General features: G+C 43.6%; 2 protein-coding genes across 2 annotated transcripts; both read right to left on the bottom strand.

Annotated features, from left to right (window-relative positions):
- Positions 1-20,003: 20,003 nt before the first annotated feature.
- ahnak (AHNAK nucleoprotein) lies at positions 20,004-41,430 on the bottom strand. The gene is given in 8 exon segments (XM_083651449.1): positions 20,004-27,614; positions 28,113-30,268; positions 30,440-32,431; positions 32,735-33,226; positions 33,398-38,593; positions 38,909-40,103; positions 40,106-40,108; positions 40,290-41,430. Coding segments are annotated over 8 exon segments (18,711 nt in total). The 5' UTR covers positions 41,412-41,430; the 3' UTR covers positions 20,004-21,059.
- Positions 41,431-41,623: 193 nt separating this feature from the next.
- On the bottom strand, positions 41,624-66,397 carry LOC310790096 (neuroblast differentiation-associated protein AHNAK-like; the record flags this gene model as incomplete). The annotated part of the gene is made up of 7 exons (XM_083651789.1): positions 66,136-66,397; positions 52,853-52,916; positions 43,577-43,637; positions 43,312-43,468; positions 42,962-43,179; positions 42,087-42,836; positions 41,624-41,635 (listed from the first exon to the last, which is right to left on the bottom strand). The coding sequence occupies exons 4-7, from the start codon at positions 43,466-43,468 to the stop codon at positions 41,624-41,626; spliced, it is 1,137 nt and encodes a 378-aa protein (XP_083507915.1). The 5' UTR covers positions 43,577-43,637; positions 52,853-52,916; positions 66,136-66,397.
- Between the last annotated feature and the right edge of the window lie 5,692 nt (positions 66,398-72,089).

Raw genomic sequence — 72,089 nt, 5'->3', positions numbered from 1 at the left:
AATCATAAAATGTCATTACTGTTGCCTAATCACCCCAGGTAGTCTTAGCTGTATGCGTTAATTGATGGAAAGGGGCCTGGGTGAGATGTTCTCATTCCTTCCGTTTTTAATAGGAGCTTCACTGGGACCAAAATTCTGCTGCTGTATCTCTAAATACATAGATTGTAAATGAGAGTCAAAGAGGCACAGGCTGCTCCTCGATACTGTTTTAAAATGGGACAGATTGAGAAAGCAGCTTTCACACAGTTCATTTTAAATCACGCTGTAAAGAAATGCGGTTCTCTCTTATCCAAAGAGCATTCATACCCAACAAAGAAAGTGATGAATTCCCTTAATTTCCCTACGTGATTTATCTTATCAGTGAAAACATGCCATCATGTCCATACAGAAATGAAACTATGTTATCCACGTCCTCATTACTAGCTCCAATTCATCATCTAAATGAGAAAAGGATCACGCATTGAAAGGCAGTGGGCGGGATGCATTGTTCGTAAAAGCCCTCCCGCCTCCTCTGTGAGAGAGCTAGCATGAATGAGGTATTTGCTGTATGTGGTCTATATATCTATTAAGGCCGGTGGCATCACAGTAATAAAGCCCCATTAGAGTGAGATATGATCTAATGTGTTGTAACAAGCCATCACACTGGGTAACCTTTTTTATTCTTGCAGGAGTCAAGGACACCATCTGGCTCATCTCTCCTCATGACACATGAGACGTCAGTCCAGACTGCAGCGGTAAAGCACATTACCATCCAACATCTGCCTCCCACATACAGTAGCATACCTGCTATCTAACCTGCCCTGCTTTAAGAGACATCAGTCCAGACTGCAGCGGTAAAGCACATTACCATCCAACATCTGCATCCAACATACAGTAGCATACCTGCTATCTAACCTGCCTTGCTTTAAGAGACATCAGTCCAGACTGCAGCGGTAAAGCACATTACCATCCAACATCTGCATCCAACGTAGCATACCTGCTATCTAACCTGCCCTGCTTTAAGAGACATCAGTCCAGACTGCAACGGTAAAGCACATTACCATCCAACATCTGCATCCAACATAGCATACCTGCTCCCCTAACCTGCCCTGCTTTAAGTATGCAGTGCAGGCTAACATGTCATGATGGTGTGGTTTCTCTGCTTGAACTGGCAACTGCTAAGCAAAATCTTGTCTTATAGATGATGTACATTAAGGTAAGTTGACGGTGTTACAAATGATTGCAGAACAATAAATGTTTTAAGGCCCATTTGCACTCCGAACGAGAACTATAAAGATATATGCTGCAGTATTCATTTCAGTCATAACGATAAAAAGATATTTAAATGAGATGGAACCGCGAATATCGCTATAGTTGTCGTTTTGGGATGTTTTATGCAGTAGTTATAGCTGTAGTGTGAACACAGCTGTTCTGTTTACTTCTAATGATTGAAATAGTTGTATAGTTATATTTATCTTTATCGTTCGAAGTGTATGGGCCATTAGGCTTTGCTTTCTTTTGAGCTGTCAGGAGTTCCATGACATCTGCTAACTATCTCACTGAAAGCTATTCAGTGGTTTTCTTTTACACTAAGCTATGGTTGTACTGTGCTATTGTCTGCAGGGTTAATGCTGGATAAACGCCGGAGAAATACATGAAGCTGTATTGAGCTCCCACTGTATAGGTCCTATAGCATGAGCACCAACTCAACGCTCCTTTGTAAGATGAAAGAAAGGTATCACGTGTCCAAAATGATGCGGTGTAGGGCAGTGATATTTCACATAGAAGTTACCACTGTCCATATTGATGAGACTCACACAATGAATGGGATATGGCTCAGCAAATACCGGTAATTAAAATGCAATCACACACCCACACGGATATGTGCTCATATTCCCTCACACACACACACACACACACACACACACACACACACACACACACACACACACACACACACACACACACACACACACACACACACACACACACACACACACACTCACACACACACACACACAGATGAGGTGTCTGATGATTTGAAATCTCAGCACAATAAAATGCTACCACCAACAACGTATATAGCTAGGTCTTATTCTTTGTGGTAACATCCCTGACCCGATGTGTCCATGAGCAGATTATGGCTGCAGAGGCGCGATGCAGCCTTGGGAGAGGAAATTCACTCGCTGGAGGTCAGAAGAGACGAGTCTAAAATTTATGGGAAAATTACATTTAATGTGCCATTTACGGCGGAGCCTGCAGATGGGGTTATCTCTTGAATCAATAGCATATATTTAGAGACGGTGGAAGGGAACCAAGGACACACAGTAACCAGAACAATGGAACAATTGTTAAAAGCTTGATGTAGGCCTATAGCATAATACAGGTGAGGATTTTATTACTGCAGCGAGTGTTGCCGGTGAATAATGCGGGTGGATGAATGAAAATCTTTCCTGGTAATACCCTCGTCTCTGGTGATGACGTTAAAGAAATGGTCTGTTCCAACATACCGGTATGTCTTTCAAAGTTTGCTTTGATGCCTGATGGAAATGGAAAACTCAAAACTTTACACAAAAGTCAGTGCTCAAATATTTTCAACAAATGATTTAGCAGAATATTAAAGTATACAATCACTAATGTGAAAGTAGTACAATGTTTCCAATCAATTTAAACAATATTCTTCTTAAAAAGCACAACTATACCCCTAAATAAATCTCAATAAGTTGCCTGCAAATAGGAAAGGAGAATGCATTTTCACTCTCAAGTTTGACTAATCGAATTTGAAGATGATCCACAGTGAGAAGCTGGACGTTTAGTAGTTTCTCAACTTTGTTCCTACCTGGAAACTGGATCCTCCTGAACCTTCAAGCACAATGATCTTCTACGTTGAAAAGCCGATGGAGAGGATCTGCATGTAATCCAAAAAACCCACACATCACAACTCTGAGGGAATGTTCCAACGTTTTGGTCTCTTGTGTCCCTCTTTCAACAGAAAAATATTTGCCTCTGCAGAAAGGAAGGGGCCACTTTCCTCTTTAAAAGGAAACTCCTGATAAGTTCCTTCCTCTGCGCTACATCAACAATCGCATTCAAACAACCAGGAACGCGGGGATCACTTCCTGTGTTCTAGGCAAAACACCAGGGCTCGCTGCCCTACAAAGTGATGCTCTGTAATGACACCCAGCCTCGCTCCCCTACAAAGTGATGCTCTGTAATGACACCCAGCCTCGCTCCCCTACAAAGTGATGCTCTGTAATGACACCCAGCCTCGCTCCCCTACAAAGTGATGCTCTGTAATGACACCCAGCCTCGCTCCCCTACAAAGTGATGCTCTGTAATGACACCCAGCCTCGCTCCCCTACAAAGTGATGCTCTGTAATGACACCCAGCCTCGCTCCCCTACAAAGTGATGCTCTGTAATGACACCCAGCCTCGCTCCCCTACAAAGTGATGCTCTGTAATGACACCCAGCCTCGCTCCCCTACAAAGTGATGCTCTGTAATGACACCCAGCATTGTCTGTTTGATTTGTTTTGAAAGCTGAACTCAAGCATTTGTAGGGTTTATGGCTATACATTTACTTTGTCAAAAAGGCATCATTTTCCCTCTATTCTCCCCACATTCTCAATACTGGCAATCCGGTAACACTTTACAATAACGTACACAAATAATGTAGTAGTTACTAGTAAACTAATCATTAACTAATAGTTAGTTAATGAGTATGAATAATTCGTCATTAGTCAATCACTACTTAATCATAGTTAATGAGTAGGTAGTCATTAGTTAATGATTAGTATCTAAGTTCCTGAGTAGAGTAGTTAATCATTACCTAATGATTACTAAATGTCAGCTCCTGAATAGTAGTTAATCATTAGTTACTGATTAGTCGGTCAGTTCCATGAGTAGAGTAGTTAATCATTCGTTAATGATTAATAAATGTCAGTTTGTGAATATATTAGTTAATCATTAGTTAAGGTCACATTGTGAGTATAGTAGTTAATCATTAGTGCACGATTAGTTGTTAGTTCCTTAGTAGAGTAATTACTCATTAGTTAATGGTTAGTCAATGGTCAGTTTGTGAGTATAGTAGTTAATTGTTAGTTACTCATTACTTAATTATTACCTGTACAAAGTTACTCTTTTGTGTACCCTATTGTAAAGTGGTGCATCATACTGAGTAGTTTATGAGTACTTACTCATTACCTGTCCATTAGTTACTCTTTTTGTGTACCCTAATATAAAGTGAAACATCACTTATACGTAATAAATTCAAGACTTGTTCCAGGTGAGATCTGAACCCTCAGCCGCAAACGGTGTAAGTCCAGTTCTCTATACCAACTGAACTAACCAGCCTGTTAACACATCTTAGTCGGTAGAGCCATACTATGGATCTGTAGAGCCGGAGACCAAGTATTATAGTTTTCAAGGTATATTCCACCCAAATACTACTTTCTGTCCAAGTACTTGTAGTTTTGAAGGTATATTCTGTGCTTTAAAACACATGAAGTAGTATTTGGATGGAATATACCTTTAAAACTATAAGTACTTGAACAGAAAATAGTATGTGGATAGAACATAATACTTAGTCTCAGGCTCTACAGATGCATAGTATGGCTCTATCAATTAACAGGCTGGTTAGCTCAGATGGTAGAGAACCAGATTTACAATATAACAATGTTGGGGCTGAGGGTTCAAATCTCACCTGGATTGGGTGTTTATTTGTTAATGATATGATCTTTCACTAACAGGTAATAATTAAGTAATGATTCAGTACTCATAAACTACTGAGTATGATGCACCACTTTACAATAGGGTACACAAAAAGACTAACTAATGGTCAGGTAATAAATAAGTAATGATTCAGTATAAGAGTAACTAATGACCAGGTAATAATTAAGTAATGATTCAGTACCCATTAACTACCAGCGTTGGGGAAGCTACCAACTACTTCACCATTGAAGTAGTTGAAACTACCAAGCTACCCTGGGAGAAATGTAGTTTAGGAAAGTACAAGCTACGCAGAAAAAGTAGTTCAAACTACTTTGTAAAATAAAGCATTAAATTGACAATGTACATGTATGATATATGAAATAAAATATGATAGCCTACAATAAAGCGCAATGCCAGCTAAAATATGCCTCTTAATTGAGTTTATTGACACAACAGTATGAAAACTTGGAGAAATCAGATGCCAACACAAACACTGAGGAACAGCTCAGTGGGATGAGCAGCTGTTTCTTTGTCTCTGCATGAAGGGCTGAGTGTCGTTCCCGATGGAGGAGAAATGTTGTTCCGCAAACCGGTCTCCCATCTCTTTAACATGGCTGGAAACACACGGCTGACAGAGCGCCTCCTACAGACAGTCAGCCCACCCCTCAAGAATGCTGTTCGTGGACTACAGCTCAGCATTCAACACCATAGTACCCTCCAGGCTGGTATGCAAGCTCAAGGACCTGGGACTTAACACAGCAATGTGCGACTGGATCCTGGATTTCCTGACAGACCGCCGCCAGGTGGTGAGGGTGGGCAACCTCACCTCCTCCCCACTGACCATCAGCATAGGAGCGCCCCAGGGGTGCGTCTCCAGCCCCTTCTGGTATGACCTCTACACCCACGACTGCGTGGCGACTCAAACCTCTAACACCATCGTGAAGTTTGCAGACGACACAGCAGTCGTGGGGCTGATCTCGGGGAGCGACGAGACGGCCTACAGAGAGGAGGTGGGGGCCCTGGAACAATGGTGCCAGGACAACCACCTCTCTCTGAACGTCTCCAAGACCAAGGAGATCATTGTAGACTACAGGAGGGGAAGGGGCGCACACCCCCCAATCACCATCAACGGCACAGTGGTGGAAAGGGTGGACAGCTTCAAGTACCTGGGAGTCAATATCCACCAGGACCTGACATGGGCCAACCACACCGCCACTGTTGTCAAAAAGGCCCAACAGCGAATACACGGACTCAAGCGCCTGAAGAAATTTGGGCTAAGGAAAGAAATCCTCAGGGACTTCTACAGAGGCACCATTGAAAGCCTGCTGACTGGCGGCTTCACCACCTGGTACGGGAACTGTACCACCATGGACCGCAGGGCGCTACGGAGAGTGAGACGCGCGGCACAGCACGTAACAGAATGTGAGTTGCCAGATCTGCATGAACTGTATAAACAGCGGTGCCTCAGGAGGTCCCTGAAGATCATCAAAGACACAAACCATCCCCACAACAGCCTGTTCTCCCTGCTACCCTCAGGGAGAAGATACAGGGTTCCGAAAGCACGCACAAATCGCTTGAGGAACAGTTTCTTCCCGCAGGCCACGAGACTCCTTAACATACACAAATAGTGTAGTAGCCGCACTGTACCGTACTGTAGCTGCTACCATTACGTATGTCTAACGTTTAATTGTATGTTTAATAAGGAATATGCTATTTGCACCTGTATGTCAAATACGCCGAATTTAAAATGCCGAGTTTAATTGTATGTTTAATAAGGAATATGTTATTTGCACCTGTATGTCAAATACGCAGAATTTAAAATGTTTAAGCACGTCTAAAGTATGCACCCGACACGTGCACCTATGTGCAGTGAATATGCCACTGTCTCTGACTTGTCTTATCACTATACTGCCTTATGTTTGTTGTGTCTCTTGTTGTTTTTGCACCCATATGCCCTGTTATATTTGTTATATTTGTACTATTTGCACTATGTTGTAAACGGAGTCCACAGCACAAGAATTTCACACGTGATACTTGTACCATGGAGTGACAATAAAAATCTTGAATCTTGAATCTTGAGTCACTTTTAAATGGCAACAGCCAGAGGAAAGATTGAAAACCACTGAGAAAACCAGTGAGGTCTGACCTGGTGGCACAGAGGGTTAGCTTTCTGTCCAGCAGTAATGAGCTCTCAATTGCTTTTGAGGTCGTGGGTTCGAGTCTCAGTCAGTTTTGAATGGACAGCCAGAGGAAAGAGAAGAAAGTGCCCACAGATTAGCTACTTAACTATTTCTAAATTGACTAAAAGCTAAATATATCCTTTTGACCTATAGCCAGCCACTTCAAAAGTCATACAGAGAGAAATACAGCATCAGTGGCAGTGCCTTTGTGGTTCACTGTGTATGTCAGCTGCCTTCAGAGAGAGAGGTTGTGAGTTCTAACATGGGATGTGGCCATGCTTAGATGGTAAATCATCTCTTAGTCTGTGACAGTATTTTCCTGTGTGTACCCTCTAACACATACCCGCCACACAGGGGGGCCGTATGTTGCCCATGTGTGCTTTATAGTAACGTTCAGTCAGAACTCATTTATAATTAAGCCCATAGTTAATGAACTAATCATGTACAAAACACACACACAGTCACATATTTTATATACTGTATATGTTGTAAGCCTAATTATTGCCATCACAGCTGCTTTTTACATGTATGGGATAATACAGGCTAATATACAAGGTGTCCCAAGCTCTGAGTCATTATAAACTCAATTAGCTACAGAAGCTAATGTTCACATTCAGTCCTTGTATATTTCTCTCATGTGTTCATCATTCCTTTCCTCCTCTGTGTGTGCGTGATTGAGAAATGAGATGCAGGTGGTGTTCATCCTAATTGGCCTGGTCAGGTGTCAGATTGCTGCTGGCTGATTGGCTGGTGGAGAGCATTTAAGCCAGCTGATGCCATCCTGTCGCCCCTTGCTCTCCTCATTCCCAACGATGATGGCTGCTGTGCTGACTGCTGTGTTCTGTCAGGTAGGAACTGTGTGTAGACCTACTTTAGTAGTTCTGCAGAACTTTATTAAGATGTGTCTTTATCTTCGTAGACCTGTGCAGTCTAAACTGTAAATAGTTACCTTCCAGATCTACACTTTTGTACACTGTAAATAACACTTACCCAAGTAGCAGAAAGTAGGGGGAGAAGCCCTTTAGTTTTTTGTAACATTTTCTGATGTTTATTTTGTAGGAGCTTATAGGTAAGAGCTGTGTCTCTTATTTAATCCATTTTCTTTTCTTAGGTAAATTTAAGGTTCGGGATTAGTTCGATTGGTTAGTTGTGTTGGGGCCATTCTGTGCTCTGAAACTAAACCTGCTACTTGTGAACTTGTGATGGTGGTTTGGCTGATCATCCTTGGGAGTGGGAAGAGTGGGTTCACTTTTGTGTTGCGGTCCGGTTCCCCGAGGCCGGTTCCTAACATAATTCGGTGCTCGTCTGCTTTCCTCATTCATCAGCACGTCGTCTGTGAGTGTGTGTGTATATATATATATATTTTATATGTTTGTCTGGTGGGCAGTCTTTGTGCAGGTGGTAAATGGTGTTAGTCAAGGTGGCTTTGCATGGAGCTGAGGAAGCTCATGGTGGTAAAGCTGGTGGAGATGTTTGTTGGAGGAGGAGCCGGTCAGAGGGGACCAGTAAGACTGAGGAGGGGCGTGACAAGGCAGGGCCGTCAGTAGCACAGTTTCTCCTCTTTCTGTGTAGACTGCTACCCTACAAGAGTCTCCGTACATAGACTTGCCTGTCACTCTGACTCCCAAGCCGTCTAAATCAGCGATACAGACGTATTTACAAGTGTCACAGAAACATTTCAAAGCCACATATTGAGAAGAAGAGTTCATAGCTTCTCGACGTCGGGGTTAGAAAGCTCGACGCTGCTCATAAATGCCTCTTTTCATCTGAAGTCTGTGCTGGTGATATTTTTTACCGAGCCTTTGGCCAGAGTGGCGCTGTGACGGCTAAGAGCTCTAACCTGGAAAAAATATCACCAGCACAGACTTCAGATGAAAAGAGGCATTTATGAGCAGCGTCGAGCTTTCTAACTCCAACGTCGAGAAGCGATGAACCCTTAATATGTGGCTTTGAAATGTTTCTGACACTTGTAAATACGTCTGTATCACTGATTTAGACGGCTTGGGAGTCAGAGTCACAGGCAAGTCTATGTACGGAGATGGGACTCTTGTAGGGTAGCATAGTCTACACAGAAAGAGGCGAAACGGTGCTACTGACGGCCCTGCCTTGTCACGCCCCTCCTCAGTCTTACTGGTCCCCTCTGACCGGCTCCTCCTCCAACAAACATCTCCACCAGCTTTACCACCATGAGCTTCCTCAGCTCCATGCACACCATTTACCACCTGCACAAAGACTGCCCACCAGACAAACATATAAAATATATATATACACTCAGACGACGTGCTGACGAACGAGATAAGCGGGCGACCCCCTAATTATGTTAGGAACCGGCCTCGGGGAAGGGGACGGCAACACAAAAGTGCCCCCACTCTTCCCACTCCCAAAGATGATCAGCCAAACCACCATCACAAGTTCACAAGTAGCAGGTTTAGTTTCAGAGCACAGCATGGCCCCAACATCAACAAATCAAACTAATCGCCAACCTTAAACTTACCTAAGAAAAGGATGGATTAAAAAAACACACAGCTCTCACCTATAAGCTCCTACAAAATAAACATGAGAATGTTACAAAACTAAATGGCTTCTCCCTCCTACTACTTGGGTAAGAGTTATTCAGTGTAACACAGTATAGATTTGGAAGGTAGCTATTTACAGTTTGGACTGCACAAGTCTACCTAGACAAGGACAGATCTTCAAGTTCTAAAGAACTACCAAAGTAGGCCTACACACAGTGCCTACCAGACAGAACAAAGAGTCAGCAGAGCAGCCAACATCGGTGGCAATGACTGCAAGGGATGGCATCCCCAAACCCATTTAACAGTGCAGACACAGGGAGTTGGTGAAATAAAAGTTTGGGGCTATCATTTAAACTCTATTATCTATAGCATTTAAACGTTTGAGTCTGTGTCATGTGTTCACATCATTCCTTTCCTCAGTGTGTAATTAGAATAAAGAGTCCACTCATTGTATTCCCAACTATGTTGACTCTTTGCTGTGTTCTGTCGGGTAGGAACTGTGTTGGCCTACTTATTTCTTCAGAACTTTAAGATGTGTTATCTTGGTGGACCTGTGCAGTTTAAACTGTAATAGGTAGTTCCAGCTCTACACTTTTGTACAGTAACATCTTACCCAAGTAAAGTAGGAGGGAGAAGCCCTTTAGTTTTTTGTAACATTTTCTCATGTTTATTTTGTAGGAGCTTATAGGTGAGAGCTGTCTTTTATTTAATCCATCCTTTTCTTAGGTAAGTTTAAGGTTGGGGATTAGTTTGTTGTTGGGGCCATGCTGTGCTCTGAAACTAAACCTGCGACTTGTGAACTTGTGATGGTGGTTTGGCTGATCATCCTTGGGAGTGGGAAGAGTGGTTGTGTTGCGGTCCCGTTCCGAGGCCGGTTCCTAACATAATTGGGGGCTCGTCCGCTTTTCTCGTTCGTCAGCACGTCGTCTGAGTATATATATGTATATATATATATATATATTTTTTTTTTATATGTTTGTCTGGTGGGCAGTCTTTGTGCAGGTGGTAAATGGTGTGCATGGAGCTGAGGAAGCTCATGGTGGTAAAGCTGGTGGAGATGTTTGTTGGCGGTGGAGCCGGTCAGAGGGGACCAGTAAGACTGAGGAGGGGCGTGACAAGGCAGGGCCGTCAGTAGCACCGTTTCTCCTCTTTCTGTGTAGACTATGCTACCCTACAAGAGTCCCGTCTCCGTACATAGACTTGCCTGTGACTCTGACTCCCAAGCCGTCTAAATCAGTGATACAGACGTATTTACAAGTGTCACAGAAACATTTCAAAGCCACATATTGAGAAGGGTTCATCGCTTCTCGACGTCGGGGTTAGAAAGCTCGACGCTGCTCATAAATGCCTCTTCATCTGAAGTCTGCTGGTGATATTTTTTCCAGGTTAGAGCTCCCAGCCGTCAGAGCGCTCAACAGCGCCACTCTGGCCGAAAGCTCGGTAAAAAATATCACCAGCACAGACTTCAGATGAAAAGAGGCATTTATGAGCAGCGACAAGCTTTCTAACCCCGATGTCGAGAAGCTATGAACTCTTCTTCTCAATATGTGGCTTTGAAATGTTTCTGTGACACTTGTAAATACGTCTGTATCACTGATTTAGACGGCTTGGGAGTCAGAGTGACAGGCAAGTCTATGTACGGAGACTTGTAGGGTAGCATAGTCTACACAGAAAGAGGAGAAACGGTGCTACGGACGGCCCTGCCTTGTCACGCCCCTCCTCAGTCTTACTGGTCCCCTCTGACCGGCTCCTCCAACAAACCTCTCCACCAGCTTTACCACCATGAGCTTCCTCAGCTCCATGCAAAGGCACCTTGACTAACACCATTTACCACCTGCACAAAGACTGCCCACCAGACAAACATAAAATATATATATACACACACACACACACACACACAGACGACGTGCTGACGAATGAGAAAAGCAGACGAGCACCCAATTATGTTAGGAACCGGCCTTGGGGAACCGGACCGCAACACAAAAGTGCCTCCACTCTTCCCACTCCCAAGGATGATCAGCCAAACCACCATCACAAGTTCACAAGTAGAAGGTTTAGTTTCAGAGCACAGCATGGCCCCAACACAACTAACCAATCAAACTAATCCCCAACCTTAAATTTACCTAAGAAAAGAAAATGATGGATTAAATAAGAGACACAGCTCTTACCTATAAGCTCCTACAAAATAAACATCAGAAAATGTTACAAAAAACTAAAGGGCTTCTCCCCCTACTTTCTGCTACTTGGGTAAGTGTTATTTACATTGTACAAAAGTGTAGATCTGGAAGGTAACTATTTACAGTTTAGACTGCACAGGTCTACCAAGATAAAGACACATCTTAATAAAGTTCTGCAGAACTACTAAAGTAGGTCTACACACAGTTCCTACCTGACAGAACACAGCAGTCAGCACAGCAGCCATCATCGTTGGGAATGAGGAGAGCAAAGGGCGACAGGATGGCATCAGCTGGCTTAAATGCTCTCCACCAGCCAATCAGCCAGCAGCAATCTGACACCTGACCAGGCCAATTAGGATGAACACCACCTGCATCTCATTTCTCAATCACACACACACAGAGGAGGAAAGGATTGATGAACACATGAGAGAAATATACAAGGACTGAATGTGAACATTAGCTTCTGTAGCTAATTGAGTTTATAATGACTCAGAGCTTGGGACACCTTGTATATTAGCCTGTATTATCCCATACATGTAAAAAGCAGCTGTGATGGCAAAAATTAGGCTTACAACATATACAGTATATAAAATATGTGACTGTGTGTGTTTTGTACATGATTAGTTCATTAACTATGGGCTTAATTATAAATGAGTTATGACTGAACGTTACTATAAAGCACACATGGGCAACATACGGCCCCCTGTGTGGCCCGCAATTGAATTGCAAAAAAAGTTTTTTTTTTTTTTTTTTTTTTTTTTTAACAGTGCACCTGAACGCAACATGCAAGATACCCGCTGAATAAGTGTCCAAATGTTCATGTCATTCTGGCCAATATTCTTCTGTTATAGCATTTCAGTCTGGAATATGGAATATCTTTCAATAATCTTTATGACTAAAAGGCCAAAAGTAATCTCATGTGTAAGAAATGGCTGTTCTACATTGAGGTAGAAATTTAAATAATTAACTTGTTGGTTTTGGATTTATTTAGCTTCAAGAGTGCATGTTCGTGTGACCCTCAACACAGGCTTTGAGAATCCCGGCCACTTACTGATACTTATGCTTAAATTAACCCACTCATATTCTGGTTTATTTCAAGAAAAACATTTCAGATAGTGGAAATTCTAATTGGCTGGTAACTTTAAAATCTAGCAGCCATATTGGCAGGTGGTGAAAAAAGTTAATTTCAAGCCCTGCAGGGAGAGTGTGGTGACATAGGAGTGAGTGAGAAAAGGATCAAATATTGGTGGTTAAGACTGAATAATGACATCACAACTGTTAAATTTAAAATTAGTTATTCCTCTAAACCTGGCTTCAAATGCCCCAATTTTTTCGCGCTGGCGCCGTTCAGCCCTCAGCAAAATCTGGTAGCGAGGACTTTTTTTGTGGCCCTCTCTATCATCAAAGTTGCCCATCCATTACGGCATGACAATATTTGTTCGGCCCCCGGCAACAATCTGGATTTCTCATGTGGCCCCCCATGAAAAATAGTTGCCCACCCCTGATTTAGAGGCAGCAAAGTTATTTGTATTTCAATAGAAGTGGAAATAGGCGTAAGAATCTTCTTTTAGTTTTTATTGCACTTCTAATTAGAGTAATAATAATAATAATAATAAATAAATACTATTTTTGACAGTGCAGATAATCATAGTTTTTTTTAAGTTAAATTATCTTTACACTAAAGTCAGGTGCTCGTGCTTTCATCACATTATTTGTGTTATTTTCCTTTAACTTGTGCTTTTTTGTCTTTCATCCATAATTTATAAAAGATATTTTCAGCCATTGTATACTTTTTTGACAGATGTATGTTGCTTTACAGCTGAAATTGGATAAGAGAGCTGAAATTGGGTGAGAGACATAGAGAGTGATAAGGAGAGAGGGAGGTTTTGCTGAATAGCCCACTGTAAAAAGTTAAACCAGACAGGTTGAACTTTTCATAGTGCACTGTGAAAAGTTCAACCAGCCACACCTGAACAATCACACCCAGGTGGTGCTAATTAAGTGTCTTAAAGTGGTAATCCACAACAGTTGCGCTGGATTAGGTAATAGAATTGATAAGGGAGAGAAGTCTCCCCTCAGGAAACCTGGGTTATACATCATAACCATCGTTCATCTCTATGCAATCTAAATCCCATAGAGATAGGCACAGTGCGTATCTCTATACCGTCTATATCCCATAGAGATAAACACAGTGTTATTCTATCCACCTTATTTTTGAATGCCCCACTGTAAAAAAGTAATTGTGGGTACAAGGTCCGGTTTAACGTGACTTATTGTTGCAGCTTGCCATTTCCTTTGTTATACTCGGCTGCAGGCCAAACTGGAGTACGTTATAAAAGTTATAAATATGGTCACGTTATAAACAACTAACCAACGCTGGGGGTCCGTATGGAAACAGTGTTATTCGAAATGGTTAAAAGTTAAATCAATTTGGTCATTCAGTGGCATTTTACTGCCATGTAAAGTAACTATATTACGCTAGCCGCTAGCATTAGCCACAGTAGCCGACTACCCATAATGCATTACGTTATCCTAGCGCCCGAAGCAATATTTTTTTCCCCATGATGGCGAAGGCTAGGCGAAGGCATGACCCGCTCCTCTCTGCCTCTGATTGGCTGACTGTACTCAGCTGGTCCCCACCTTCTTTCCAGGCGAGCCAGAAGTATCTCAAATGTGAGCAGCAGGTGCAAAACAATCATTAAATCAACAAGCATGAGATACTTCATTATATGGAACGTTACAATTGCAAACCCTATATCTGAGTTATTTAGGCCTACTTAGCCTATTGCACAGACGTGTAATTTTTTCTTGTCATTCCAAATTTAATCACATTGTTGCTCTGATTAAGTAGAAGTACAATTATTTGTGTAAAAAAAGACTAGTAAAGCAGAAGTACTGACTCAACTTAATTACTCAAGTAAAAGGAAAAAAGTACAGGCTCTGAAATGTACTCAAGTATAAAAGTAAAAGGTTTTCTGTGCAAGGCGAATAGAAACTCACGTCATATTGATATAATTAAAATACTATTCAACTTAAAAGGTCACTTCAAAACATATTTTAAGATGCATAAAGACTATACTTTAATCTTCTAGTCGAACCAATACCCCACCTGTCACGTAACGTCAGAGACACAGCGACTCATGCTGAGCTATGAGCTTTGAGTAAGAAGGGGAGCTGGTGGTGCGATGGATATGTCGACCGCATAGAGACGTGGAAGCATGCAGATGGCTCGTTTAATTCCTGCTCCACCGCCACTACGTGGAGCTTGTCATAATGTCATTCAACTTATTAAATGTAAAAGATCCACAGCTTTTTTGGAAAGATAGGTCATCTAAATATGAAGTATGTCTGTGTCATAACTAACTAAAATGGAAATGTATATGAATATATTAATAACTAGTGATTGTCCAAATAAAGGCTAATGTGATGTAAATTTTCTCTATCATAATGAGTATGAATGACAATGAGTTTTGGCCTGTCAGATGTGACTGGGGAGGGCATTCCAGGGCGAGGGGGCGGCTGCAGCAAGGCCCTGTCAGAGGCCCCCCTGTCACAGCTTTAGCAAAGAGATACCTGTGATGCTTGTCAAAGTGGATATAAATTATATGATCATATTCAGCCAGACAGTCAGATGGAGATTTAAAATGGTGAGCATTTAACTCCGGCAATGCCAACACTTTTTTCCCTCTCTCTCACATTCTCTGTAATGTCTCTCACCCAGAAGAGACCCACATTGCATTCAGGTACAGTTAGATTCAGCTTTGGGGGTGGTGGTGGTGGTTGCTTAAAAACCTGGGCTAAACCTCTGGTGTCACTCCACATTTACTCTTTAGGCTTTAGACAAGTCTACTGGAAATTTCTGGACCCAGTAATGTTGTTTCTTATTAACTTAAATACCCCCTTAAAACCCCTTTTAGCAACCAAGTTGAATTTCATCCACTAGGCATAAATATGACATTTCAATCATAAAAGTTCATAAGATTGGTTAGGTTTAGGCAACCACCAACGTTTTATTTGGGGGGGGACTTCATTATAAAGTAACTTTGAAGTCATGAAAATCGACAATTTTCTTAGCACCCCCACAGATTGGTCTAGCCTCCCCCACTTAGACAAAAATCCTGGAGCCGTGCCTGTTCCTTTCATTTTATTGCCCAAAATTGTAGTTTGTAGTCTGAGTAGTTAAACTAAACCAAAATGACTAAAAAGTAGTTTAACTACTTGACTCACTACGCAAATATGAATGTAGTTGAACTACCAGCAAGCTACTACAAAATGTACGGTAGTTAAACTACATAGTTCAACTACATGTAGTTCACTACTCCCCAACAACACTGTTGACTACTCAGTATGATGCATCACTTTACATTAGGGTACACAAAAAGAATAACTAATGGTCAGGTAATAAGTAAGTAATGATTCGGTGCTCATGCAGTAACAACTCTGAAGCAGCACTTAAGGTGGGGAACGATAAAGGTAAGTGGTGTTAAGTAATAATGAATGAGTCACTCTTTGGAGTGAACAGCTTTGATATACCTACAAAATAATCATTAACTAATGATTGCCTACTCTATATATTCACAAACTCACATAAAGGATACTAATCATTAACCATCTGTTCAGGAATTGACGACTAATCATTAACTAATGATTAACTAATATATTCACGAACTGACATTTATTAATCATTAAGGAACAATTAACTACTCTACTCATGGAACTGACTGACTAATCAGTAACTAATGATTAACTACTCACGAGCTGACATTTAGTAATCATTAAGTAATGATTAACTTCTCTACTCAGGAACTTAGATACTACTCATTAACTAATGACTACCTACTGGTAGTCATTAGTATTAGTAAATCACTAGTTGATCATAGTTAATGAATACATTAACTATGATTAACTATAGTGATTTACTAATGACAAATTATTCATTAGCTACTCATTAGCTAACTATTAGTTAATGATTAGTTTACTAGTAACTACTACATTATTTGTGTACGTTATTGTAAAGTGTTACCGGTAATCCATCTGTGAGGTGAGCCAGATGAGAGAAGTGTTCTGGCAAGAAGTAAAGTAGTTGACATTTGAGACACATCTTGCCACCAAGGATAGGTAACTAAAATAAGCTTATATGGGACAGTTAGGGTCATGTTGTGGATTGGGTCTATTGCTGTGCAGCAAGCAGCTGACAAAGTTGTGAACAAGGTGAGGAGAGAGGGCAAATTGACTGGAAATATCAGTAGTCACATAGTAAAGTAGAAGTTTGGTGGCACTGGTGCCAACTTGGCAGCTGAAATATCCATACTGTAGGCTGCCAAGTTGCTAGCAAACGTGATGACCCATGTTTGGGATTGATTCCATGCTGATTATGTCTTGAATAAAACGTTACATGTTGATGCAGAGAGATCGGACGTCTGTGCCAAACATGACAAGTTAAATCTGTAGCAAATGTGTTTGTGCACACATTGACATTTCTATAGACGGAGAGATGGGACGTCTGTGCCAAACATGACAAGTTAAATCTGTAGCAAATGTGTTTGTGCACACATTGACATTTCTATAGACGGAGAGATGGGACGTCTGTGCCAAACATGACAAGTTAAATCTGTAGCAAATTTTGTGCACACATTGACATTTCTATAGAAAGTTATCTTATAAAACAATATACAGTTTACAATTACAGCTGACAGGCAGAATTGCCGTAGGTCAGAGTATATCAACACCTTAGCTGAAGTTGCTGTTGCAAATTTGATAATTTAACAAGTTAACTTGTCAGCCCCATGAATGATGCAGGCACCCCATGGGATATGGGCCAATCAGTGACAAGTAAGCAAATGTATAGTGCAGTGCAGTTTAAAAGAAATACCAGATTGGAGCAATGATGCACATAATTTACTTAGCTTTTGTGAAAGTCAAATCAGTGGCGTCCAAGATTGTGCATTTCCTGCATTCTTGTTCATTTGTATGTGCCAATTTGTGCCTTCTCTGCATCAATTTATGGTGAAAATGTCTTTATTTATGTGAAGGAAAACACAAAATTCAAGCACTGTGGTGACATTCAAAATATAATGGAATACAATGCAGTAAGACTCTCAGGCATTCTGTATTGCTTTCAAACATTTATTCTCCAGTAGATCAACTTTTCTCATTCAAGTTCTACAAACAAGCCATGACAGTCAAAATATCATGGCCATGGGAATCCTGACGATAATTCTTTCTTGTTTTACCTGTAATAAAAACTAAAAGAAGATTGTTACGGCTATTTCCACTTTTATTCAAATACAAATAACTTTGCTGCCTCAACAAACACCGATGCATTGCAAGGCTCAGTCTGTGCACATCCCAGGTTAGATGCATTGCAAGGCTCAGTCTGTGCACATCCCAGGTTAGAACACACAACCTCTCCCTCCAAAGGCAGCTGACATACACAGTGAGCCACAAAGGCACTGCCACTAATGCTGGAAAGCCAGGCTAAAAAATGTTACATTTCAGCTGTCAATCCACATAAATCTGGTGTGTGTGTGTGTGTGTGTGTGTAAGAGCTCTTCCTTTATGATTTATTTTTTATTTCAGACCTTTTAGGTTTTATTGACAGACGTATCGTGAGAGAAAGACACAGAGGTGTGGAAGAGAGAGAGATAGAAAGAGAGAGAGATGAACATGTAACAAAAGCCCACAGGCTGGATTTGAACCCGAGTCACTGTGGGAGGACTGAAGCTTAATTCTTCTGATGTTAATTTTTAAGTAATTGCTTTATTGAACAGCCAATCAGTATCCTCCAACAACCTGCTAGAGGTCTGAACTAGGGGTGGAGCCGAATCCGGTATTAGGAAAAGCACAAATACGTAGGTTTTTTACAAATATATTTATTTCATACAAATATTTTTGTTTCCTATGCCTCTGTCTGTGTGTCATGGATGTGTAAATAGCCTGACCTCTAATGGGGCTGTGTGGCTGAGTGGTGACAGCAGTTGTCTGTGTTCTGGTAGACCAGGGATAAAAATCTGCTGTGGGAACCCTCCTTTGCAATATATTTTATTGAAGAACATTTATGTTAACACTTTAATATCCTCAAACTAAAAGAAGACTGTTACGCCTATTAACAATTTTATTCAAATACAAATAAATTTGCTGCCTCAACAAACACCGATGCATTGCAAGGCTCAGTCTGTGCACATCCCATGTTAGAACTCTCAACCTCGCCCTCTGAAGGCAGCTGACATACACAGTGAACCACAAAGGCACTGACACTGATGCTGTATTTATCTCTGTATGACTGTATTTATCTGTATGATTGTATTTCTCTTTTTATATTTAAATAAACAAATGTGTAAAGTTAATAACCAGGTTTGAATGTATTTGATAATTGATAAAAAGATATGTATACAACTGCCCAGCAGTTACATACACACACAAAAAATCAATGAGGTTGAAAACACAAGAGAACACAATATGTTGGAATTAAGTGTTTACACTTTTACATGCTATCCCTTGGATCTTTTATTGTCTCTATATCCATGAATAAAATCAGTCAGTCAGTCAGCCAATCAATCAATCAATCAATCAATCAATCAATCAACCAATCAATCAATCAATCAATCAACCAACCAACCAATCAAAAGGCTTATTTGCATTCTGGATTTTTTCTTACCCTGATATTAACCTAACCAATCATCACTCCTCATGCCTAAACCTAACCAGTCATCAAAGCATGCTCGTTTTATTTGAATCCCAATATGAAGTATGATTGAATGTGGCAGCTCTTAATTTTCTGACCACTAGAGGGTACCAATATATCGATTTTATATTGATATTGTGAGATGAGACTAGATACAGTATCATCTTAGATTTTGGATATCGTTATATCGTGATATGGCATAAGTGTTTTTTCCTGGTTATAAAGGCTGTGATTTTCTGAACTTACTAGACTATTCTAGCTGTTATATTCAGGGATTTCCAATAGGCTAGTAGTGCATAGTATACACAGTCCAGCTGCTCCGCTCACAGTGGAGGGAGGGGGCTGCACTGTGTATGGGAAGCGTTATGATGTTCATCACTTTAACATTGTTCCCCCTGGTCTGAAAAAGTCAACGTCAACATGGCAGCGAGGCAGACAAACAGGAGGCTAGCTTCGCTCATAACAGAGCTATTTCATAGAAGTTGAATTCACTTGCACACATTGTACTCACAATGGGATGAAAATAGGAAAGAATGTATAATTTCTTCTTTATCAAAGTCATACAGAGAGAAATACAGCATCAGTGGCAGTGCCTTTGCGGTTCACTGTGCATGTCAGCTGCCTTCAGAGGGAGAGGTTGTGAGTTCAAATCTGGGATGTCCACAGACTGAACTTTCATCTGTTTTTTTAGGCAGCAAAGTTAGTTTGTATTTGTACAAATACATCAATACTGATTAATACAGACTCAGGAGACCAGATAAATTCTATAACTCAACAGTTTATTTGATTTATTTGACAGAATGCACACAAGAAACAAATTAGACCCAAAGAATCATACACCATCTCCATCAAAGCTGATCAGAACTATGCAACTGTATTTCCTGTATAGCATCAACACTGATTTTATTAACAAAAAGGTGACATAAGTTCAGAATGACTGTTCATGACATTTTTACACATAATCATGACTTTTTTTCTTTAGTCTAGCCAAACACTAAAATGAGGTGTGTGTACAAGGAGAGAGGGAGTCGAAGAAAAAATACAGTTTTGCATAAAACAGATGAGATAAAGGAAGCTAGATCAAGAAACAAAACCAAAGGAAGCAAATGCATACTTTCTGCAAATGAAACAGAATAGCCCATATGGGTGCGTAATCGGACAGCAGTTTTATAGAGGTGATAGATTCCAGAAACAATGATTGTCTTTGCAATTGTGGTCTTTACAACAGAGTCATTCTTGAGAATATGTTATAAAGGGCCAGCTCTATGTTGTGTAAATATGCTTCTGCATTGATTATATAATATCAAAGCTTCAAAATAAAATGAAATCATTTCATACATAAAAACAAGTAGATGTTTTTTTCCTTTGTGTCTGGGTGTATAAACAACATTTTCTTAGAAATAACTATTGTAACTATATCTCTTTTGTGCAACAGACCCCTGGATACAAATATACCACACCTACTCTTAACAACATTCATTTAATTGAATGCAATAAAACAATTGGACAAACCCTGTGAGACACTATTGGTGAGAATTTGGTAAGATGGTATATGTTCAATAAATTTTGACTATGTACAAAAAACAATATTTAATATTACAATACAAATTCATCTTATTTACAGTTTGATGATTTTAAACAATCTCATGTACTCCTGTGTGATTAATGAAATTTGTAAATTTACTTTTAATTCATTAGAAATGAGATCTGTGTACTTCCCTCTCAGGTTTTAAATACCTCGAAACAGGGATTTTTCATGTATGGGAGCAGGTATTTGGGTGTACATGAGAGAGTTTACATTTCCTTATAATTCATCATTTTTTTGGTGACACAGATAGCTCAACTCTTGGGAACCTGAAACCTCTCGACCCACTGTCACTACTGGAGGATGAAGACAGTCTAGATTTTTTAGATGGGAGAGAAACACCTGCACTTCCCTCTACTCTTGCTTCACTACCCTCACCAAGTGTCACTTCATATGAGCCCTTTGACTTTGAACCAAAACCTCCAAAGGTGCCAAACTTCAACTTGCCTTTCTTTCCTTTGCCCTTGGCTCCCCCTAGATCTAAAGAAATGTCACCACCCTCTGCTTCTAAGTGAGTTGATGGCGAGCTAACAGCAAGCCCCCCCTCATCACTCAGAGAAGAAGATCGATGCCTTGATTTCTTAAATAGATCCAGTGAAGCAGATTTACCTTTAGGTGACACACTCAGTCCAGAACCACCCTCAAATTGCAACTTTCCACTCACCAATTCCCCAGAACTTAAACTTAGATCTTTAGAGACCTTTCCACCTTTTCCACTACCACTCAGTTCTACCTCTGGTCCTTGAAGGCTTAAATCAACTGCACTACTGCCCTTTGCTTTGGATTTGCCAAAGAACTTAGGCATCTTGACCTTTACTTTTCCTTCACTGTGCTTCAGTTCTGGACTGGGGACTTCAATCTTCTGTGAACTGATGTGGCCACTAACAGATGGAGACTGTATGTTTATGTCTCCACTAGCCACTGCTCCAGACTCAACATCTCCTCCAACTCCCCGGCCTGTCATATGAGGCAGAGCAATACCAAACTTTGGTACCTTGATTTTGGGAAATGTAACTGTGCCCTCTGGGTATTGTAGGCCACCAGATGCGCTGCCCTGTGAAACACTTGTGTCCATCTCTGCACCTCCTTTCACATCTATTTTTGGACCTTTAAAAACTGCCTTTCCTTGTCCATTTAGATTTGCATCAATGTCAGGAGCAGTCACATTCACAGTTGGCATTTTGACTTTAGGTGTCTTTAGTTTCACATCTGGCCCCTCCAGACTAACACTTGGACTGTCAATACCTGAACTCGCAATGCTAGTGTTCAAATTAGCAGCTGGTGAATCTAAGCCAGGTGATTTCAACCCTGCTGATAAAGAGCCCTCCCCTTTCACTTTAGGTGATTTGATATCAAATTCCACATCAGGGAAATGAAGCTTACCAAAAAGAGGCTTCTTTCCCTTTGTTCCTTTTAGATGAATATCTGGTGTGTCTACATCCAATTCTGCTGCTGGTGTTTCAATGTCAATGTCAGGTTTCTTTACCTTCCCTTTCACTTTAGGAAGTTTAAATTTACCTTTCTTTCCCTTGACATTGATGTCAATATCAGGAGCATCAAGACTTGCATCAACATCTGGAAGAGTGACTTCTGCTTTGGGACCTTTGGCTCCCATACTGAACATGGATGTCTTAACCTTTGCTTCAGGCCCTTCAACCTCTGGAGACTTAATTGCAAACTTGGGACCTTTAAATTTGGGAAATGTGACTGTTTTTTCTGTATCAATGGATACACCTTTAACATTGATAGTGGGTGCTTCAATGTTGACATTTGGACCTTTGATATCGCCTTCCAATTTGGGCACTGACACTCCCTTCTCTTTTGGTCCTTTCAAATTGAAATCAATATCTGGCATAGAAATCTTGGGTCCTGATATTGATGGCATCTTTAACTTAGGGCCTTTGATTTTACCTTCTAGCGCTCCAATGTCAATTTCAGGACCTTTGATGTCGACTTTGGGTACTTGAATGTCTCCCTCAATATGGGGCAAAGACACATCCATATCACCCTTTACCTTTGGACTTTTCAGATTTAAATCAACATCTGGCATTGAAATCTTAGGACTAGATATCGAAGGCATTTTCATTTTAGGACCTTTGATTTTACCTCCAGGGCCTTCAATGTCAATCTCTGGACCTCTAATATCAATGTTCGGTGCATTTATATCAGCTTTTGGAAGGCTCACATCAACATCTGGACCCTCTAGTTTTGGTCCTTTGAATCCAAATGATGGCATTTTCATCTTTGGCATTCTGAATCCACCATCAGGGCCCTCAATGTCAACTTCTGGTCCTTCAACATCCACCTTGGGGACTTTTATATCTCCCTCAAACTTTGGCAATGACAGATCCACATCTCCACTGGGCTTAGACCCTTTCAAGTTGAAGTCTACATCTGCCATGGAAATCTTTGGGCCTGAGATGGATGGCATCGTGAATTTGGGTCCTTTTATCTTACCACTTGGACTATCAATGTCAACTTCTGGTCCTTTGATATCAACTCCAGGTGCTTTGATGTCAATGTCAGCTTTGGGGAGATTGATATCAACATCTGGACCCTCCACTTTTGGACCTTTGAATCCAAATGATGGCATTTTGAATTTAGGCATTTTGAAACCGCCTTCAGCACCCTCGATATCAATATCTGGTCCTTCAATGTCCATTTTAGGAGCTTTTATGTCTCCCTCAATCTTTGGCATTGACACATCCACATCTCCTTTGACCTTAGGCCCTTTGAGGTTTATATCCCAATCTGGCATGGAAATCTTGGGTCCTGAAATAGATGGCATTTTGAATGTGGGTCCTTTGATTTTACCATCAGGGCCTTCAATGTCAACTCCTGGTCCTTTGATATCAACTTCAGGTGCTTTGATGTCAATGTCAGCTTTGGGGAGATTGATATCAACATCTGGACCCTCTACTTTTGGACCCTTGAAGCCAAATGATGGCATTTTGATCTTTGGCATTTTGAATCCACCTTCAGGACCCTCAATGTCAACATCTGGTCCTTCAATGTCCACTTTAGGAGCTTTTATGTCTCCCTCAATTTTTGGCAGTGAAAAATCTGCATCCCCACTGAGCTTAGGCCCTTTCAGGTTGAAGTCCACATCTGGCATGGAAAGCTTGGGTCCTGAAATGGATGGCATCTTGAATTTGGGTCCTTTTATCTTACCATCAGGGCCTTCAATGTCAACTTCCGGTCCTTTGATATCAACTTTAGGTGCTTTGATGTCAATGTCAGCTTTGGGCAGATTTATATCAACATCTGGACCCTCCACCTTTGGACCTTTGAAGCCAAATGATGGCATTTTCATTTTGGGCATTCTGAATCCACCTTCAGGACCATCCATATCAACATCTGGTCCTTCAATATCCACTTTGGGGGCTTTTATCTCTCCCTCAAACGTTGGTACTGACACATCCACATCTCCCTTGAGCTTTGGCCCTTTAAGGTTGAAGTCTACATCTGGCATGGAAATCTTAGGTCCTGAAATAGATGGCATTTTGAATTTGGGTCCTTTGATTTTACCATCAGGGCCTTCAATGTCAACTTCCGGTCCTTTGATATCAACTTTAGGTGCTTTGATGTCAATGTCAGCTTTGGGGAGATTGATATCAACATCTGGACCCTCCACTTTTGGACCTTTGAATCCAAATGATGGCATTTTGAATTTAGGCATTTTGAAACCGCCTTCAGCACCCTCGATATCAATATCTGGTCCTTCAATGTCCACTTTAGGAGCTTTTATGTCTCCCTCAATCTTTGGCATTGACACATCCACATCTCCTTTGACCTTAGGCCCTTTGAGGTTTATATCCCAATCTGGCGTGGAAATCTTGGGTCCTGAAATAGATGGCATTTTGAATTTGGGTCCTTTGATTTTACCATCAGGGCCTTCAATGTCAACTTCCGGTCCTTTGATATCAACTTTAGGTGCTTTGATGTCAATGTCAGCTTTGGGCAGATTGATATCAACATCTGGACCTTCTACTTTTGGACCCTTGAAGCCAAATGATGGCATTTTGATCTTTGGCATTTTGAATCCGCCCTCAGGGCCCTCAATGTCAACATCTGGTCCTTCAATATCAACTTTAGGAGCTTTTATGTCTCCCTCAATCTTTGGCATGGACACATCCACATCTCCACTGAACTTAGATCCTTTCATGTTGAAGTCCACATCTGGCATGGACATCTTGGGTCCTGAGATGGATGGCATTTTGAATTTGGGTCCTTTGATTTTGCCACTCGGAACCTCAATATCAACTTCTGGTCCTTTGACGTCAACTTCAGGTGCTTTTATGGCAATATCAGCTTTAGGGAGGTTGACATCAACATCTGGGCCCTCTACTTTTGGGCCTTTGAAGCCAAATGATGGCATCTTGAATTTGGGTCCTTTGATTTTACCATCAGGGCCTTCAATGTCAACTTCCGGTCCTTTGATATCAACTTTAGGTGCTTTGATGTCAATGTCAGCTTTGGGCAGATTGATATCAACATCTGGACCCTCTACTTTTGGACCTTTAAAGCCAAATGATGGCATTTTGATCTTTGGCATTTTGAATCCACCTTCTGGACCCTCAATGTCAACATCTGGTCCTTCAATATCCACTTTGGGGACTTTTATGTCTCCCTCAATCTTTGGCACTGACACATCCACATCCCCTTTGAGCTTAGGCCCCTTCAGGTTGAAGTCGACATCTGGCATGGAAATCTTGGGTCCTGAAATAGATGGCATCTTGAATTTGGGTCCTTTGATTTTACCATCAGGGCCTTCAATGTCAACTTCTGGTCCTTTGATATCAACTCCAGGTGCTTTGATGTCAATGTCAGCTTTGGGCAGATTGATATCAACATCTGGACCCTCCACTTTAGGACCTTTGAAGCCAAATGATGGCATTTTGAATTTAGGCATTTTGAATCCACCTTCTGGACCCTCAATGTCAACATCTGGTCCTTCAATATCCACTTTGGGGACTTTTATGTCTCCCTCAATCTTTGGCACTGACACATCCACATCCCCTTTGAGCTTAGGCCCCTTCAGGTTGAAGTCGACATCTGGCATGGAAATCTTGGGTCCTGAAATAGATGGCATCTTGAATTTGGGTCCTTTGATTTTACCATCAGGGCCTTCAATGTCAACTTCTGGTCCTTTGATATCAACTCCAGGTGCTTTGATGTCAATGTCAGCTTTGGGCAGATTGATATCAACATCTGGACCCTCCACTTTAGGACCTTTGAAGCCAAATGATGGCATTTTGAATTTAGGCATTTTGAATCCACCTTCTGGGCCTTCAATGTCAACATCTGGTCCTTCAATGTCCACTTTAGGAGCTTTTATGTCTCCCTCAATCTTTGGCACTGACACATCCACATCTCCTTTGACCTTAGGTCCTTTGAGGTTTATATCCCAATCTGGCATGGATATATTGGGTCCTGAAATAGACGGCATCTTGAATTTGGGTCCTTTGATTTTACCATCAGGGCCTTCAATGTCAACTTCTGGCCCTTTGATATCAACACCAGGTGCTTTGATGTCAATGTCAGCTTTGGGGAGATGGAGATCAACATCTGCACCCTCCATTTTTGGACCCATGAAGCCAAATGATGGCATTTTGATCTTTGGCATTTTGAATCCACCTTCGGGGCCCTCAATATCAACATCAGGTCCTTCAATGTCCACTTTAGGAACTTTTATGTCTCCCTCAATCTTTGGTACTGACATATCCACATCTCCTTTGAACTTAGGCCCTTTGAGGTTTATATCCCAATCTGGCATGGACATCTTAGGTCCTGAAATGGATGGCATTTTGAATTTGGGACCTTTGATTTTACCGTCAGGGCCTTCAATGTCAAAATCTGGTCCTTCAATGTCCACCTTAGGAGCTTTTATGTCTCCCTCAATCTTTGGTACTGACAAATCCACATCTCCCTTGAGCTTTGGCCCTTTAAGGTTGAAGTCCACATCTGGCATGGAAATCTTAGGTCCTGAAATAGAGGGCATTTTGAATTTGGGTCCTTTGATTTTACCATCAGGGCCTTCAATGTCAACTTCAGGTCCTTTGATATCAAATCCAGGTGCTTTGATGTCAATGTCAGCTTTGGGGAGACTGATATCAACATCTGGACCCTCCACGTTTGGACCTTTGAAGCCAAATGATGGCATTTTAATTTTAGGCATTTTGAATCCACCTCCTGGACCCTCAATGTCAACATCTGGTCCTCCAATATCCAGTTTAGGAGCTTTTATGTCTCCCTCAATCTTCGGTACTGACATATCCACATCTCCTTTGAGTTTAGGCCCTTTGAGGTTTATATCCCAATCTGGCATGGACATCTTAGGTCCTGAAATTGATGGCATTTTGAATTTGGGTCCTTTGATTTTACCATCAGGGCCTTCAATGTCAACTTCAGGTCCTTTGATATCAAATCCAGGTGCTTTGATGTCAATGTCAGCTTTGGGGAGACTGATATCAACATCTGGACCCTCCACGTTTGGACCTTTGAAGCCAAATGATGGCATTTTAATTTTAGGCATTTTGAATCCACCTTCTGGACCCTCAATGTCAACATCTGGTCCTTCAATGTCCACTTTAGGAGCTTTCATGTCCCCCTCAATCCTTGGCAATGAGACATCCACATCTCCACTGAGCTTAGGCCCTTTCAAGTTGAAGTCCACATCTGGCATGGAAATCTTGGGTCCTGACATAGATGGCATCTTGAATTTGGGTCCTTTGATTTTACCATCAGGGCCTTCAATCTCAACTTCTGGTCCTTTGATACCAAGCTCAGGTGCTTTGATGTCGATGTCAGCTTTGGGGAGCTCAATATCAACCTCTGGCATCTCAACCTTTGGGCCTCTAAACCCGAATTTTGGCATCTTGAATTTGGATCCTTTAACTTTAGGTCCTGTCACACCCAGATCAAGATCAAGACCTTCTGTACTACCTTTTGGCCCTTTAATGTTGATATCCCCTTGAGCTAATTTAACGTCAGCTTCAGGGGCCTTGACCTTTGGACCCTTGAATCCGAATTTTGGCATTTTGAATCTTGATTTCTTTGATGGAAGTTCAGGACTATCAATTGTTATATCCGGTCCCTGAATTTCAGCCTTTGGCAAATTAATATCCCCCTCTATATCTCCCTTCAACTTCGGCCCTTTAAGATTGAAGTCAACATCGGGCAAAGATATTTTTGGTCCAGATAGTGTTGGCATCTTGATCTTTGGCATTTTGAAACCACCTTCGGCGCCCTCAATATTAACATGTGGTCCTTCAATGTCCACTTTAGGAGCGTTTATGTCTCCCTCGATTTTTGGCACTGACATATCGACATCTCCTTTGAGCTTAGGCCCCTTCAGGTTGAAGTCCACATCTGGCATGGACATCTTGGGTCCTGAAATAGCTGGCATTTTGAATTTGGGTGCTTTGATTTTACCATCAGGGCCTTCAAAGTCAATTTCTGGTCCTTTGAAATCAATTTCAGGTGCTTTGATGTCAATGCCTTCTTTGGGGAGATTGATATCAACATCTGGACCCTCTATTTTTGGACCCTTGAAGCCAAATGATGGCATTTTTATTTTTGGCATTTTGAATCCACCTTCACGACCCTCAATATCAACATCTGGTCCTTCAATGTCCACTTTAGGAGCTTTTATGTCTCCTTCAATCTTTGGTACTGACACATCCACATCTCCTTTGACCTTAGGCCCTTTGAGGTTTATATCCCAATCTGGCATGGCCATCTTAGGTCCTGAAATAGATGGCATTTTGAATTTGGGTCCTTTGATTTTACCATCAGGGCCTTCAATGTCAACTTCGGGTCCTTTGATATCAACTTCAGGTACTTTGATGTCAATGTCGGCTTTGGGGAGATTGATATCAACATTTGGACCCTCTACCTTCGGGCCCTTGAAGCCAAATGATGGCATTTTGATCTTTGGCATTTTGAATCCACCTTCTGGACCCTCAATATCAACATCGGGTCCTTCAATATCCACTTTGGGAGCTTTTATGTCTCCATCAATCTTTGGTATGGACAGATCCACATCTCCTTTGACCTTAGGCCCTTTGAGGTTTATATCCCAATCTGGCATGGACATCTTGGGACCTGAAATGGATGGCATTTTGAATTTGGGTCCTTTGATTTTACCATCAGGGCCTTCGATGTCAACTTCTGGCCCTTTAATATCAACTTCAGGTACTTTGATGTCAATGTCGGCTTTGGGGAGATTGATATCAACATCTGGACCATCTACTTTTGGACCCTTGAAGCCAAATGATGGCATTTTGATTTTTGGCATTTTGAATCCACCTTCAGGACCCTCAATGTCAAGATCTGGTCCTTCAATATCCACTTTAGGAGCTTTAATATCCCCCTCCATTTTTGGGAGTGACAAATCCACATCTCCACTGAGCTTTGGGCCTTTCAAGTTGAAGTCCACATCTGGCATGGAAATCTTGGGTCCTGAGATGGATGGCATTTTGAATTTGGGTCCTTTTATCTTACCACTAGGACTCTCAATGTCAACTTCAGGTGCTTTGATGTCAATTTCAGCTTTGGGGAGGTTGATATCAACATCTGCACCCTCCATCTTTGGACCCTTGAAGCCAAATGATGGCATTTTTATTTTTGGCATTTTAAATCCACCTTCAGGGCCCTCAATATCAACATCTGGTCCTTCAATGTTCACCTTAGGAGCTTTTACGTCTCCTCCAATCTTTGGCACTGAGACATCCAGATCTCCTTTGAGCTTTGGCCCCTTCAGGTTGAAGTCCACATCTGGCATGGACAACTTAGGTCCTGAAATAGATGGCATTTTGAATTTGGGTCCTTTGATTTTACCATCAGGGCCTTCGATGTCAACTTCTGGTCCTTTGATATCAACTTCAGGTACTTTGATGTCAATGTCAGCTTTGGGGAGATTGATATCAACATCTGGACCCTCTACTTTTGGACCTTTGAAGCCAAATGATGGCATTTTGATCTTTGGCATTTTGAATCCACCTTCAGGGCCCTCAATATCAACATCAGGTCCTTCAATGTCCAGTTTAGGAGCTTTTATGTCTCCCTCAATTTTTGGCAGTGACAAATCCACATCCCCACTGAACTTAGGCCCTTTCAGGTTGAAGTCCACATCTGGCATGGAAATCTTGGGTCCTGAAATGGATGGCATCTTGAATTTGGGTCCTTTTATCTTACCACTTGGACTGTCAATATCAACTTCTGGTCCTTTGATATTAACGTCAGGTGCTTTGATGTCAATATCAGCTTTGGGGAGATTTATGTCAACATCTGGACCCTCCACTTTAGGACCTTTGAAGCCAAATGATGGCATTTTGAATTTAGGCATTTTGAATCCACCTTCTGGGCCTTCAATGTCAACATCTGGTCCTTCAATGTCCACTTTAGGAGCTTTTAGGTCTCCCTCAATCTTTGGTACTGATATATCCACATCTCCTTTGAGTTTAGGCCCTTTGAGGTTTATATCCCAATCTGGCATGGACATCTTAGGTCCTGAAATAGATGGCATTTTGAATTTGGGTCCTTTAATTTTACCATCAGGGCCTTCAATGTCAACATCTGGTACTTCAATATCCACTTTGGGGACACGTATGTCTCCCTCAATGTTTGGCACTGACACATCCACATCTCCTTTGAGCTTAGGTCCCTTCAGATTGAAGTCCACATCTGGCATGGAAATCTTGGGTCCTGAAATAGATGGCATTTTGAATTTGGGTCCTTTGATTTTACCATCAAGGCCTTCAATGTCAACTTCTGGTCCTTTGATATCAACTCCAGGTGCTTTGATGTCAATGTCAGCTTTGGGCAGATTGATATCAACATCTGGACCCTCTACTTTTGGACCTTTGAAGCCAAATGATGGCATTTTGATTTTAGGCATTTTGAATCCACCTTCTGGACCCTCAATGTCAACATCTGGTCCTTCAATATCCACTTTGGGGACATTTATGTCTCCCTCGATCTTTGGCACTGACACATCCACATCCCCTTTGAGCTTAGGCCCCTTCAGGTTGAAGTCCACATCTGGCATGGAAATCTTGGGTCCTGAAATAGATGGCATCTTGAATTTGGGTCCTTTGATTTTACCATCAGGGCCTTCAATGTCAACTTCTGGTCCTTTGATATCAACTCCAGGTGCTTTGATGTCAATGTCAGCTTTGGGCAGATTGATATCAACATCTGGACCCTCCACTTTAGAACCTTTGAAGCCAAATGATGGCATTTTGAATTTAGGCATTTTGAATCCACCTTCTGGGCCTTCAATGTCAACATCTGGTCCTTCAATGTCCACTTTAGGAGCTTTTATGTCTCCCTCAATCTTTGGTACTGACACATCCACATCTCCCTTGAGTTTTGGCCCTTTGAGGTTTATATCCCAATCTGGCATGGACATCTTAGGTCCTGAAATAGATGGCATTTTGAATTTGGTTCCTTTGATTTTACCATCAGGGCCTTCGAAGTCAACTTCTGGTCCTTTGATATCAACTTCAGGTACTTTGATGTCAATGTCGGCTTTGGGGAGATTTATATCAACATCTGGACCCTCTACTTTTGGGCCCTTGAAGCCAAATGATGGCATTTTGATCTTTGGCATTTTGAATCCACCTTCTGGACCCTCAATGTCAACATCTGGTCCTTCAATATCCACTTTGGGGACTTTTATGTCTCCCTCAATCTTTGGCACTGACACATCCATATCCCCTTTGAGCTTAGGCCCCTTCAGGTTGAAGTCCACATCTGGCATGGAAATCTTGGGTCCTGAAATAGATGGCATCTTGAATTTGGGTCCTTTGATTTTACCATCAGGGCCTTCAATGTCAACTTCTGGTCCTTTGATATCAACTCCAGGTGCTTTGATGTCAATGTCAGCTTTGGGCAGATTGATATCAACATCTGGACCCTCCACTTTAGGACCTTTGAAGCCAAATGATGGCATTTTGAATTTAGGCATTTTGAATCCACCTTCTGGGCCTTCAATGTCAACATCTGGTCCTTCAATGTCCACTTTAGGAGCTTTTATGTCTCCCTCAATCTTTGGTACTGACACATCCACATCTCCCTTGAGTTTTGGCCCTTTGAGGTTTATATCCCAATCTGGCATGGACATCTTAGGTCCTGAAATAGATGGCATTTTGAATTTGGGTCCTTTGATTTTACCATCAGGGCCTTCAATGTCAACTTCTGGTCCTTTGATATCAACTTCAGGTACTTTGATGTCAATGTCGGCTTTGGGGAGATTTATATCAACATCTGGACCCTCTACTTTCGGGCCCTTGAAGCCAAATGATGGCATTTTGATCTTTGGCATTTTGAATCCACCTTCTGGACCCTCAATATCAACATCGGGTCCTTCAATATCCACTTTGGGAGCTTTTATGTCTCCCTCAATCTTTGGTATGGACACATCCACATCTCCTTTCAGCTTAGGTCCTTTCAAGTTGAAGTCCACATCTGGCATGGAAATCTTGGGCCCTGACATAGATGGCATCTTGAATTTGGGTCCTTTGATTTTACCACTCGGACTCTCAATATCAAGTTCTGGACCTTTGATATCAACATCAGGTGTTTTAAAATCAATATCTAGTTTTGGGGCTTTTATGTCAACATCGGGAGCTTCTATTTTTGGCCCTTTAAAACCAAAAGATGGCATCTTGAATTTGTGTCCTTTGATTTTACCACTTGGGCTCTCAATATCAACCTTTGGTCCTTTCACGGCAACTTCAGGTGCTTTGATGTCAATGTCAGCTTTGGGGAGATTGATGTCTACATCTGGACCATGTGCTTTGGGACCTTTGAACCCAAATGATGGCATCTTGAATTTGGGTCCTTTGATTTTGCCATCAGGACCTTCAATGTCGATTTCTGGTACCTTGATGTCAACACCAGGTGCTTTGATATCAATGTCTGCTTTAGGAAGGTTGATATCAAGATCTGGACCCTCTACCTTTGGACCCTTGAATCCAAATGATGGCATTTTGATCTTTGGCATTTTGAATCCACCTTCAGGACCCTCAATGTCAACATCTGGTCCTTCAATGTCCACTTTAGGAGCTTTTATCTCTCGCTCAATCTTTGGTAGTGACAGATCCACATCTCCCTTGAGCTTTGGCCCTTTAAGGTTGAAGTCCATGTCTGGCATCGAAATCTTAGGTCCTGAAATAGATGGCATTTTGAATTTGGGTCCTTTGATATCGGGGCCTTCAATGTCAACCTCTGGTCCTTTGATATCAACTCCAGGTGCTTTGATGTCAATGTCAGCTTTGGGCAGATTGATATCAACATCTGGACCCTCCACTTTTGGACCTTTGAAGCCAAATGATGGCATTTTAATTTTAGGCATTTTGAATCCACCTTCTGGACCCTCAATGTCAACATCTGGTCCTTCAATATCCACCTTGGGGACTTTTATGTCTCCCTCAATCTTTGGCACTGACACATCCACATCTCCTTTGAGCTTAGGCCCTTTCAGATTGAAGTCCACATCTGGCATGGAAATCTTGGGTCCTGAAATAGATGGCATTTTGAATTTGGGTCCTTTGATTTTACCATCAGGGCCTTCAATGTCAACTTCTGGTCCTTTGATGTCAATGTCAGCTTTGGGCAGATTGATATCAACATCTGGACCCTCCAACTTTGGACCTTTGAAGCCAAATGATGGCATTTTCATTTTAGGCATTTTGAATCCACCTTCAGGACCCTCAATATCAACATCCGGTCCTTCAATATCCACTTTGGGGACTTTTATGTCTCCCTCGATCTTTGGTACTGACACATCCACATCTCCCTTGAGCTTTGGCCCTTTAAGTTTGAAGTCTACATCTGGCATGGACAGCTTAGGTCCTGAAATAGATGGCATTTTGAATTTGGGTCCTTTGATTTTACCATCAGGGCCTTCAATGTCAACTTCTGGTCCTTTGAAGTCAATGTCAGCTTTGGGGAGATTGATATCAACATCTGGACCCTCTACTTTTGGACCCTTGAAGCCAAATGATGGCATTTTGATCTTTGGCATTTTGAATCCACCTTCAGGACCCTCAATATCAACATCTGGTCCTTCAATGTCCAGTTTAGGAGCTTTTATGTCTCCCTCAATCTTTGGTACTGACACATCCACATCTCCCTTGAGTTTTGGCCCTTTAAGGTTGAAGTCCACATCTGGCATGGAAATCTTAGGTCCTGAGATAGATGGCATTTTGAATTTGGGTCCTTTGATTTTACCATCAGGGCCTTCAATGTCAACTTCTGGTCCTTTGATATCAACTCCAGGTGCTTTGATGTCAATGTCAGCTTTGGGCAGATTGATATCAACATCTGGACCCTCTACTTTTGGACCCTTGAAGCCAAATGATGGCATTTTGATCTTTGGCATTTTGAATCCACCTTCAGGACCCTCAATGTCAACATCTGGACCTTCAATTTCTACTTTAGGAGCTTTTATGTCTCCCCCAATCTTTGGCACTGATATATCCACATCTCCTTTGAGTTTAGGACCTTTGAGGTTTATATCCCAATCTGGCATGGACATCTTAGGTCCTGAAATAGATGGCATTTTGAATTTGGGTCCTTTGATTTTACCATCAGGGCCTTCAATGTCAACTTCTGGTCCTTTTATATCAATTTCAGGTGCATTGATGTCAATTTCAGCTTTGGGAAGATTGATATCAACATCCGGACCCGCAACTTTTGGACCCTTGAAGCCAAATGATGGCATTTTGAATTTAGGCATTTTGAATCCACCTTCTGGGCCTTCAATGTCAACATCTGGACCTTCAATTTCCACTTTAGGAGCTTTTATGTCTCCCTCAATCTTTGGCACTGACACATCCACATTTCCTTTGAGCTTTGGCCCTTTAAGGTTGAAGTCCACATCTGGCATGGACATCTTAGGTCCTGAGATAGATGGCATTTTGAATTTGGGTCCTCTGATTTTACCATCAGGGCCTTCAATGTCAAGTTCTGGTCCTTTGATATCAACTCCAGGTGCTTGAATGTCAATGTCAGCTTTGGGGAGATTGATATCAACATCTGGACCCTCCACCTTTGGACCTTTGAAGCCAAAGGATGGCATTTTCATTTTGGGCATTTTGAATCCACCTTCAGCACCCCCAATGCCAACATCTGGTCCTTCAATATCCACTTTGGGGACTTTTATGTCTCCCTCAATCTTTGGTACGGTCACATCCACATCTCCCTTGAGTTTTGGTCCTTTAAGGTTGAAGTCTACATCTGGCATGGACATCTTAGGTCCTGAAATAGATGGCATCTTGAACTTGGGACCTTTGATTTTGCCATCAGGACCATCAATGTCAATTTCTGGTCCCTTGATGACAACTCCAGGGGCTTTCACATCAATATCAGCTTTGGGAAGGTTGATATCAACATCTGGCCAATCTACTTTTGGACCCTTGAAACCAAATGATGGCATTTTGATCTTTGGCATTTTGAATCCACCTTCAGGACCCTCAATGTCAACATCTGGACCTTCAATATCCACTTTAGGAGCTTTTATGTCGGCCTGAATCTTTGGTACGGACACATCTACATCTCCTTTGAGTTTAGGGCCTTTGATGTTTATATCCCAATCTGGCATGGACATCTTAGGTCCTGAGATAGATGGCATTTTGAATTTGGGTCCTTTGATTTTACCATCAGGGCCTTCAATGTCAACTTCTGGTCCTTTGATATCAACTTCAGGTGCTTTGATGTCAATGTCAGCTTTGGGGAGATTGATATCAACATCTGGACCCTCTATTTTTGGACCCTTAAAGCCAAACGATGGCATTTTGATCTTTGGCATTTTGAATCCACCTTCGGGGCCCTCAATATCAACATCTGGTCCTTCAATGTCCACTTTAGGAGCTTTTATTTCTCCCTCAATTTTTGGCACCGACACATCTACATCTCCTTTGAGCTTAGGCCCCTTCAGGTTGAAATCCACATCTGGCATGGAAATCTTGGGTCCTGAAATAGATGGCATTTTGAATTTGGGACCTTTGATTTTACCATCAGGGCCTTCAATGTCAATTTCTGGTCCCTTGATGTCAACTCCAGGGGCTTTCACATCAATATCAGCTTTGGGAAGGTTGATATCAACATCTGGCCCATCTACTTTTGGACCCTTGAAGCCAAATGATGGCATTTTGATCTTTGGCATTTTGAATCCACCTTCAGGACCCTCAATGTCAACATCTGGACCTTCAATATTCACTTTAGGAGCTTTTATGTCTGCCTCAATCTTTGGTATGGACACATCCACATCTCCTTTGAGTTTAGGGCCTTTGAGGTTTATATCCCAATCTGGCATGGACATCTTGGGTCCTGAAATGGATGGCATCTTGAATTTGGGACCTTTGATTTTGCCATCAGGTCCTTCAATGTCAACTTCTGGTCCTTTGATATCAACTTCAGGTGCTTTGATGTCAATGCCAGCTTTGGGGAGATTGATATCAACATCTGGACCCTCTATTTTTGGACCCTTAAAGCCAAACGATGGCATTTTGATCTTTGGCATTTTGAATCCACCTTCGGGGCCCTCAATATCAACATCTGGTCCTTCAATGTCCACTTTAGGAGCTTTTATGTCTCCCTCAATTTTTGGCACTGACACATCTACATCTCCTTTGAGCTTAGGTCCCTTCAGGTTGAAATCGACATCTGGCATGGAAATCTTGGGTCCTGAAATAGATGGCATTTTGAATTTGGGTCCTCTGATTTTACCATCAGGGCCTTCGACATCAATTTCAGGTGCTTTGATGTCAATGTCGGCTTTAGGGAGATCGAAATCAACATCTGGACCCTCTACTTTTGGACCCCTGAAGCCAAATGATGGCATTTTGATCTTTGGCATTTTGAATCCGCCTTCTGGCCCCTCAATGTCAACATCTGGTCCTTCAATGTCCACTTTAGGAGCCTTTATCTCTCCCTCAATCTTTGGTACTGAAATATCCACATCTCCTTTGAGTTTAGGGCCTTTGAGGTTTATATCCCAATCTGGCATGGACATCTTAGGTCCTGAAATAGATGGCATCTTGAATTTGGGACCTTTGATTTTACCATCAGGGCCTTCAAGGTCAATTTCTGGTCCCTTGATGTCAACTCCAGGGGCTTTCACATCAATATCAGCTTTGGGAAGGTTGATATCAACATCTGGCCCATCTACTTTTGGACCCTTGAAGCCAAATGATGGCATTTTGATCTTTGGCATTTTGAATCCACCTTCAGGACCCTCAATTTCAACATCTGGACTTTCAATATTCACTTTAGGAGCTTTTATGTCTGCTTCAATCTTTGGTATGGACACATCCACATCTCCTTTGAGTTTAGGGCCTTTGAGGTTTATATCCCAATCTGGCATGGACATCTTGGGTCCTGAAATAGATGGCATCTTGAATTTAGGACCTTTGATTTTGCCATCAGGTCCTTCAATGTCAACTTCTGGTCCTTTGATATCAACTTCAGGTGCTTTGATGTCAATGCCAGCTTTGGGAAGATTGATATCAACATCTGGACCCTCTATTTTTGGACCCTTAAAGCCAAATGATGGCATTTTGATCTTTGGCATTTTGAATCCACCTTCGGGGCCCTCAATATCAACATCTGGTCCTTCAATGTCCACTTTAGGAGCTTTTATGTCTCCCTCAATTTTTGGCACTGACACATCTACATCTCCTTTGAGCTTAGGTCCCTTCAGGTTGAAATCGACATCTGGCATGGAAATCTTGGGTCCTGAAATAGATGGCATTTTGAATTTGGGTCCTCTGATTTTACCATCAGGGCCTTCGACATCAATTTCAGGTGCTTTGATGTCAATGTCGGCTTTAGGGAGATCGAAATCAACATCTGGACCCTCTACTTTTGGACCCCTGAAGCCAAATGATGGCATTTTGATCTTTGGCATTTTGAATCCGCCTTCTGGCCCCTCAATGTCAACATCTGGTCCTTCAATGTCCACTTTAGGAGCCTTTATCTCTCCCTCAATCTTTGGTACTGAAATATCCACATCTCCTTTGAGTTTAGGGCCTTTGAGGTTTATATCCCAATCTGGCATGGACATCTTAGGTCCTGAAATAGATGGCATCTTGAATTTGGGGCCTTTGATTTTTCCATCAGGACCTTCAATGTCAATTTCTGGTCCCTTGATGTCAACTCCAGGGGCTTTCACATCAATATGAGCTTTGGGAAGGTTTACATCAACATCTGGCCCATCTACTTTTGGGCCCTTGAAGCCAAATGATGGCATTTTGATCTTTGGCATTTTGAATCCACCTTCAGGACCCTCAATGTCAACATCTGGACCTTCAATATCCACTTTAGCAGCTTTTATGTCTGCCTCAATCTTTGGTACTGACACATCCACATCTCCTTTGAGTTTAGGGCCTTTGAGGTTTATATCCCAATCTGGCATGGACATCGTAGGTCCTGAAATAGATGGCATCTTGAATTTGGGACCTTTGATTTTGCCACCAGGTCCTTCAAATTCTGGTCCTTTGATATCAACTTCAGGTGCTTTGATGTCGGCTTTGGGGAGATTGATATCAACATCTGGACCCTCTATTTTTGGACCCTTAAAGCCAAACGATGGTATTTTTATCTTTGGCATTTTGAATCCACCTTCAGGACCCTCAATGTCAACATTTGGTCCCTCAATATCAACTTCAGGCATTTTTATTTCTCCCTCCATCTTAGGCACTGACACGTCCATGTCTCCTTTGAGCTTTGGCCCTTTAAGGTTGAAGTCCACATCTGGCATTGACATCTTAGGTCCTGAGATGGATGCCATCTTCAATTTGGGTCCTTTGATGTCAACATCTGGTGCCTTGATATCAATGTCTGCTTTGGGAAGGTTGATGTCAACATCTGTGCCCTCTGCCTTTGGCCCTTTTAAGCCAAATGATGGCATTTTGAATTTAGGCATTTTGAATCCACCTTCAGGCCCTTCAATATCAACATCTGGACCTTTAATGTCAACTTCAGGCACTTTAATTCCTCCCTTTATCTTGGGCATCGACACATCCACATCTCCCTTGAGGTTAGGCCCTTTCAAGTTGATATCCAAATCTGGCATGGAAATCTTAGGTCCTGATATAGATGGCATCTTGAACTTGGGACCTTTGATTTTGCCATCAGGGCCTTCAATGTCAATTTCAGGTCCTTTGACATCAATATCAGCTTTTGGAAGGTTGACGTCAACATCTGGACCCTCCACTTTTGGTCCTTTGAAGCCAAATGATGGCATTTTGATTTTAGGCATTTTGAATCCACCTTCTGGGCCCTCAATGTCAATATCTGGTCCTTCAATATCCACTTTGGGGGCTTTTATATCTCCCTCAATCTTTGGCACTGACACGTCCACATCTCCTTTCAGCTTAGGCCCTTTAAGGTTGATATCCAAATCTGGCATGGAAATCTTAGGACCAGAGATAGAGGGCATGTTGAATTTGGGTCCTTTGATTTTGCCATCAGGACCTTCGATATCAATTTCTGGTCCTTTGATGTCAACTCGAGGGGCTTTGACATCAAGATCCGCTTTGGAAAGTGTGATATCCACATCTGGACCCTCTACATTTGGACCTTTGAAGCCAAATGATGGCATTTTGATTTTAGGCATTTTGAATCCACCTTCAGGACCCTCAATGTCAACATCTGGTCCTTCAATATCCACTTTTGGGCCTTTTATATCCCCCTTGATCTTTGGTGCTGATACATCCAAATCGCCCTTGAGCTTCGGCCCTTTCAGGTTGATATTCATATCTGGCATTGAAACTGTAGGTGCTGAGAGAGATGGCATCTTGAATTTGGGCCCTTTGATTCTACCCTCAGGCCCTTCTAGATCAATTTCTGGTCCTTTGATGCCAAATTCAGGTGCCTTGATGGCAATGTCAGCTTTGGGAAGGTTGACATCAACATCTGGACCCTCCAGCTTTGGCCCTTTGAAGCCAAATGATGGCATTTTGATTTTAGGCATTTTGAATCCACCTTCAGGGCCCTCAATGTCAATATCTGGTCCTTCAATATCCACTTTGGGGGCTTTTATATCCCCCTCAATCTTCGGCAATGACACATCTCCCTTCAGCTTAGGCCCTTTAACGTTGATATCCACATCTGGCATGGACATCTTAGGTCCTGAGATAGATGGCATCTTGAACTTGGGACCTTTGATTTTGCCGTCAGGACCTTCAATGTCAAGTTCTGGTCCTTTGATGTCAACAGCTGGTGCCTTGATATCAATGTCTGCTTTGGGAAGGTTGATGTCAACATCTGAGCCGTCTACCTTTGGCCCTTTTAAGCCAAATGATGGCATTTTGATTTTTGGCATTTTGAATCTACCATCTGGGCCCTCAAAGTCAACATCTGGACCTTTAATGTCAATTTCTGGTCCTTTGATGTCAACTCCAGGGGCTTTGACATCAATTTCAGCTTTAGGAAGTTTGATATCCACATCTGGACCCTCTGCTTTCGGACCTTTGACACCAAATGATGGCATTTTGATTTTAGGCATTTTGAATCCTCCGTCTGGGCCCTCAAAGTCAACATCTGGTCCTTCAATATCCACTTTAGGAGCTTTTATGTCTCCCTCAATCTTTGGCACTGACACATCCACATCTCCCTTCAGTTTAGGCCCTTTCAGGTTGATATTCATATCAGGCATGGAAACTTTAGGTCCTGAGATTGATGGCATATTGAACTTGGGCCCTTTGATTTTACCTTCAGGGCCTGCTACATCAACTTCCGGTCCTTTGAGGGCAAATCCAGGTGCCTTGATTTCAACATCGGCTTTGGGAAGGCTGACATCAACATCTGGCCCCTCCACTGCTGGACCCTTGAAGCCAAATGATGGCATTTTAATCTTTGGCACTTTGAATCCACCTTCTGGGCCCTCAATATCAACATCTGGTCCTTCAATGTTCACCTTCGGAGCTTTTATGTCTCCCTCAATCTTTGGCACTGACACATCCACATCTCCTTTGAGTTTAGGCCCTTTCACATTGATATCCCAATCTGGCATGGACATCTTGGGTCCTGAAATAGATGGCATTTTGAATTTGGGTCCTTTGATTTTACCATCAGGACCTTGAATGTCAACTCCTGGTCCTTTGATATCAACTCCAGGTGCTTTGATGTCAATGGCCCCTTTGGGGAGATTGATATCAACATCTGGACCCTCTATTTTTGGACCTTTGAAGCCAAATGATGGCATTTTGATTTTAGGCATTTCAAATCTACCTTCTGGACCCGCAATATCAACGTCTGGTCCTTCAAAGTCCACTTTGGGGACTTTCATGTCTCCTTCAATCTTGGGGACGGTCACATCCACATCTCCTTTGAGCTTAGGCCCTTTCAGGTTTAAATTAACATTTGGCATAGACATCTTAGGTCCTGAGATAGACGGCATCTCGAATGTGGGTGCTCTGATTTTACCACCAGGACCTTTAACATCAATTTCTGGTCCTTTGATGTCAATTTCAGGTGCTTTGATATTAATGTCTGCTTTGGAGAGACTTGCACCTGCATCCACTTTTGAAGCTTTTAAGGCAGGCGATGACATTTTAATTTTTGGCATCTTAAATCCACCTCCTGGGCTCTCAATATCTATTTCTGGTGCTGTGATGTTCCCTTCAATCTTTGGCACTGACATATCCACACCTCCCTTCCACCTAGGCCCGCTCACATTGATATCTACATCTTTAATGTCTACTTTAGGTGCCTTTATTTTTCCCTCGATCTTTGGCACTGTCACATCAACACCACCCTTTATCTTTGCACCCTTCATGTTTACGTCCACATCTGGCATTGAGAGTTGAGGCCCAGACAGAGATGGTATCTCAATTTCTTTACCTTCTATGTTTACTTTAGCTGCATTCATGTCAATGTCTGTTTGACTAAGTTTAACTTCAACCTCTCTCTTCAGCTTTGGGCCTTGCAGGTTGACATCCACACCTGACATTGAAATCTTTGGCCCTGTAACTTGTGGGGATTTGAAGGCACTTTTTAGTCCAGGAACTGAAACATCTACATTCCCTTTCACATTTGGTATTGCCATGTCTGTCTTTGAGGAAAGACCTGAGGTATCAATGTCTAATGTTGGTGTTTTAAAGCCTGCTGATATCCTCCCTCTATTCAGTTCAGTATCAATATCTGTGGAACCTCCACCGAGTTTGACATTGGGAAAATCGATATTACCTGATCCCTTTGTCTGTTGGTGACCGATGGTAATTCCAGATACTTGACTAATCACTTTGCCTCTCTCACCCAAACCGATGTCTACATTTCCACCTTCTATCTTACCCACTGATGTAGAGGACATGTGTGTGCTTCTTCCTGGTAGGGACACACTCATTGACCCTCCTTTGCCATCCGACGAGGGTATTTCTATACCCCCGAAGCCTCCTATTCTAACAGGTTTACTGCCAAAGTTCATGCTGTCTCCTATTGTCACATTTGCTCCTGACACACGAGTGCTTCCTTCTCCTTGCTCACCATTCCCCCTTGACATCCCAAAGCCTCCCTCGCCTCTAGCCCCTGACATTCCAAAGTTAGCCCCCTTAAATCTAAGACCTACACCACCATCCCCCTCTATCTCTCTGGTAATTGTCGTGGTCTTCACCCCTCCAGTGCTCCAGTGTGTCTCTGTGGAGCTAGCTTGTGGCCCAGTCAAAGAGACACTGCCTAACTCAAAAACCCCCTCTTCTGCTCCCCCTTTACCTGAGGGGCTTGAGATTCTGATCTGAGGGGAGCCATCCCCAGACTCGTGCCTTAGCCCCTTGAACTCTGGGCTTGAAAGTTCAAGCTGCTCACTCATGCCACCTGGCATATCCACAGTGTAGGTAGTGATGCGGCGGGTGATGGTGGTGATTGTGCTGCCATCGGTGCTTGTGCTGCTATGCCGCTCAGTGCGCACGTCTACTCCTTCTGCAAGGTCTTCAGATTTCAGCCTTGGTTTAATCTTTTTTGTGTATATTCTCTTGTAGTCCTCATCATCCCCACTCTGTTGATAGAAAAAAAAACAAATGCTGTTAGATGGAATGGAAATATTATTCTATCATTAAGATTTTCAGTAGATTCCCTGTAATAAATCAGGGATCAAATGATTTTGTGAAAAAATGAACTCACAAGGATGATGTCCGGACTGGAGCCTCCAAACCGACTCTTCCCTTCCCATGTCAGTGTGCCCATAGGTGAACGACATGGCGTGCTCACGGGTGAGCAGCAAGGAGATTTGTTTTGTAGTTTCAGTCCAACCTTGTGACGGTTCAGTGTCTTCAGTAGATCAGCTGTCTCTTCTGAGCTCATGTTCTCAAAGTAGATAGTAGCACCCACAATCTGGTCACCTGTAATAGGAAGAGACAGAAACAGCAAAGGAGTCAATTAGGAAAACTGGAGTTTAGGTAAGTGATCATATTCGTCATATTCATAAATATATTGATAAAAGATATTGAATTGAGGAAACATGTATACAGCACCTTCATATACTTTTCCAGACCGTGCTGCAGGTGACTCCCCTTTCACTTCCTTGACAAATAGTTCTCCTTCACCTGTCTGCTCAATGGTGAGGCCACTTTTGTCTGTACCCTCCCAATCTGGAAAAAGCACCTCCCTAGTTTCCTCCTCCTCAGCCATCTGTAAAAATGTCAAGAGTGAGAGTAGGTTAAAAAGAATGACAAATGACAGGCAGGGACTTGAGATGGTATACAGTATGTACTGTATATACTGTATATATGTATTTACCTTGTGTTTTTGCTTTCCTCTTCTTAAGCCCTGTTGTGATGGTAGTACTACCTTGGTTTTCCTGGAGAGACAGAGAGAGAGAGAGAGAGAGAGAGAGAGAAATGATATAATGATTAAGCCAAAAGCATGACAAACAACACATGACTATACCTTGTGACTCTGGCAAACTTCTCTATTCAAAGTCTTGACAGGATATTCTTCTTTTAAACCTTTAAGTCCTATTGCACATCTGTATCAATTCAATATTTGCAAACCCTGCTTTTCCCAGTCAGTCTTGCTTGCAGGATCCAATGGTGAACACTAGGTGGTGTTAAGACCCTAATAAGACAACACTGCTCTATCTCTCCCAGAGTACCAAAGAGCTAGCTGCCTCCCTCCCTCCCTCCCTCCTGTGTGTGCTCTGTGTTTTGGAAATTTGGTTGGAGTCAGACCACACCCTGCCCTGAGGAAAGCAGGCCGATCCTGCGCCTACACCCCTGCTCCAATGTCAATAGAGAGAACAATGATGGTTAAAGTTGCGTTTCTTTATAAACACACACACCGATGCTGAAATATGCATACACACTGACACAGACACCCACAGACACTAATGCGCAAACTCAAGCATGCACACACACACACACACACACACACACACACACACACACACACACACACACACACACACACACACACACCAGAGTCTGATACACTTAACCGAGCAAGCATTTGCACATGCGCATGCCGACACAATGTACTGTACCTCAAATGTATTCAGTATTAATGTATACATACCTGTACAAAATACAGGTTATTACCAACAGGTTTAGCTGTCATGTTATGCTTAACATTCTGGTATCACTCCTAATACTGTTTATACCTAATGCTGATTATACAGTAGGCTATACTTGTTGTGGTTTTATTCATGATTGCCAAGTCAAAGACATTTAAGATGTGTTCAAGCTTATAAAGACATGTTACTTCGGAACAATTTAGACACTGTGAGTGTCAGCCATATTGGGTGTAGTAATTTGATTTCACCATCCCCCAGCAGCAATAATGATACATACTACTTTTGGCCATAATAAAACATCCCTCTGAATAAGCAAACAATGAAGCAACAATTCATTGTATTCATATTAGTCCATATCAAGCCAACTGACAGGGTCGCTTAATTTTGTAAGGTTTATAATTTTCTATATTAATGTGCACTGTAAATACAAAACATAGCAAACACAGTTGCAAGCAAGACAGCAACGACAAGGTTTGTTTACATCTTTTCCTGTCTGGGTGTCCTGCCTCTTCCAACAGGCTGACTACTACTGACTATACCCACTCTCATCTTTGGAACAGACAACCCATTGTTTCATTAATACCAACCTCTCCACAAGCCACCCCTGCAATTACACAAGGCCGTCTGAGCCATGATGCTACTACCTAGCCAGTGACTCCGTCTGAGACATGCTACTACCTAGCCAGTGACTGTTTGCATGCTTTCATGTTGCAGTACCTGAACCAGTATTTCAGTTTTTAGAGGCCTCAATCACTAGGTTGAATGGTGGTTAGAGAAACGGCACTAGCAACTGTCCATTATCCATATAAAGTAGATATGTTGTGAATGATTTCAGGTAAAGCGGGATTGTGATTACATTATGCTGTGTTGTGTAGGGAAAGTTTTATTCCAACATTTGAACATTTGGATTGATCGTTTCTTTTGGTGGACAACTCTGCACTGAGGCTCCAGAAATGCTTTTTAAGCGGGTTCTTTTAATGGTAGAATAATTCTGCTGCGGGGTGCAGCTTACCCCCATACTGTACAGCCATTCAGTCAGCACATTGTCCCGTTGGCTCTAATCAACCAATAGGAATGGAAAAGCCTATCAACAGGACAGAACAAAAGAAACAGGATATGAGTCACCGCGCTGACTGATTGTCTATGTTTTTTATGGGGTTGACTTGACAACCGCAGACCAATCAGGGTAAGGAGTGCGGTGACACTATAGGAATCCTGCTAGTTTTATCACTCCATACCTCTTCATTGCAAGAGAAACCTTCTGGGTGGTCGGAGCAATTCATACCTGGGGCGAGCAATTAGCTATTTTTCCGCTTAGCATACAAGTGTCCTCCTTTGTGTGATGGTTTCCATTCACTTCATTTGGCTTATCGTGCTTCTATCTTTACACTCACACAGCTACCGTGAGACCATTACTTGAGATGTGGAAATGTGTTCAACCTGTGAGATGATGTTTAACAAGCTATTCAAGTCACATAAATCCAAATGTTGTGATATAAGACATGTAAACTCATGAGCCGTGTTAACCAACTGTGTTAACCAACCCTCACTTGTCTGTGCCTATGACGGAGAGCCTTCAGAAGTGAATTTGCTGGAGGCAGAACCTGTCAGGATTCTTTTGGTAAAGTTGACCTGCCATATGATCAGACACACTAATTAAAGGTTTGCATGAAGACTTGGGAGGTGGAATCCAGTAAAGCCCTCTCACTGTCTGCCTCATCGCCACTGGCAACAATCCAAGAGAGATCTTATCTCTGCAAAGTATGCCACACTACAGCTTGACTGACAGCAGTATTTACAAAAATAAAGCCTCAATGTCTATAAGATGGAAGTGCTGTCACAAAGTGTCTGGCATTCCCCCCCCCCCCCCCCCCCCCCTTTGAAGAGTCAGAACATGAGCAATAACATACAGTAATAATTATTATTTTATGTCAGACTATGATTGAAGAAATCCTTCGGACACATGTCTATCCTTGGTTGCCCACTGCTTTTGTTTTTGTGTTTTTTATATATATTTAGGAGAGCACAGATTACCCATGCTAACCTTTATTTTTCATTTTTAAAGCTCGCACAGACTTTTTCCATGGCACACACTATATTTGAACTCCTATAAATAGCATAATTGCACCAGTAAGCCACCAAATCCAGCATACCAAGAGCATAACAAGTGAAGGGTGAAGCCCCCCCCCCCCCCACACACACACACATTCACATAGTTAAAACTGTTGGTGGCTATTATGGTAGCACGCTCCGCCACACTGCTCCGCTAGATAACAGGCCGCTTACAGCAAGAGGAACCCCGAGGAAGAGATAAAGAAACAGCTGTTTCAAAGGGCTCTGTAACATGCTGCCCTCGACAACATGGCTTCCCTGCACTCTCACTACACAGCCTCGCCATATCAGTTGAATCAAACAAGGGAAGGGGAGAAAAGATGACACTATCTGATGCTTTGCTGAGTCGCTGGGTAATATGAAACAACACACTGTAAATCTAGATCTGACACATAAATAAAGGTTTAGCTATGCGTGTGTGTGTGTGTGTGTTTTATGTGCAACATTGGCAGTGGAATGTTGTTTACCTCTACCTGTATCTGCCCTGTAAACACTGTGGTCTCTAGTTTTAATTTCAGTCATCTGTTTTTTTACTCTTTACTCTTTTTTAAGCAATAATGTCAGCATGTGTTCAATCTCATTTATCAAACAGCACCATGCTCCTAGGTAGGCTGCATGCAATAGCAATAGTGAAATATACTATTACAGACATACTACTGTAATAGTGTAATTCTGTATAATACTACTACTACTACTACTAAATTTGGTGGCAAGTTTATACACATATCACACAAGGAATGATGCTGATACAGACTCTACAAATCAAACATGATACCATGCTGCCATATTGACGCCAATATCAACTTTTTCCTTTTTCTTTCTGATTTGTCTTCTCTGTCTGTTTGAACACTGGACTACACACATTCTTGAATACAAACAGAAAAGTCAAGATTTCCAAATAAATGGAGCCAGTCAAAGGGATTGACATTAACAGACATATAGAATGTTCTACAAGATACATTGGTCAGAATGGTGAGAATGAATGGAATGGTGAGGGAATAGCACGCTGGTCTCTCGTTTTTTTGGACCCTGACCAAGGGCACACTGCGGGCCATACGCCAATTAACACAAGTGAATAAATAGCCCATGGTCCTGCATGATTGGGAATATTGGAAAATGCATGCAATGCCTTGAGGTAATATGAAGCTGCTCTCTGAAATAGCCCTTTGCTTACTTCTAGGGCAAGGGCCATTGGCGTTGTGATAATAGTCACGCACAGACAGTAGACAACAACACAGGAGATAGGGATGATGTTTATATACCAGAGATGACGCTATGCACCCATAGCCTACACCCGCACCCCCCACCCACCCCCATCTAATTTTGTCTATCAGTCTGACTATTGTTCAACATTTACATTCACTCTATGGAGGATCTATTAAAACCTCAAGCCTCATTCACATGCGTCAAACACATTTGAAATGTGCAAAGTACGGAGGGGACAAAGCCAAGCCCATCTGCAGTGTCAAAGACCCAGCTTTATCTAATTAACTCCCTGGGATCAAATTCCTCTCAGGTCAACTGACACTGCCAGTTTGAGTATCTAAACGAGGCCCGTCAGATCCCAGCATGACAGCATTTGGATTGAACCAACAGAATTAGCGTTTTCCCCATGCATCACCATGTGACCCATTTTAACAAGGTACACATCATCTACCATCTCTATTCTCGCAGTTCATAAAAACACACCAAAATAGCTTACACATTTTTCTAATAATCTTGGTTCCCCCCATCCACCCCCACCCCCATGCTTCTCAAGGCTTATCGCCGCTGCAAACTATTCAGCGTTTGAGAGGGGAGCAGTGAAAATGAAGCATTTTAACTCTCAAACAAGGCACAATATTATTGTTGGCTCTGACAGGTATTTACAGAAAACAGGCGCAGAGAGGGAGGGGAAAGGCAACAGTTATGTGTGTTCTCAACAAGTCTCTGGGAGGAAGGGAGTGAAAAGCACTCTGTTATGCTTCTCGCCACCTCTGACACAAAGGAGATGACCTGAGGCCACACCCAATTCTCTCTCTCTCTTTTTCTCTCTTTCTATCTGTCCAACTATCCATCTTACATACGTTTCCTTTCTTCTACTTATTTTACTTGTATCCCCCTCTCTCTCTCTCTCTCTCTCTCTCTCTCACACACACACACACACACAGACACGCGCGCGCACTCTGAAGCTTTATGATCTCCAGTGAACTATTTGGGCCATCCTTACAGCTTTGACATGTTCCTGGCAGCAAACTGCAAGGGAGGAGCTGAGGCTAGCAGACGTGGGTGAGGGAAGGAAGGAACTTGGAGAGAGAGAGAGAGGGAGATGGAGGGAAGATGGAGTGGTAGAAAGAAAACTGAAAGAGAGAGAGAGAGAAGGGGGGAATGGTTGTGAGACAGAGAGGCAGATAGTTTCTGTGGAATGCAAGCCTACGAGTTAAGAGAGGTGGGGGGAAGGAGGAACGGGCAGAAAGAAAACAGCCAAGGAGAAATGAAAATACAGCTCCATGGCTGGAGAGTCTCCTTGGAGGTTCACAACACTATGAGAAACAGAGGGGAAGCTTTACCTACACTGTGCAGCAACACCATTAGAAACAGAGGAGAAGGTTGACCTACACTGTGCAGCAACACCATGAGAAACAGAGGGGAAGCTTTACCTACACTGTGCAGCAACACCATGAGAAACAGAGGAGAAGCTTTACCTACACTGTGCAGCAACACCATGAGAAACAGAGGGGAAGCTTTACCTACACTGTGCAGCAACACCATGAAAAACAGAGGGGAAGCTTTACCTACACTGTGCAGCAACACCATGCGAAACAGAGGGGAAGCTTTACCTACACTGTGCAGCAACACCATGAGAAACAGAGGAGAAGCTTTACCTACACTGTGCAGCAACACCATGAGAAACAGAGGAGGTTTACCTACACTGTGCAGCAACACCATGAGAAACAGAGGGGAAGCTTTACCTACACTGTGCAGCAACACCATGAGAAACAGAGGGGAAGCTTTACCTACACTGTGCAGCAACACCATGAGAAACAGAGGGGAAGCTTTACCTACACTGTGCAGCAACACCATGAGAAACAGAGGGGAAGCTTTACCTACACTGTGCAGCAACACCATGAGAAACAGAGGGGAAGCTTTACCTACACTGTGCAGCAACACCATGAGAAACAGAGGGGAAGCTTTACCTACACTGTGTGTGCAGCAACACCATGAGAAACAGAGGAGGTTTACATACGCTGTGCAGCAACACCATGAGAAACAGAGGGGAAGCTTTACCTACACTGTGCAGCAACACCATGAGAAACAGAGGGGAAGCTTTACCTACACTGTGCAGCAACACCATGCGAAACAGAGGAGAAGCTTTACCTACACTGTGCAGCAACACCATGAGAAAAAGAGGGGAAGCTTTACCTACACTGTGTGTGCAGCAACACCATGAGAAACAGAGGAGGTTTACATACGCTGTGCAGCAACACCATGAGAAACAGAGGAGGTTTACATACGCTGTGCAGCAACACCATGAGAAACAGAGGAGAAGCTTTACCTACACTGTGCAGCAACACCATGAGAAACAGAGGGGAAGCTTTACCTACACTGTGCAGCAACACCATGAGAAACAGAAGAGGTTTACATACGCTGTGCAGCAACACCATGAGAAACAGAGGAGGTTTACATACGCTGTGCAGCAACACCATGAGAAACAGAGGAGAAGCTTTACCTACACTGTGCAGCAACACCATGAGAAACAGAGGGGAAGCTTTACCTACACTGTGCAGCAACACCATGAGAAACAGAGGGGAAGCTTTACCTACACTGTGCAGCAACACCATGAGAAACAGAGGGGAAGCTTTACCTACACTGTGCAGCAACACCATGAGAAACAGAGGAGAAGCTTTACCTACACTGTGCAGCAACACCATGAGAAACAGAGGGGAAGCTTTACCTACACTGTGCAGCAACACCATGAGAAACAGATGGGAAGCTTTACCTACACTGTGCAGCAACACCATGCGAAACAGAGGGGAAGCTTTACCTACACTGTGCAGCAACACCATGAGAAACAGAGGAGAAGCTTTACCTACACTGCAGCAACACCATGAGAAACAGAGGAGGTTTACCTACACTGTGCAGCAACACCATGAGAAACAGAGGGGAAGCTTTACCTACACTGTGCAGCAACACCATGAGAAACAGAGGGGAAGCTTTACCTACACTGTGCAGCAACACCATGCGAAACAGAGGAGAAGCTTTACCTACACTGTGCAGCAACACCATGAGAAACAGAGGGGAAGCTTTACCTACACTGTGCAGCAACACCATGAGAAACAGAGGATAAGCTTTACCTACACTGTGCAGCAACACCATGAGAAACAGAGGAGGTTTACCTACACTGTGCAGCAACACCATGAGAAACAGAGGGGAAGCTTTACCTACACTGTGCAGTAACACCATGAGAAACAGAGGGGAAGCTTTACCTACGCTGTGCACAGGGCAGCAACACCATGAGAAACAGAGGGGAAGCTTTACCTACGCTGTGCACAGGGCAGCAACACCATGAGAAACAGAGGGGAAGCTTTACCTACGCTGTGCACAGGGCAGCAACACCATGAGAAACAGAGGGGAAGCTTTACCTACGCCGTGCACAGGGCAGCAACACCATGAGAAACAGAGGGGAAGCTTTACCTACGCCGTGCAGCAACACCATGAGAAACAGAGGAGAAGCTTTACCTACGCCGTGCACAGGGCAGCAACACCATGAGAAACAGAGGGGAAGCTTTACCTATGCTGTGCAGTAACACCATGAGAAACAGAGGGGAAGCTTTACCTACGCCGTGCACAGGGCCGCTTGAATATTTACGACAAGCCCTCACTTCCCCCCTTCATGCTTTATCAAACTCAGTATCTGCGGTGAAGAGCGGCAGCACGGCGTGCAGGGAATGACAAACGGCCCCTTAAGGGAAACCAGCTCAAGTATCGGAATCCGCCTCTTTAAATTCACACAATCCTTGAGCTGAATCCTATGTGCCGGATGATCAGGGAATTGTTACAATCCAAAAAGATCTTCTGATCAGTTGGTTCAGTGATGGGCGGCGGTGGAAACAGATGGTAAATAAGGAAGCTTCTGTTCATGGGATCATAAGACAGACGGGCAGTCTGCGACTCAAAGCGGAGAGGCAGAGGCAACCATCAAGCGACCCTGCTATCTCTTTCATTCTTCTGCGATGGCAGCGCGCGGCATTCCTCAGGAGGACGCACGTTCTTTAATTAGATGAGTGATGTCATCAAAGGCTTGTTTGAGGGACAGAGAACAGTTTGGGCAGAAAGGATGGAGGAAGGGATAGAAGCAGGGAGTAGAGTAGGGGAAAGGGAGCGGGATGTGCTCTTGTATCTATCATCTTTTATTGTGGCCTGGTATGTGTGGTGAGGGAGGAGACAAACTGCCGGGGGGGGGGGGGGGACTTTGGGACAGCAGGCACACAAAGGCCTCTGCTAACCAGACAGCCACCACAGAACATTGCTGGGTACGCCTCCCTACTCGTAGTCTGACATGGGCCTACAAGGGTTGCATAGGGTTCGGTTAGAGTATCCCTTCTTCTCCTACTGACTTTGCCTCCACCCAAAAGGAACAAATCTTCCACAGCTGCCAACTACGAACAGTAAGGAGTGTGAGCTTGGCGGGCTTTGGACCGGGGGAGAGGGGGTCGAGCGGAACAGGTGGTCGGGCTACAGCGGACAGGGGGAGGAGCGGGGGGGGGGGGGGGGGGGGATAAGAGACACAGTGAGCAGAAGCAGCCAAGTGTCATGTTTCCACACGGCAGGCCTTTCACAGCTGAATGGTGGCATGACCTTCCAGGTTCAAAGGAGGCTTCGCAACAAACATTCCAACAGAGCTTTGGAGTCTGGCCACATAGTGCAATGCTGTTCTGAGGTGACACCGTCTACATAGGTAGTTGGTAAACCTATGTTTTCCTCCTCTTATGTAACTAGTAGCACATGCATTCATTATGTCACATTATGTCATTATCATATACCGATAAGCAATGTTAATATTGCTTTTGTGGCCGATAACCGATATTTACCGATGTAGATATGATCTGTATACAAACAAGTTTCTATGATGATCAAATTTTGTACATGCAGAAAAACATACACATGTAAACTATGATTTTGAAAAGGTAACGTCTTTCTTTAGATGCAAGATTTCTTGCATTGTTTCCTCTCAATATGAAAATGTTGGCCGATACGATAACCGATATTAACATTGCTGTTATTTTGCTCATCGGACCGATACCGATATATTAAAAAATGGCCGATACCGATATGATTGCTGATATAATGTGCATTCTTAATTGGATGATAATGGTTGAATGAATTGATGTTTGAATGGCAAGGATACTTACTGCGGATTGCTCAAGCAAGGCCTAGGGCTTCAGTTTGAGGCTTCAGTTGTCGTATTCTTGATTTCTGTTGGCAGAAAAACACACAGGATCGGGGTTTTAGTTTAAGTGATTAACAACTCATTTGATGACAATTAAGGCTTTCAAAACTCTTCTCCAGAACTCATCATGTAGTTCTGCTTATCACAGATACAAAAGAAATCTTTCACCAATGTGGTTTGTTTCTTATCATGCTGCTCTCTTCCATAAGAACACACTGAGTTTCAGTGAACGTTTAACCAATACAGAAGCACATTCCTCTGATACAAGCCACCCATGCACTGAGAGGACTATCACACACAAAACAACATAGGTACACTTTGGGTTTGCTGATTGCATCTTTACATGCTCAATGGACCTTCACCTCAAAGAGACCTCAACGATCAATCAGAGTCCTTTAATAATTAACCCATCTGTGTTAGGGGTATTGACACCAGCTCCTAATTATGCAAAACACTCCCTTAAAGTAAATAAATCCTGCTACTGGTTGGGCGCGCCAACAGAGTGGCTTTCACTTGAATAAGAGGTGAATGACACACTACCTTGCCAGGATGGAGGGCAGTTGAACGGAATTTGATATTCTCGGTCGATACTCTGAAGGGTCCTTTTGACAAAACGGACCCAATTTCCAGTTGCAGGTAGTAAAAGGAAACGTAGTTGCAAATGGGCCAGTGAATTAGTCTGTTTATTGGTTGGGTGATGACTGAAAGACTAGACTGTACTGCAAAGATATGTACTGTATATATGATATGTAGCCACCCTGCCATAGCAGCCATACCACTGGAACTATTCGCATTGCGAGCCAGATCATTCCACACTACAAAGATGCAGGGCACAGGTCATCTATCTGCCTAAGACGTTGCCAAAGTACATCAACCACAAACTTGCAGATACCAAATTGTTGTGGTCAAATTCCTAGTTGGCATATCCAGAAGCAAACAAACGTATATGCCAACAATATAGGTATAAAATATTGTTCACTGGCTTTTTGTAAAGGTTTTACCTTGTTTTACAGAATAACATAATGTCCACTATAAACAAGTGTCCAAGCAAAAGATGTACTACATTTAGGCTGGCTTTACACGGTGAAACTTTCACACAACTAGTTGCAGGTTGCAAATTGCATGAAACAATTTCCATGCAACTTGACAGTTACACAAAGTAATTAAAAAAGAATCAAGTCTCACGCAACCATCGACACACTGTGTAGCATATTTCACTCAAATCAACCAGCGATTTTCATCTGTCATGTTGTTTTCTTATTTTTATCGCTACATTATTATCAAGTGAGAAGTGTCATTGTAATCTTTGTATCTTATTCTGTATCGTTTTCTCGCTGGATAATATGAATTTGGACATGTTGTATTGCCCTTTCTTCTGGCACTGGCTGGCTACTTTGTTTCATCATGGCTGTACCGGAGAATAGGAAGAGAGCTCGGTGCATTAATGCTGATTGATATGCTGGAGCAAAAAACACAAGCTGAGATGTTGAACATGTGTGAGTGAAGGAGAAACAGAAAAAAGAGAGACCAGACCAATGGATCATTTCATTTGGAAAACCTGCTTGGATACCACCGCCATATGTCTTGAATTATACATGGTTATGATATATGCCCTCTAGTGCTGCAGGTCATGACATATTCTCAATACTGATTTGAGTTGCTTAACATTCAAATATGTCTCTTTGAGGTACAATCTGCCCTATCTAAAGATTTGGAGGATATGTTCCTTTTGAAGATGATAGTATATCATTTTATGGATCATACTCGTGTTAAGCTTTCAGACACACGTCCTAAAGGTAAAGAGGTGTTTAATTTATGGGGAACACTGACAGATCTTTGACTGCTTGCCAGTGTTTTTACGATGGCTATTTTTTAAGTGTAGACTGATCAAAAGATTTTTTCTCCGCATTTTTCATGATTGGGATAGCCTTCTGACATCTACTGTATCTGTATTAATTCTGCAATTTATGTCAATTTAACTTTCAAAGTGGACGCTCCATTTTGCCTGTCAATTTGATCTTACTTTTACGAGCTTTAAATAGCCCAAACTCCTACAGGGTTTAAAGGGATTGCTGCTTTGACCCAACGGCGCATTGGGAAACAAAAGCGTCTCTTCTTCCTAAGTCTCAATACTAACAGAGGCAGACTTGACGTGTGCACAGACAGGCATGTGCCGGTGCGAACATGTCCCTTTGAGAAATTCTTCTCAGACAGGTTTTCAAACCCTATCATTAACGCCCCCTCCCCCCTCCACCGCTGCCCCCGGTGTTCAATACCATACACTGCTCATTACTTCAGTGAAAATCATACCAAATAACTGTATTTGTGAGACTGCAGCCATTTTCTAAACAGTTGAGGCATGTTATTTCAGCCCTGTAAACAATTGAAACAAAAGTGACTTCACGTGCGCCACAGCAGCAGTTAGCAACATCGGTGCAAAGCTTGTAAAACGCTTTCAAAAGCTTGGTCAGACAATACGTCCTTCTGTTGTGCTTACATATGCTGAGGCTGCGGTCCACACAGAAAGCAACTTGCCAAATACAAGTGAAGTGAAGTGTCAGTAGTATATTGATTGATGGTCAATATTAAAGGGAACAGTCATTTCACAGTGCGATCAGTTATTTCAAACCCCCGTACGAGTCTGTCATCACAGGCCTCTGCCGACCTTACTGCTTTATTGTGGGCCTTATTTCTGCGCTGGAGCGGGGCCAACACTGAAATAGATGGGACACGGCTATGATAAATGCCGACCAGTGCGCGGTCGCCATTGTGTTTGCCGAGGGAGACTCGCGCCGTAGCAGCTGTGTACACTTTCTACACACCATACTCCTGTTATTAGAGGATGTATTTATCAGGGTGTCAATGTCACACAGCGGGTGATTCAACAGAGAGGGTGAATGAATGACAGAGGGAAATGTTTTAGACGAATTCCAGATATGTGAGAAATCTATGAGAAACAATTGTACATAGATGTTTAGATGAGTAGTACGTTTGCTTCATCCGTGTCTGATAGTCTATGCATTTCCATGATTGTGTAAGAGAGATGCCTGTGACTTGTTTGGGCAAGAGAGTTTAATGTATAGAAGACGTGTGAAATTAAGTACGGTATGTTGTCAGCGCCACTCCCCTTCCCCACTGACTAATAATGTTGGCTTGACTCCCATTCATGTCTGACTACCAACTCAAATTATACTTGGCAACCCTTTATAATAACTGCACGCTATGAAGCATTATGTAAGTATTAGTACAGACTTAATTAATGATTTATGAAGCCTTGTTCCCACATTGATAAGGGAGAAAGCATGTACTAGTTGTTAGTTAAATACTGTATTTGGTGTGGCCTGATCTAAACTGAGGACTATCTATGCCTTACAAGGCATTCACAAATGAGATTGAAGGGCTGGCAATGCCTGAAGTACCATTCCAGCAGTACCTCAGAAAACAGACACAACACAAATGACTTACTAATGTGTATTAATGTAGGAACAATGCTTTATAAATTATGAATGAAGTATTTACTAATACTTAAATACTACTTCATAGTGTGCAATTGTTTTCTCATTTAGCCTGTATTAAGATTTGTGATGTAAAGACAAAACATTGTCCCATGCAAGTTCTTAAAATGGGCCAAAATGAAAAGGTAAGCATGCAGTGAGGGCTTCACACACACACACCACACTTTTGTTTTCGCCAACACAGTGAGACACACACACACACACACACACACACACACACACACACACACACACACACACACACACGCACACGCACACTAAAGTGAAGCGTGGTCACAAACAGTGGGGGAGGCATTTAAAGCCCAGTAGGAAGCCCACGTACGCCGCAGTGCACGCGGTCGGCCATGTTGCTTTCCCTGGCTGCTCTGCTCGCTAAAGGAAGCGGCTCGGCGCAGGGCCCCACCCAGCCCTCCAGTCACACACATTCCTTGATAGAGCCGACAGGCCAGCTGGAAGGGAGCCCAGCCTCTCCCCACACGGTGACTAACTCCAAAGAAATGTCCTCTCTCTCTCTCTCTCTCTCTCTAACTCCATCGTGTCTATTCTATGATGCCCGCCCTGCACCCTACCCGTCTGTCTACCTTCCCGCAGGCAGACAGGCAGGCAGCCCGCCCCACCCCGCCCCGCCCCGCCCCGCCCCGCCCCGCCCACAGCTCCAGGTTCTGCTCAAACAAATAACAACAACCACACTCTCTCTCTCAAACACGCATGGAGAATGTCAACACAGGCTCTGCCAAACAGGATCCTCTTTCATCCCTAGGCTGAACGGCATCAGCATCGTAATCATCATCAGCATCATCGTTACTGAGATGGCTGCGATGGCTCCACTCTTGTGCCTGGCTGATGGAACAAACAGCACCCTCCTCACCACCACACTCCACTCCCTGCTCCACCTGATGAAACACACAGCACCCTCCTCCTCCCCACCACACTCCACTCCGTGCTTCACCTGATGGAACAAACAGCACCCTCCTCCTCCCCACCACACTCCACTCCCTGCTTCACCTGATGAAACAAACAGCCCCCTCCTCCCCACCACACTCCACTCCCTGCTCCACCTGATGGAACACACAGCCTCCTCCTCCCCACCACACTCCACTCCCTGCTTCACCTGATGGAACACACAGCCTCCTCCTCCCCACCACACTCCACTCCCTGCTCCACCTGATGAAACACACAGCAGCCTCCTCCCCACCACACTCCACTCCCTGCTCCACCTGATGAAACACACAGCCTCCTCCTCCCCACCACACTCCACTCCCTGCTCCACCTGATGGAACACACAGCCTCCTCCTCCCCACCACACTCCACTCCCTGCTCCACCTGATGGAACAAACAGCACCCTCCTCCCCACCACACTCCACTCCCTGCTTCACCTGATGAAACACACAGCAGCCTCCTCCCCACCACACTCCACTCCCTGCTCCACCTGATGGAACACACAGCCTCCTCCTCCCCACCACACTCCACTCCCTGCTCCACCTGATGGAACAAACAGCACCCTCCTCCCCACCACACTCCACTCCCTGCTCCACCTGATGAAACACACAGCAGCCTCCTCCCCACCACACTCCACTCCCTGCTCCACCTGATGAAACACACAGCCTCCTCCTCCCCACCACACTCCACTCCCTGCTCCACCTGATGAAACACACAGCCTCCTCCTCCCCACCACACTCCACTCCCTGCTCCACCTGATGAAACACACAGCCTCCTCCTCCCCACCACACTCCACTCCCTGCTCCACCTGATGGAACAAACAGCACCCTCCTCCCCACCACACTCCACTCCCTGCTCCACCTGATGGAACAAACAGCACCCTCCTCCCCACCACACTCCACTCCCTGCTTCACCTGATGAAACACACAGCACCCTCCTCCCCACCACACTCCACTCCCTGCTCCACCTGATGGAACAAACAGCACCCTCCTCCCCACCACACTCCACTCCCTGCTCCACCTGATGAAACACACAGCACCCTCCTCCCCACCACACTCCACTCCCTGCTTCACCTGATGAAACACACAGCAGCCTCCTCCCCACCACACTCCACTCCCTGCTCCACCTGATGAAACACACAGCAGCCTCCTCCCCACCACACTCCACTCCCTGCTTCACCTGATGAAACACACAGCAGCCTCCTCCCCACCACACTCCACTCCCTGCTCCACCTGATGAAACACACAGCAGCCTCCTCCCCACCACACTCCACTCCCTGCTCCACCTGATGAAACACACAGCAGCCTCCTCCCCACCACACTCCACTCCCTGCTCCACCTGATGAAACAAACAGCAGCCTCCTCCCCACCACACTCCACTCCCTGCTCCACCTGATGAAACAAACAGCAGCCTCCTCCCCACCACACTCCACTCCCTGCTTCACCTGATGAAACAAACAGCAGCCTCCTGCTCCCCACCACACTCCACTCCCTGCTCCACCTGATGAAACACACAGCAGCACCCTCCTCCCCACCACACTCCACTCCCTGCTTCACCTGATGAAACACACAGCAGCCTCCTCCCCACCACACTCCACTCCCTGCTTCACCTGATGAAACACACAGCACCCTCCTCCTCCCCACCACACTCCACTCCCTGCTCCACCTGATGAAACAAACAGCACCCTCCTCCTCCCCACCACACTCCACTCCCTGCTTCACCTGATGAAACAAACAGCACCCTCCTCCTCCCCACCACACTCCACTCCCTGCTTCACCTGATGAAACAAACAGCACCCTCCTCCTCCCCACCACACTCCACTCCCTGCTTCACCTGATGAAACAAACAGCACCCTCCTCCTCCCCACCACACTCCACTCCCTGCTCCACCTGATGAAACAAACAGCACCCTCCTCCCCACCACACTCCACTCCCTGCTCCACCTGATGAAACAAACAGCAGCCTCCTCCTCCCCACCACACTCCACTCCCTGCTTCACCCCAAAAAGACACCACACCCCTATCTCTGTCCCTGCTTCTCCTCCATGTGTGTCCACATAGCCTACTGTACCTGGACTGTTTGACCGTCAGGGTTTGTGCTAAAGTAGGTCAGAGCACGATGACATCCTGATCAAAGAGCCTAAAGTCAACCCAGCCCACTGTTTGCCTCAAGTCGACTGAGCGCAGAGGAAACGGGAGCAGTGTGACAATGATTAAAGCTCAAACGTAAGTGAATGAGGCACAGCAGTGATGCTGGTGGTGACTGATAAGATTTGATTATGAGCAAATGAAAAGGCCTCGGTGTATAGGGAGGGGAGGAGGGAGAGAGAGAGAGAGAGAAAGAGAGAGAGAGAGAGAGAGAGAGAGAGAGAGAGAGAGAGTGTGGGAGCAAAGAGGAGAGAGAGAGAGAGAGAGAGAGAGAGAGAGAGGGAGAGAGTGTGGGAGCAAAGAGGAGAGAGAGAGAGAGAGAGACAGAGAGAGAGAGAGAGAGAGAGTGTGGGAGCAAAGAGGAGAGAGAGAGAGAGAGAGAGACAGAGAGAGAGAGAGTGTGGGAGCAAGGAGGAGAGAGCCAGAGACCAAATCAGACTTGTTATTCAAACAGAATGGCCTCCCTGTTCCTCTCTCCCCATTGTGGTTTGAAGCAGGCGTACAACAAATACAAGAGTCGGGATACCGAGAGACACAACAGCAGCCTCACTCAATAACATCTTAACAGCAGCCTCACTCAATAACAACATCTTAACAGCAGCCTCACTCAATAACAACATCTTAACAGCAGGCCCCGACGTAGCCTCACTCTTAACAGCAGGCCCCGACGTAGCCTCACTCTTAACAGCATCTTAACAGGAGGCCCCGACGTAGCCTCACTCTTAACAGCAGGCCCCGACGTAGCCTCACTCTTAACAGCATCTTAACAGTAGGCCCCGACATAGCCTCACTCTTAACAGCATCTTAACAGCAGGCCCCAGCGGGGTTCCTCTGCCTTTCCGACATGCTGCCACTCCGAACGTTAACTTCCATTATTCGGACTGGCGGTCGTTCACCTTAGAAGCCGCAATGCCGACCTTAGGTTTAGGCGTGGGGGTGGGAGAGGTTAGGTTTTGGGTTAGGGTCTGGGGGAGGTTAGGTTTAGGCATGGGGGGAGGTTAGGTTTGGCGTGGGGGCTGGGAGAGGTTAGTGAAAAACGGGGAATATAGACCCCCTTTCTGAGTGCCGATATTTCGGAGTGGCAGAACGTCGGAGTGGCAGCACGTCGGAGTGGCAGCATGTAACCGGCCCCAGCGTAGCCTCACTCTTAACAGCATCTTAACAGCAGGCCCCGGCGTAGCCTCACTCTTAACAGCATCTTAACAGCAGGCCCCGACGTAGCCTCACTCTTAACAGCATCTTAACAGCAGGCCCCGGCGTAGCCTCACTCTTAACAGCATCTTAACAGCAGGCCCCGACGTAGCCTCACTCTTAACAGCATCTTAACAGCAGGCCCCGACGTAGCCTCACTCTTAACAGCATCTTAACAGCAGGCCCCAGCGTAGCCTCACTCTTAACAGCATCTTAACAGCAGGCCCCAGCGTAGCCTCACTCTTAACAGCAGGCCCCAGCGTAGCCTCACTCTTAACAGCATCTTAACAGCAGGCCCCGACATAGCCTCACTCTTAACAACATCTTAACAGTAGGCCTTGACGTAGCCTCACTCTTAACAGCATCTTAACAGTAGGCCCTAACGTAGCCTCACTCTTAACAGCATCTTAACAGGAGGCCCCGACGTAGCCTCACTCTTAACAGCAGGCCCCGACGTAGCCTCACTCTTGCCTGAAAAACACAGATAGGACATGCATGTGTGACGCATAGAAAAGGAATGCGCGTGAAAAGAAATGCTTGTGTTCTCTGCTCTGTAGTCCACACAGCTCTGTAGTCCACACAGCTCTGTAGTCTCTGCTCTGTAGTCCACACAGCCCTAAACCAAACCACAGGTCCTGCAGAAGACCCGAGCCTGCCCACTGACGCCAACATGGCCTGCTGCTGATTAAAGCATTGTGAGTTTGGCAGGAGCCGTCCTGCACAAAATGGAAAGACTGAAGAAAAACTCTTTAAATCCTCTTCTCTCGGGTTTTACAGCATCACAAACAAGAGCAGGGCGAGATCAATTACATTTTGCCTGCACATTCACTAAAAGGACAGTGAAAGCAAAGTTCGCTATGTGAGCAGGGAAGTGAAAAGAGGAGGATTTAATTTGACACTGGGTAAAAAACTATATTTTCACAATAATGAAAAGAAGCATACTTTGGAAGTTGGAGGTTATGAAATGCGAAATGATTCCAGGCCGGCGGTGCCTTGGGGCAGTTTCAGAGCCAGGAACATTGTCAGTTGCTCAATGTTCCTGAAAGAAATAGGATGAAGAGAAGCAAAGCTGCTTCTCCGCAAAGTGAGATCAGTTGAGCTGAGGATGCAAGTTTTCCAACTGGTATAACTAGTTACATCATAGCGGGAGAGAGAGGATCATAGCGAGGGAGAGAGATCGGGAGAGAGAGAGGCTCTAAAGTTTAAATGTCTCCCAACCAGAATAAGATATCATGTGAAGACACGCGGTACAACAACTCATGCTAATGAACTCATGCTTATGAGCTGTCCATCTTCTACTCGCAGGTCAACTGAGTCAGGATGCGTTTGTCTACCACAGCTGCTGTTTTTACATATGGATTTGAACACGTGGAGGCATAAGACAGGAGGTTAAGAAGAAGGTAGGAGTGCAACCATAGCACCAGAATGCAAATATAGGCGAAACACTAAAACGATATTCTGTCGCAGTATGCCTTGAAGCAAAGGCATACTGTATAGAGTATTATATTATAAACCCAGAGTACAGTAGAGTAGTTGAGAGCAGAGTGTTGGATTAGGGTCAGAGTGCCTTGCTTGCCTATCTATTGCCAGATAAAGACAACCTAAACAAAGCCAAATATCTTTCCACATTTACATTCCATGCCCTGCCGCCCTGACATTAGAGGAGCCCCATACCAAAGCACTTTTTTTTCTTCTTCGCAGATGCCACATGTCACGGCTTCCTCGGGGCAACGTGAGGGGGGGGTTGTGGGGGTTGGAAAACCTGTTGAGACGGTTAGTGGGGGGCGGGCAGGCAGCCTTATGTAAGGTTCGTAGTGTTTGCACGCTTTTTTGGTATCCTTTTGTAACGGATATTCTGAAAAACGCCTCAGGGGCAAATAGAGAGAATCAGACGATCACAGTGTGTTCTTCTCTCTGGTCGCTGTGGTGCAAAACAGTGGCGGGGTTATCCTCGCATCAGATAAGAAGAAGGACTCGCATCCTAATAACATTCCACCATCAAACCCAAAAGGTCCCACTAAACTTAGAGCTACACTAAGCAACTTAGTGGCCATTAGTCCCTGGTCATATGAGATGAATAAGGCTCTTGGAAAATGTGCGTGGATGTGACTCAGAGGGATGTTAGCTGCCTGGTTGTGATCACTGTCGGATACATAGCGTACTTCTGAAATCACTATTTCTCAACAACGAGGCAAACAATGCTAAGGGCCTCCACAGGGTATACTGAAGACGTGCTGAGACATTCCAAGCCAGCACGGGATGGATGAGAAGGGAGTGGCTGCTGGATGGGACTGCATAAAGACGTGCTCACATCACACACTATAGTTAGTACACGTTTATTTGCAGCTGGAGAACAACTAGAGAAGCAATTCTGTTTTATTTCTGACTACGAGTCGTGAATATCTACTTGAGACTTCGATCACTGTGACAGCTGTGTGTGTATCTGCACATCCAAACCGCGGGAAATGTTTGAGGGAACCGATCTCCAGGGAGCCACTTCAATGAGACCACAGGATCTTCAGCATGTCTGGGGGACCGACTTGGCTCCGAAATGAACGTGGAGTGTGAAGAGAAAACAAATATAGTTTGATTACAATCACCCAGCCGCTCTTCCAGCTCATTCTCAACAACCACCACCTCCCTGCTTTCTCCTCTCCACGCCCGCTGTCCCTCCCTGCAACCGCCCACTCAACAAGCCCATGAGGAAATGGCAGAGGAAGTGTGCTCGAGATCGGGCTCTTTCCGTTTCACGCTGGCACCAATGAGTAACATCACTCCTCTCCTCTGTGCTGCCCGTCAACGGAGCGAGACTAAATGGCAGCTCTGGGGGAGCGCGGTGATGAACAATCTTAGCACAGACAAGCTAAGACTCTTAACAGTCATCAGGCAGGCCCAGTTGTTTGGGGGTAGTGAAGGCGCCGTTTGCCACATGGATGGTAAAATGCGACAAAACCTGCTGTGAGTGACATTGCACAAAGCGAAGAAGGGGTTGGCTATGACGAAACCATATTTTCATAAGTCGTAAAGCTGTTGGATAATGTATTCCAGTATTTTGCCCAAAGACCAAGATGAGGTAATGTTAGTCTAGCTGTAGGCAGTCAAGAACCAGTTATGAAAGTTTCGATGCCTGGGAAAGATGAGCAGTATTTGCTGTATATGACAATGTGTTCCTGCCTTTGCTGTACAGCTTCAGTATGACAAGTTGTAGTCTCAGTACGTGTCACAGGGATTGCTGAAATGCTAAGAGCACCAAACATACCTCTAGTCTACAGGCAACGTACCAACAACTACTCAGTCCTGGCCTTGTGTGACCATATGGCTCTTCAAGGAAACAGTCTGTGTCACAATCAATCACCTTGACAAGAGCAATTTGAGAAATGCCAGACTTTTACAGCTTTGGGGCACTCAACATGAGCTGGCGGTGTATTGTGGACAGCCTGTGGAGGGTGCAGAGAGAAGCAGCTCCCCCCTCTCTCTCCACAGAGCCGACTGTAGTGTAGGGTGTGGCAGGACCGAGGCGTGGAGTTCCAGGCTGCCGCACACACAGTCAAATTTTAATTTCAACCCAGTTTCTTCAAAGCATTACGTCTGCTTTGGACTTTTAAACCCTCCTCTGTTGCCCCCATCCCCTCCCCATGGAGCGAACGCAAAACAGGTTGTGCATATGATTGTAGCGCGGGCCACACCTGGAAGGACGCTTACGCTTACGTTAGCCTATGAACTGCAGTAAGCTGGGCACCAGAAATGAATCTCCCTTCACTTTGTAGGCCGAAGAAAACGGCCTCTCTTTCTCTTCTCTGTGTGAATGCACTGAGAAGAAGTCTTAGCTCCCCTCCTCTACGCCTCAAACCTGCTTTCAATTAGCTTGTCTTTCCAAACCACTGCATTCCATTACCCCCTTCCCCCCGCCTCCGCCTGTCTCCCTCCCCCTCTCCTCCTCTCCCCCCCCCCCCCTCTCCCTCAGCACACCCTGGCCAGGAGCCCAGGTTAAGAGACGCGAGGTGAAGAAAGAGAGAAGAGAAATTTCACTCTGCCCAAGACTTTAAAAAACCCGTCATATAAGAGAGAGGCACATGCCTGAGCAACAAAACAGCGATACAGCGACAGTATATCACACAGCCTGTTCTTGAACGCTCTAATTACGTAACACTTATTGGTGTATGGCTGGAAAAGGAGGTAAAGCTTAAACTAAACTTAAACTGCTGAGGATCAGCTCAGCTCACAACGTTTTCCATATCAAGGATCCTCAAATACATAAGACTTAGTTGAGAATTATACCTCTACACTGTAGATGGGTAGAGGAAGAACTGTCCAAATTCTGTTATTGAGCTAAATTGCTCTTCATTTTGCTGGGGACACCCTGGCAGTCTGCCATGAAGGGCCCCCACAGGGCCACAGACCCCAGCTTGGGAACTGCTGCTCTAGATGATTACAGCCTGCATGGAGACTTTTTTCCCTCTCCCTCTCCCTTGGGTGCGCCTCTCTGGGAGGAGACGGAGCAGCGAGAAGGGAGAGAGAGAAGAGGGGGTGGAAGGAATCCACACCCATGCCTGTCGCTGCAGGCTCTCACACATTCTGGGAAGTACCTTCACTTTTTAAACTCCCAAAGTCGTAACAAAGGGCGTTGGATCGATCTGGAAAATATCTACAGGATAACATCAAGCACAAGAAATTGGCTTTGCCTCATGTTATCTTTCTGGCGCTTCCTCTGTACAACTTACAACTCGTATTGGGACAGTCCAGCACAGCCTATCCCAATATACACTAGTCTACGTGTGGAGATCCACGTTGCACTCTCATACATCCAATCACTGCAGCAATGAAGAGAGAAATTTAAGACCACATTTCATCCCCTAAGATACGTTCAAGAACAATAAGTACGTGTATTCCCTGGAGACGAAAGACAGGCGCTTTGCTGCGCGGTTGAACCTTCTGTGCGCCTCGGGCACCTACTTTTGTATGCAGTTAAAAGACAAGCAAAGTGCGCAGCTCCAAGTTTGTCTCTATTCACGCTGTGGCTGCGGGGCTGGGAACACACCCACTTGTCATCGCCTGGTCCAAATGATAAAGCAAGGGCATCCTATAGTATTTTCCATAAGGATACTATACAACCCCACAGCAAATCTTGACGTCCCCATAGGAATATCACAGGATACCATAGGGAATAAACAAACACCATAAAGCAGCATAAAGTCACTACAGTATACGCACACACAGACACTGTAAATGCCTTATGGAATATTATAGGAATAGTTGAGTCATAATAGCCTTCTTTGTCACTTTTTCAACTTTACCCACACAACCAACTTTGGCCAAGTCATTACAAGTTCTATTTTGCAAGACCAGTGCATCTGAAGCAATTTGATCGGTTGGCGATGCAGTAAAGAAATACAACACAAAAAGCAATAACATTCACTTTATGAGGATACTAATAATAAAAGTTTGAAACTTTACCTCTTAGCGCAGTCTTTGCGCCCAAGAAGTCTCACTCCAGCTTGAGCATCCTTGGAAAGTTGTCCTCCTGTCTCCCAGCCCGAGAAAAGCGTGTCTTCCCAGTCTCAACTTTTGCAGTCTGACAAGGGTCTCTCACTCTTTTGGTGTATTTCTCAGCCCACTTTCCAGGGCGTTTTCTCCCCCTCTCTCCCTCCCTCTTCTGCTAAGAGTGCTTTTCACTTTTCTCTCTCTCTCTCTTTCTCTCTCTCTCTCTTTCTGTGTGGCTGCTCTTCTGGGCTGAGCAGAGTGGTTGGATAGGGAGCTGGGTAGGGCTCCTGGTTTGCAGAGGGAGGGGAGGGGACCGGTGTGAGGGAGTGGTCCTTTGTGGCCCTGGAGCCCACCCACCGCTTCGCATAAAGAGCTCCAAGGACATGCAACAGGAGAAGGCATTTTTGTAAACCTTTTGTAAAAAACAAACAAAAAAACAAAAAGAAGTCAAATTTAATACTAATACTAACACATACAATTTTAAACTTTGTTTACAAAAGTTAAACATTCACTAAAAACTACAGGATGACAACATCCCAACATTTACTATAGTTTATACCAAAATGTCTCACTGTCAGGCATTGCATGGTTTTTTCACTTTATTAAATCACGACAAGACTGACAACATTATTTGGTAAATCTGATCAATTATTAGACCTAATATCAAACTATCAGTAGAGGGAACATTGGTCCTAATTGCTCTCAGTGTGAATGTTTATAATAACTTTATAATAACGATCATTCATAAATGATAAATTGATAGTTAATTAAATGTTAGTTAATAGTTATTTTACTGTTAACAAACAATGTAATTATAATTAATAATGTTTACACAGTATTTATTAACCATTTACAAAGTATTATAAAAACATCAGTTGCAATTTTATAATAGCCATCCAAATAATGTTTATAGATCTGTCCCACTGTCATCCTTTGTCCCCTTGTGTTCTCTTCTGTCCCCGTGTCCTCCTCTGTCCTCCTGTCACCCTCTCCTCTCCTCCCCTCCCCTATCCCCCTCTGCTCCCCTATATGTCTCACTGTCCTCCTGTCCCCTCTACCCCCCTGTCCCCTCTCTCCTCCTTTGCTCCCCTCTGTCCTCCTGTCCTCTGTCCCCTCTATCCCCCTGTGTCCTCCTGTCCCCTCTCTCCTCCTCTGCTCACCTGTCCTCTGTCCCCTCTATCCCCCTGTGTCTTCCTGTCCCCTCTCTTCTCCTCCTCCGTTGCCTCTGTCCTCCTCTGTCCCCTCTACCCCCTGTGTCCTCCTCTATCTCTGGACACACACAAGGGACATGATTTTGCTCTTATGACATCACTATGACATCATCAGTGGGACAAAAATTGAAACAGAGAACAGACAGAGATTGCCCACTTGCCCCTTTTATAGAGATAGATAGATGTATTTGATAAAATAAGCATATTTCAAAACCTTAACATACTTTATCCTAGCCTACAATAAACCAACATAGGTATGTTAATTTCTGTTACCAACACAATCAGTAAACAGCAAACACACGCACATATGCATAAGAGGTAGAATTCAGGCGATACACTGAAGTTGTTACAAGCAAAGAGCACTGCACAGGTTAAGCAAACCACAGTCCAAGTCCCCGGAAGTGAACCAAACTCAGACCACATTCCGAGGAGGTCTGAGTTCACTTCACTTCAGAGGGGTCTAAGTTCTTTTGGAGTGTTCACATATGCACAAAAAATGCTGACTAAGGTGACTAAGGTCAGCATACTATGACTCATATGTGCTCAAATGCCTCATCACTGGCATCCTCATCAGCTGTGCCGGTGAGTCGGTGACACAACGCTAACGTTACAGATACATGTGAAGTTTGCCGACGTAGTGGCTAAATCTGTATATGAGGCAAAATCACCAGAGATCTTCTTCTCTTGTTGCTAGTTCGTTGCCAAGGTTCTGTCTACTTGCTGGAGTAGTAAACTAGGTTTCATTACACAGGATACTACTGGATACACTACTGGATGTGAGTAATTGTTTTCCAGTTATTAGTCAGACTCCATGTGTTTCCAGGGAAACAGAAATAACACTAGCAAAACATTTTTTATTTTGAGAGCAAATCCCCACAATATGAACACATTTTGTTGATATCTTTTTATTTTGTTGGTAACTGTTGTATAATCGCAATATTACACTCGAGGGTGAGCTTTACTGTCATTATTGGCACTTCAGTACGGATCTCGGTGCAAGCACCTCGGTCTAACCCTAACCCTAACCCACCCTCTCATATAATATTGCTTAATTAAACTTTAGTTAATCGTTATGTTACTGTTAACAAACAATTAAACAATAATTCATGTTTACACAGTATTTATTAACCATTTACAAAGTATTATAAACATCAGTTGCAACTTTATCCATCCAAATAATGTCTATAGATCCTAGTGATGTCATAAGAGCAAACTCATCTTATGACATCACTGTGATGTCATAGGCACTGATATTGTGGTTTTTGGTTACACTCGAGCAATTGTGACATCACTGATGATGTCACAATGTCTATATGAATCGATGCCTAGTCCGATATAGTACAAGACAAGAACAGCCATCTTGTTCCAAGTGAAAACTACTCATATTCCAAAGCAGTAGAGGTGTCTGTGTGAGCTCAAGTGGAACTATGTATAGTGTGAACAGAAAGAGGACTGAGGCCCCATCAGAGCTGAAGTGGACCAGAAAGAGAACTGAGGCCTCTTTCAAATGAATTGACAATGTGAACACAAAAAGAACTGAGGCCCTTTGCTGTTGGTCCACTTTAAGAGGACTGAGTTTGGGTTCCTTTAAAGAGGACTATGTGGAAAAACACCCTAAATGTCTAGTTGACCAATCAGATTGCTTGGTCAGAAGTATATGTTGTATAATTAACTGTCAATTAACCATTTATTAATTATGGTTATTATGAAGTGTTACCTCTTTTTTCCCTTCTCTTTTTAAGATGTGGCCTCCAAATACATTTATGTAGATTTTTGCTTGATCTTGTCTCTCCATTATAATGATAAAAACTGCAAGATCAGACTCACTGAGGCTACACTATGGCAAATTACACCTCTTGCCAGACCCAGTTGACGCCCATGCAAAAGGGGGTGGTGCTTAACTGCCTGACATAAATGCTCTTATACAAAGGCGAGAGTAAACCTTGTAATAAAGCAGTAAAAAGCCAATGTACTATTTGAACAACACTTTAGTTCTAAACACAGTGTGTTAATGATTTGAAGGTGTTTATTCTTTATTTCACATTATTTCAGAATAAGACTGCAGTAGAGTATTCTATACAGAAAAACAAGGATCAAGTAAAACCATCAACACAAATGTAACCACTCTCTCACACAGGCGCACACACACACACACACACACACACAGCGCAAAATGTGTATCCTATGAGGCACGATCGTATAAACATGCTATTACAGAACTTAGATTACTGCACACAAACTCACACACGGTTATTAAGAAAATGACTCAGCAGTGGGCCCTTTTGCTTGAAAGCTCGCTCTTCCATTTTGGATGAAGACATTGCTCAAGATTTTCAAAGTACAAATGCTTACATCCTCTTTCCTCCTCATCATTGACCATTTCATAAGCAGAGATCTTAAAATAGCAATAGCAAAATAGAAAGTCCATATCGGCTTCCTGGCAAACATTTTGTAAGAATCAATGTCAAACTTTTCAAATGGATGTCGTATAACTGTAAAACTCTCCATTTTGCTATGAGATTAGCTATATTTGAAGAATGTAAAGCCATTGGCAGAAATCACTTTCACTCTTAATGCATGGTGTTTTTCATGCCAGGCTACATTTCTGCTATGATACTGCCATGATGTTTCAGTTCTGCTCTGGCTGCTTCTGCTCACGTTCCACTCGCTCCGCCTGGCCTGCATTGAATCATTGTCGTTATGTACACAAGCCCTAACACAGTGCTGAGTCAAACGCAGCTACAGCGAAGACAAATAGGGTGTTGTCCAACTCCCTCTCAAATATTAAAAAGGGAGGCTTCCTTATTTGCTGCTTCTGAAAATGCGACACAATGGAAAATGATCGCGGACGGGATCACACAGTGCCAATCTTGAATTTCTGCATAATGCTGTAATGCGTTGAAGAAATATGAGAATCGATGACACAAGTCCAGGAGACAGATCCATGACGGGCGGGTTTCTCAGACTCCTTCAGCCTGGGATTACCTGCTGTAATGTGGGATCAGCAATTGGAGCCTTGCCGGCTTAAAGATGGAAATGTGAATGTCTGATAAATATATGAGTTCATAATTTAAACATTCTGACTGGATACGATGTGTGATATGTGTATTTGTGTTTGTGTGTGCGTGCGTGCATTAAGCATATGTTTGTAATTTCATACACATTGCAAATTGGACATTCATGTGGGATATGTCATGTGTGTATGTGCATGTGTGAGTGTTAATGCATACGCCCTGGCCCCGTGCATGTGTGTGTATACATTGGCGCTCGCTGTTGACGTTCAATGTAAAGCTTGTCCTTGAAACACCCGTTTCCACATGTCACACCCATGAGGTGAAACGGCAAACAGCGGACGAGGAATAGAGCAAACACAGAGGAAGTTGCTGCGTGGCTTTTGCCGGGACTAGGAGAAGCGAACAGGGAGTGGCACACACACACACACACACACACACACACACACACACACACACACACTCACATATGACCACATTACACCACTATGAGTCAAGAGAACTCTGATTTAGTTTTCTCTCCAAAACAGGGTACAGCGGTCCCACAGGGACGCGTGTTTTTGTGTCTGATTGTGTGTGTTTGTCTCTGATCGTGTCTGTTTGTCTCTGATCGTGTGTGTGTTTGTCTCTGATCATGTGTGTTTGTCTCTGATCATGTGTGTGTTTGTCTCTGATCATGTGTGTTTGTCTCTGATCGTGTGTGCGTTTGTCTCTGATCGTGTGTGCGTTTTTCTCTGATTGTGTGTGTGTTTGTCTCTGATCGTGTGTGCGTTTTTCTCTGATTGTGTGTGTGTTTGTCTCTGATCATGTGTTTGTCTCTGATCAAGTATGTGTTTGTCTCTGATCATGTGTGTTTGTCTCTGATCATGTGTGTTTGTCTCTGATCGTGTGTGTTTGTCTCTGATCGTGTGTGTGTTTGTCTCTGATCGTGTGTGTATTTGTCTCCGATCGTGTGTGTGTTTGTCTCTGATCGTGTGTGTTTGTCTCTGATCGTGTGTGTGTTTGTCTCTGATTGTGTGTGTTTGTCTCTGATTGTGTGTGTTTGTCTCTGATTGTGTGTGTTTGTCTCTGATCGTGTGTGTTTGTCTCTGATCGTATGTGTGTTTGTCTCCGATCGTGTGTGTGTTTGTCTCTGATTGTGTGCGTGTTTGTCTCTGATTGTGTGTGTTTGTCTCTGATTGTTTGTCTCTGATTGTGTGTGCTTTTGTATCTGATCGTGTGTGTGTTTGTCTCTGATCGTGTGTGTGTTTGTTTCTGATCGTGTTTGTCTCTGATTGTGTGTGTTTGTCTCTGATGGTGTGTGCGTTTGTCTCTGGTGGTGTGTGTGTTTGTCTCTGATGGTGTGTGTGTGTTTGTCTCTGATGGTGTGTGTGTTTGTCTCTGATGGTGTGTGTGTTTGTCTCTGATCGTGTGTGCATGTGTGCCGTTGTGCCGGCCGATTGCATGTGCCGGCGCATGCATGCTGAGATAAAAGCAAAGAGTAATCCCAACCATGTGTAAGATAAGCAGGACCCTGTATGAAGCAGGGTATTGCATTACTCTTTGGACAGCAACAGCGTTTTACATGAACAACGCTAAAGAACAGTTAGAGGGTTGCTAATTTAAAACATAATAGGGGTGAGAGAGTTCTAAAAACCTTTGTTATGCCAAATGGTGGGATGGATTAATTTTATTGACTCCAGAGATACGTTATATTCGCCACATG

Source organism: Poromitra crassiceps, assembly GCF_964638095.1.
Source record: "Poromitra crassiceps genome assembly, chromosome: 15".
NCBI classification, from domain to species: domain Eukaryota; kingdom Metazoa; phylum Chordata; class Actinopteri; order Beryciformes; family Melamphaidae; genus Poromitra; species Poromitra crassiceps.
Note: the sequence above shows the minus strand (reverse complement) of the source record. Positions and strands in the feature narration are given on the sequence as shown.